At 47.2% G+C, this 71,258-nt stretch overlaps 1 protein-coding gene across 2 annotated transcripts; it reads left to right on the top strand.

Annotated features, from left to right (window-relative positions):
- The first annotated feature begins 1,431 nt into the window (after positions 1–1,431).
- SAMD8 (sterile alpha motif domain containing 8) lies at positions 1,432–46,565 on the top strand. 2 transcript variants are annotated; one of them, XM_060236697.1, is made up of 6 exons: positions 1,432–1,450; positions 28,334–28,929; positions 37,315–37,410; positions 40,978–41,095; positions 43,913–44,063; positions 45,615–46,565. In XM_060236697.1, the coding sequence occupies exons 1-6, from the start codon at positions 1,442–1,444 to the stop codon at positions 45,917–45,919; spliced, it is 1,275 nt and encodes a 424-aa protein (XP_060092680.1). In that variant the 5' UTR covers positions 1,432–1,441; the 3' UTR covers positions 45,920–46,565. The 2 variants fall into 2 exon arrangements, with proteins under 2 accessions (XP_060092680.1, XP_060092678.1); XM_060236695.1 differs by lacking the exon at positions 1,432–1,450 and adding an exon at positions 8,834–9,005.
- The last annotated feature ends 24,693 nt before the right edge of the window (positions 46,566–71,258 follow it).

A 71,258-nucleotide genomic window follows, 5' to 3' on the forward strand; every position in this document is an offset into this window, starting at 1 on the left:
CTCTCCATTTGGAATAATGAAGGATAGGGGTGCTTTCTTTGGGGGCTCACAGAATTTGACCAACTTGGTCCAATCTTTTTGAAACATGGGGGGGGGGGTATTTTGAGGAGAGGCACTAGATGCTATGCTGAAAATTTGGTGCTGCTACCTCAAAAAACAGCCCCCCCCCAGAGCCCCATATACCCGTTGGATCAATTCTCAATTATCTCCTATGGAATCAGTCTCCTATCTCCTATGGAATCAGTCTCCATAGGGAATAAGGGACTGTCCAGCAAACATTTGCCCCCCCCCACACTTTCTGATCTCCCTGAAGCGGGGGGAGGGCCTCCAAACCAGGGGATCCCCTGCCCCCACCTGGGGATTGACAACCCTAATGCAAACACATGAAAGCTTATACACAGAATTAAACTTTGTTGATCTTAAAAGTGCCACTGGACTCAAACTTCATTTATTGGGGTACTAATGAGTGCTGGAGAAGAATCTTGAGAGTCCTTTGAACTGCAAGAAGATCAAATTAGTCAGTCCTAAGGGAAATCAACCCAGACTGTTCCCTGGAAGGTCAGATGCTGAAGCTGAAATCCTTTGACCGAATGAGAAGGGAGCACTCCCTGGAGAAGACCCTGATGCTGGGGAAGACAGAAGGCCAAAGAAGAAGAGGACGGCTGAGATGGCTGGACAGTGTTACTGATGTAACAAACACGAATTTGAGCAGATGGTGGAAAACAGGAGGGCCTGGCATGACTTGGTCCAGGGGGTCGCAAAGAGTCGGGCTCAACTGTGTGACTGAACAACAACATCAATGAGTATCGGTGTGGCCCAGTTCTTTATAACATGTTTGTTCCACATTGGCTGAATCAGCCAGTTCTCCAGTAAAAAGCCATGAGACCCGTGATCTGCCCGAGGTCAGAGGGATCATCTTGGTGCTTGCCTCAGGGCTCTTGGATGACCAAGGTGTAAAAGGATTACTAAAAAATGATAGGGAGATGGCAGAGAAGCTGAATGCATTTTTTGCCTCTTTCTTCACCGAGGAAGATGGGAGATGCTTGTCTACTCCCGGAACTGCTGATTGTGGGATGGGAACTGAAAGACCTGAGTCAGATTATGGTGATGAGAGAGGAGGTTCTATGACTGATGGGCAAATTAAGAACTGACAAATCACCCGGCTCAGATGGCAGAAGTTCTGATGGCAGGAGTTCTGAAAGAACTCAAATGTGAACTTGTGGCTCTCCTTACGAAAATATGCAATCTGTCATTAAAATCTGCCTCCATTCCTGAGGACTGGAAGGAAGAAAATGTCATCCCAACTTAGGAAAGGTTCCAGAGGAGATCCATGAAATTACATCCCGGTCAGTCTAATTTACTCAGTAAGTTGGTGGAATCCATTATTAAAGATAGAATTAATAGGCACATTGATGAACAAAAGCTATGAGGAAGTATCAGTATGGATTCTGTAAGGAAGATCTTGTCTCACTAACCTGTTAAGAGTTCTTTGAAGAGGTGAACAAACATGTGGACAACGGGGACCCAATAGATGTTGTTTACCTTGACTTCCAGAAAGCTTTTGATAGAGTTCCTCATGAAAGGCTCCTAAATAAACTCATTAGTCATGGGATAAGGGGAAAGGCCTCTTCTGATTTAAAAACTGGTTAATTAACAGGAAGCAGTGGGCATAAATGGGCAGTTTTCACAGCAGAGGGTGGTAAGCAGTGGGGTACTGCCAGGGCCAGCGCCAGAGTTCCTGTTGCCCTAGGTCCTGCCCCGGGCAGACCCAGGAGGGTGAGAATTTCAGGGCGGTACATGTTCTCCTCAGAGGTGGGCCCAGGAAGGCAAGAGTGAAGGGAGGGGGCACCGGGTGGTGCTCCTGTAGGCCAGGGGGCATCCTAGACAGCTGCCTACCTGGTTTACTCCTACGTGCCAGCCCTAAGTACTGCGGGGCTTATTGGGACCTGTGCTTTTTAAGTTGTTAATTAATGATTTGGAGTTGAGAGTAAAGAATGAAGTGGCAAAATCTGAGGATTCAAAGTTCAGGGTGAGAACCAGAGAGGACCATGAGATGCTCCAGAGGAATCTATCAAAGGTGGGCAAGGGGGCATCAACATGGCAAATGAGGTTCAACGCGGGCAAGTGCAAAGTAGTGCACCTTGGACCCCAACCCCCTAACTATAAATTCATGTTGATGGGGTCTGAACTGGCAGACACTGACAGGAGAGCGATCTTGGGGTCGTGGTAGACAGCTTGCTGAAAATGTCAAGACAGTGTGCGACTGCCATAAAAAAGGCAAATGCTATGCTGGGAATTATTAGGAAGGGAATTGAAAACAAATCAGCCAGTATCATAATGCCCCTGTCTAAACCGATGGTGCGGCCTCATTTGGAATACTGTGTACAGTTCTGGTTACCACACCTCAAAAAATACATTATAGCATTGGAAAAAGTGCAGAAAAGGACAACTAAAATGATTAAAGGGATGGAACACTTTTCCTATGAAGAAAGGTTAAATAGTTTAGGGCTCTTTAGCTCGGAGAAACAATGACTGAGGGGTGACATGGAAGAAGTTTACAAAATTATGCATGCGACGGGGAAGGCAGAGAAAGTACTTTTCTTCCTTGCTCACAATACAAAAACTCATGGGCTGTCAATTAAATAAATGAGCCATAAGTTTAGAACAGATAAAACGAAGTCCTCCTTCACCCAAAGAGTAATTATCACGCAGAATTCACTGCCACAGGAAGTGGTGGTGGCTACATGTGTAGACAGCATCAAGAGGGGCTTCTCATCTGTTCTTATAGATGGAACACTCTGTCTGGAGGAAGGGACGCTCTGTCTTCTTGGTACTTTGGGGGCAACAGTGGAAGGGCTTCTGGAGTTCTGGCCCCACTGGTGGACCTCCTGATGGCCTCTAGGTTTTGGCGACTGTGTGACACAGAGTGTGGGCCTGGATGGGCCATTGGCCTGATCCAACATGGCTTCTCTTATGTCCTTATGTGGTGATACTCTTGGTGCTTTGGGGGCAAGAGAGGAAGGCTTCTGGAGTTTTAGTCCTGCTGGTGGACCTCCTGATGGCCTCTAGGTTTTGGCCACTGTGTGACCCAGAGTGTGGGACTGGATGGGCCATTGGCCTCATCCAACATGGCTTCTCTTATGTCCTTATGTCTGGGGTGGTGATACTCTTGGTGCTTTGGGGGCAAGAGAGGAAGGGCTTCTGGAGTTTTAGTCCTGCTGGTGGACCTCCTGATGGCCTCTAGGTTTTGGCCACTGTGTGACACAGTGTGTGGGACTGGTTGAGCCATTGACCTGATTCAACATGATTTCTCTTATGTTCTTATGTCTGAGGCAGTGTTGCTTTGTATTCTTGATGCTTGGGGAGTGGGAAAACAGTGGGAGAACGTCTGGAGTTCTGGCCCCACTGGTGAACCTCCTGATAGCTCTTGAATTTTGGCCCATGTGACCCAGAGTGTGGAACTGGATGGGCCATTGGCCTGATCCAACATGACTTCTCTTATGTTCTTATGACTGGGGCAGTGAAGCTCTGTATTCTCAGTGCTTGGCGGGAGGGGGGGCAGTGGGAGAGTATCTGGAGTTCTGGCCCCACTGGTGGACCTCCTGATGGCCCCTGAGTTTTGGCTCCTGTGTGACCCAGAGTGTTGGACTGGATGGGCCATTGGCCTGATTCAACATGGCTTCTCTTATGTTCTTGTGTCTGGGGCAGTGATGTGATGCTCTGCATTCTTGGTGCTTGGGGGGGGGGCAACAGTGGGAGGACTTCTAGTGTCCTGGCCCCACAAGTGGACCTCCTGATGGCACCTGGGGGTTTTCTGCCACTGTGTGACGGAGTGTTGGACTGGATGGGCCATTGGCCTGATTCAGCATGGCTTCTCTTATGTTCTTGTGTCTGGGGCAGTGAGGTGATGCTCTGTCTTCTTGGTGTTTGGGAGGGGCAACAGTGGGAGGACTTCTAGTGTCCTGGCCCCACAAGTGGACCTCCTGATGGCACCTGGGTTTTTTTTGCCACTGTGTGACGGAGTGCTGGACTGGATGGGCCATTGGCCCAATCCAACATGGCTTCTCTTATGTTCTTGTGTCTGGGGCAGTGAGGTGATGCTCTGTCTTCTTGGTGTTTGGGAGGGCAACAGTGGGAGGACTTCTAGTGTCCTGGCCCCACAAGTGGACCTCCTGATGGCACCTGGGGTTCTTTTTGCCACTGTGTGACGGAGTGCTGGACTGGATGGGCCATTGGCCTGATTCAACATGGCTTCTCTTATGTTCTTGTGTCTGGGGCAGTGACGTGATGCTCTGCATTCTGGGTGCTTGGGGGGGGGGCAACAGTGGGAGGACTTCTAGTGTCCTGGCCCCACAAGTGGACCTCCTGATGGCACCTGGGTTTTTTTTTTTGCCACTGTGTGACGGAGTGCTGGACTGATGGGCCATTGGCCCAATCCAACATGGCTTCTCTTATGTTCTTGTGTCTGGGGCAGTGAGGTGATGCTCTGTCTTCTTGGTGTTTGGGAGGGGCAACAGTGGGAGGACTTCTAGTGTCCTGGCCCCACAAGTGGACCTCCTGATGGCACCTGGGGTTTTTTTTGCCACTGTGTGACGGAGTGCTGGACTGGATGGGCCATTGGCCTGATTCAACATGGTTTCTCTTATGTTCTTGTGTCTGGGGCAGTGACGTGATGCTCTGCATTCTGGGTGCTTGGGGGGGGGCAACAGTGGGAGGACTTCTAGTGTCCTGGCCCCACAAGTGGACCTCCTGATGGCACCTGGGTTTTTTTTTTGCCACTGTGTGACGGGAGTGCTGGACTGGATGGGCCATTGGCCCAATCCAACATGGCTTCTCTTATGTTCTTGTGTCTGGGGCAGTGAGGTGATGCTCTGTCTTCTTGGTGTTTGGGAGGGGCAACAGTGGGAGGACTTCTAGTGTCCTGGCCCCACAAGTGGACCTCCTGATGGCACCTGGGGTTCTTTTTGCCACTGTGTGACGGAGTGCTGGACTGGATGGGCCATTGGCCTGATTCAACATGGCTTCTCTTATGTTCTTGTGTCTGGGGCAGTGACGTGATGCTCTGCATTCTGGGTGCTTGGGGGGGGGGGCAACAGTGGGAGGACTTCTAGTGTCCTGGCCCACAAGTGGACCTCCTGATGGCACCTGGGTTTTTTTTTTGCCACTGTGTGACGGAGTGCTGGACTGGATGGGCCATTGGCCCAATCCAACATGGCTTCTCTTATGTTCTTGTGTCTGGGGCAGTGAGGTGAGGCTCTGTCTTCTTGGTGTTTGGGAGGGGCAACAGTGGGAGAACTTCTAGTGTCCTGGCCCCACAAGTGGACCTCCTGATGGCACCTGGGGTTTTTTTTGCCACTGTGTGACGGAGTGCTGGACTGGATGGGCCATTGGCCTGATTCAACATGGTTTCTCTTATGTTCTTGTGTCTGGGGCAGTGACGTGATGCTCTGCATTCTGGGTGCTTGGGGGGGGGGCAACAGTGGGAGGACTTCTAGTGTCCTGGCCCCACAAGTGGACCTCCTGATGGCACCTGGGGTTTTTTTTGCCACTGTGTGACGGAGTGCTGGACTGGATGGGCCATTGGCCTGATCCAACAGGGCTTCTCTTATGTTCTTAGGTCTGGGCCAGTGATGTGATGCTCTGTATTCTGGGTGCTTGGGGGGCACAGTGGGAGGACTTCTAGTGTCCTGGCCCCACAAGTGGACCTCCTGATGGCACCTGGGGTTTTCCCCCCACTGTGTGACAATGTTGGACTGGAGGGGCCATTGGCCTGATTCAACATGGTTTCTCTTATGTTCTTGTGTCTGGGGCAGTGACGTGATGCTCTGTATTCTGGGTGCTTGGGGGGCACAGTGGGAGGACTTCTAGTGTCCTGGCCCCACAAGTGGACCTCCTGATGGCACCTGGGGTTTTCCCCCCACTGTGTGACACAGAGTGTTGGACTGGAGGGGCCACTGGCCTGATTCAACATGGTTTCTCTTATGTTCTTGTGTCTGGGGCACTGACGTGATGCTCTGTATTCTGGGTGCTTGGGGGGCACAGTGGGAGGACTTCTAGTGTCCTGGCCCCACAAGTTGACCTCCTGATGGCACCTGGGTTTTTTTTTGCCACTGTGTGACGGAGTGCTGGACTGGAGGGGCCATTGGCCCAATCCAACATGGCTTCTCTTATGTTCTTGTGTCTGGGGCAGTGAGGTGATGCTCTGTCTTCTTGGTGTTTGGGAGGGGCAACAGTGGGAGGACTTCTAGTGTCCTGGCCCCACAAGTGGACCTCCTGATGGCACCTGGGGTTCTTTTTGCCACTGTGTGACGGAGTGCTGGACTGGATGGGCCATTGGCCTGATTCAACATGGCTTCTCTTATGTTCTTGTGTCTGGGGCAGTGACGTGATGCTCTGCATTCTGGGTGCTTGGGGGGGGGCAACAGTGGGAGGACTTCTAGTGTCCTGGCCCCACAAGTGGACCTCCTGATGGCACCTGGGTTTTTTTTTTGCCACTGTGTGACGGAGTGCTGGACTGGATGGGCCATTGGCCCAATCCAACATGGCTTCTCTTATGTTCTTGTGTCTGGGGCAGTGAGGTGAGGCTCTGTCTTCTTGGTGTTTGGGAGGGGCAACAGTGGGAGGACTTCTAGTGTCCTGGCCCCACAAGTGGACCTCCTGATGGCACCTGGGGTTTTTTTTGCCACTGTGTGACGGAGTGCTGGACTGGATGGGCCATTGGCCTGATTTCAACATGGCTTCTCTTATGTTCTTGTGTCTGGGGCAGTGATGTGATGCTCTGCATTCTGGGTGCTTGGGGGGGGGGCAACAGTGGGAGGACTTCTAGTGTCCTGGCCCACAAGTGGACCTCCTGATGGCACCTGGGTTTTTTTTGCCACTGTGTGACGGAGTGCTGGACTGGATGGGCCATTGGCCTGATCCAACAGGGCTTCTCTTATGTTCTTAGGTCTGGGCCAGTGATGTGATGCTCTGTATTCTGGGTGCTTGGGGGGCACAGTGGGAGGACTTCTAGTGTCCTGGCCCCACAAGTGGACCTCCTGATGGCACCTGGGGTTTTCCCCCCACTGTGTGACACAGAGTGTTGACTGGAGGGGCCATTGGCCTGATTCAACATGGTTTCTCTTATGTTCTTGTGTCTGGGCAGTGACGTGATGCTCTGTATTCTGGGTGCTTGGGGGGCACAGTGGGAGGACTTCTAGTGTCCTGGCCCCACAAGTGGACCTCCTGATGGCACCTGGGGTTTTCCCCCCACTGTGTGACACAGAGTGTTGGACTGGAGGGGCCACTGGCCTGATTCAACATGGTTTCTCTTATGTTCTTGTGTCTGGGGCACTGACGTGATGCTCTGTATTCTGGGTGCTTGGGGGGCACAGTGGGAGGACTTCTAGTGTCCTGGCCACACAAGTGGACCTCCTGATGGCACCTGGGTTTTTTTTTGCCACTGTGTGACGGAGTGCTGGACTGGAGGGGCCATTGGCCCAATCCAACATGGCTTCTCTTATGTTCTTGTGTCTGGGGCAGTGAGGTGATGCTCTGTCTTCTTGGTGTTTGGGAGGGGCAACAGTGGGAGGACTTCTAGTGTCCTGGCCCCACAAGTGGACCTCCTGATGGCACCTGGGTTTTTTTTTGCCACTGTGTGACGGAGTGCTGGACTGGAGGGGCCATTGGCCCAATCCAACATGGCTTCTCTTATGTTCTTGTGTCTGGGGCAGTGAGGTGATGCTCTGTCTTCTTGGTGTTTGGGAGGGGCAACAGTGGGAGGACTTCTAGTGTCCTGGCCCCACAAGTGGACCTCCTGATGGCACCTGGGGTTTTTTTTGCCACTGTGTGACGGAGTGCTGGACTGGATGGGCCATTGGCCTGATTCAACATGGCTTCTCTTATGTTCTTGTGTCTGGGGCAGTGACGTGATGCTCTGCATTCTGGGTGCTTGGGGGGGGGCAACAGTGGGAGGACTTCTAGTGTCCTGGCCCCACAAGTGGACCTCCTGATGGCACCTGGGTTTTTTTTTGCCACTGTGTGACGGAGTGCTGGACTGGATGGGCCATTGGCCTGATCCAACAGGGCTTCTCTTATGTTCTTAGGTCTGGGCCAGTGATGTGATGCTCTGTATTCTGGGTGCTTGGGGGGCACAGTGGGAGGACTTCTAGTGTCCTGGCCCCACAAGTGGACCTCCTGATGGCACCTGGGTTTTTTTTTGCCACTGTGTGACGGAGTGCTGGACTGGATGGGCCATTGGCCTGATTCAACAGGGCTTCTCTATGTTCTTGTGTCTGGGGCAGTGACGTGATGCTCTGCATTCTGGGTGCTTGGGGGGGGGCAACAGTGGAGGACTTCTAGTGTCCTGGCCCCACAAGTGGACCTCCTGATGGCACCTGGGGGGTTTTCTGCCACTGTGTGACGGACTGGAGGGGGCCACTGGCCTGATCCAACAGGGCTTCTCTCATGTTCTTGTGTCTGGGGCAGTGAGGTGATGCTCTGCATTCTGGGTGCTGGGGGGGGGCACAGTGGGAGGGCTTCTGGCGTCCTGGCCCCACTGCTGGACCTCCTGGTGGTCCCTGTGCGACTCAAACGGGGACTGGATGGGCCACTGCCCTGGCTCATTTTTCTCCTCATGCTGGGGCAGGGATGCTCTGCATTCTCAGTGCTGGGGGGGGGGGGGCGGGCCCTCCTGAGGGGAGTCGCTGTTCCCACAGGCCCCGACCCGCCCGGCCCGCTGAGGGAAGCGGCGCTGCCGAGTCAGGGCGGTGGGCGTGGCTTGCGGCAGGCCGTTGGGCTCCTCCCTCCCCGCCGCTCCCCTCGCGCGGAAGACCCGCCCAGTTTCGGTGCCGCCCTTTCCGGTGACGCAGGAGGGCGGGGCGGTGCCTGGCTGGCTTCTTTCGCCCGGTCGGGCTGTCGCCGGCGTTGTTCGTGGGATGGGGAAGGCGCGGTGGCGGCGGCAGAAGCGGGGCTCCCCGGGCGGACTGGCTCCATTCGGCCGGACACGTAGCCGAGGCGGCCTGCAGGTGAGCGGGGGGGGGGGGCGGCCTGCCTAGGGTTGCCAATCCCCAGGCGGGGGCAGGAGACCCCCCGGTTTGGAGGCCCTCCCCCAGTTCAGGGTCAACAGAAGGCGAGGGGGAGGGAAATGGCTGCTTTGCACTCCATTATTCCCTATGGAGGCCGATTCCTATAGGGATTAATGGAGAATTGATCTGCAGTTATCTAGGGCTGGGAGGGGGCATTTTTTTTTTACGTAGAGGGACCAAATGTTCAGCATAGCATCCAGTGCCTCTCCCCAAAATACCCTCCAAGTTTCAAAAGGATTGGACCAAGGAGTCCAATTCTGTGCCCCTATCCTTCGTTATTTCCAGTGGAGGGAAGGCATTTAAAAGGCGTGCGGTCCCTTTAAATGTGATGGCCAGAACTCCCTTTGGAGTTCAGTTATGCTTGTCACAACCTGGCTCCACCCCCAAAATCTCCCTGGCCCCACCCCCAAAGTCCCCAGATATTTCTTGAATTGGACTTGGCAACCCTAAGCCGGCCCCTCCTGTGCTTTTCTTTAACCCTTTCCTGGCTGCTTGCAAGCAGCGGGGTCCTCCTCCCCTTGCCATCCTCACAACAGCCCTGCGAGGTAGGCCAGGCCAAGAAGAAAGGGTGAGTGGGCCAAGGTCACCCCCGGTGGGGGCTGAAGGAAGGACTCGGGTGGTTCCCGCCGGGCTTAAGCCCAGCCGGCCCCGGCGCTGGTGCCTCCCTGCTTGGGCTTCTTTCTCTCCCTCTCTTTCCCCATGGATAGGGAAACGCTGGACCAGTTTGGACCTTGCTCCGATTCGAGCAAGGGTGGTTTCTGTTGAGCTGTGGCTGGACCTCGAGATGACTGGCTGGGCTAATTGCCTTATCAACTCCAGTGGAATCTGATCCTGACTGCGAATTGGTCCCTCTGAAAAGGCCAATTATGTAAAAAATAATTATTGTCTGCAGCTTCTGTGAATCTGAATGTGAAATAAGCCTTTTGATGGCGTGCCTGGGGCGGGAGGAAGGTGTGGAAAGCTGGTCCTGCCTTTGAGCGAATATAATAAATGGAGCCTTCGTGTTACCTGGAAGAGCCTGTCTCTGACTCAGTATCGAGTTTGGGGCATAAATGGTGTGCAGGACCTGTTGCCTTCCTGCCCTGTATGTTTGCAGCGCAGCCTGGAAGCCTTTTGCTTTTAGGTCAAGGAAAGTGCCAACGTGATCTGCATTTTTGTGATTTGTATTCAGATGGCTTGACTACAGAAAGCACTTTTGGCTGGCATGGACTGTGTGTCATACTATGGTTGCATCAGGTTCAGTGGAACAGGCTTCCTCCTCAGGAGGTGGTGGGCTCTCCTTCCTTGGAGGTTTTTAAACAGAGGCTAGATGGCCACCTGACAGCGATGAGGATCCTGTGAATTTAGGGGGAGGGGTTTGTGAGTTTCCTGCATTGTGCAGGGGGTTGGACTAGATGACCCTGGAGATCCCTTCCAATGCTGTGATTCTTGCTTTTAAGCAGCCCTGTGCTCCATGCATAGATGCAATCTACCTCAGATTTGGTCAACCTAGACAAGAGATTAAAAGTTCCCATGTATAATTGTGGAGGGAACAGGAATTCCCACTGCAAAATCTCCACCTCTAAGATTTTGTAAGATCTTGTAATATGGAGTGGGTCAATTTCCCCATCTCTCCCTGGTTTTGCTGGCTTTCTCCCCTTTGTTTTAACTGACTCAACTGCTCTAAACACCAGCACTTTTTGAGCCCTTCTTTAGTTAATTTACAAAGTCTATTATTTGTGTGCATGCGTGCCTGTACCTGTGAAGTGCCCCAAATATATGCAGAATCCTCTACTTTGTTGCCGGTGTCTTGATTCTGACTCTGTGATCATAACAGTGGTCAACAGTAATACTAAAAGAGTGACTGGGAAAGAGGAGGATGGAAGGAGAAACATTCAACTGTTTTGTTATTTGGATTTATATATTTGCATTAAGGTTTCACTTCCGGATGTTTTGGGAGGGGCAGGGGCCTGAATAATTCTGGTGAACCTTAACAGAATCTTTAAAAAGCCATTCCCCAGTATCCACCCCAAAAGTTAATAGGCGCAGTGATTTATTAGGGATGGCCTTCTGAAAAAGTCACTCATCCTTGCAGATAGATGCCTCTATAGAGAGCCAGTTTGGTGTAGTGGTTAAGTGTGCAGACTCTTATCTGGGAGAACCGGGTTTGATTCCCCACTCCTCCACTTGCAGCTGCTGGAATGGCCTTAGCTCTTGTAGGAGTTGTCCTTGAAAGAGCAGCTTCTAGGAGAGCTCTCTCAGCCCCACCCAGCTCATAGGGTGTCTGTTGTGGGGGAAGGAGATTGTAAGCAGCTCTGTGACACTGATTCAGAGAGAAGGGTGGGGTATAAATCTGCGGTCTCCTCTTCCTCCTCTATGAGAGACAGTACCAAATGGATTGAACACGTCAGGTGAGTGGGGAGTATGCTTGGTTGGTGACTAGGTTTCCTTTCTTTATTGCTAGTATGGCCATTTTACACTCTCACTTCAGAACAGCAGCCACTTTGGACTCCTTAAAAGGCACCTGCAAAATACCTTCTGGGCAGGTAGCCAAGCCACTGTGGTGTAGTGGCTAGACACAGTGGACGCAAATCCAGGAGAGTCTTGTTCAGATCTTTCTCTGCCATGAAGCTGGGCTGAATGGCCTTGGCCCAGTTAGTCTTACTCAGTGAAACGAGACGTCTTTGAGAAGATAAAATGCAGGAGGGAAGAACAATGCATGCTGGCCAGAGCTCTTCCATGGAAAGGTAGTGGAAAAATCCATTAAAATAATAATGATCTGTTACAGCAAAAGCCACACCACTCTGGCGTGCTGTCTTTTATGGACTAGTGCCCACTGCATAATATTCTTGTGTTTATCATCTCTGTGCTGGCCTAAGAAGTTTGTCTGTGAAAAAGCTCACTTTTGTACAGGACAGAGAATTTTTGCAGAGAAGAAGATACTGGATTTATATCCCGCCCTCCACTCCGAATCGCAGAGCGGCTCACAATCTCCTTTATCTTCCTCCCCCACAACAGACACCCTGTGAGGGGGGTGGGGCTGAGAGGGCTCTCACAGCAGCTGCCTTTTCAAGGACAACCTCTGCCAGAGCTATGGCTGACCCAAGGCCATTCCAGCAGCTGCAAGTGAAGGAGTGGGAAATCAAACCCAATTCTCCCAGATAAGAGTCCGCACACTTAACCACTGGTTACAGAGGTAACTGGTCGTGCAGGCATGAGGAAAGCCTGAATGGCTTCTCACCTGCAGATGTTAGAGGAGATCTGGCTACTCACCTGTTACGTTTACCTGGTTGCCTGGGGGATGGGAATGGTGCAAGTATACTGATCAACTATTTTGTGTGTTTGGGGAGGGGGGTATGGCTGATATAATGACCACACAAAGGCATCTTCTATAGAATCAGACCATTGGTCTTATCAAAGTAAGCGTTATTGCCTGGCAGCAGCACTCAAAGGTCTGAAGCAGAGTTCTTTCACGTTACCTTCCGTTGGATTGATTTTAAACAGGAGACAGGACCAGGACTGGTGCCTGGGACCTTCTAGTTCTGAGCCTTGGTGCCCTACACAGGCTTGAAATCTGTGGGGCATGAATGCCACCGTGAAAATTTTCGTAAGCTGTTTATGCTTTTTCATTAACAGGATGCTGTAGTGACAGATTTATTTTTTTTAATGAGAGGTTTAGTTTTCTGGTTTGCCCCTGGGCATTGGGAGACCTGCCTGCTGCTCTGGTAAGAGAGCTTGCTGGTTCTTGGTGCCCCCCCACAAAAAAAAATGGAAGGTGGAGGGTGGCAGAAAGTGTTTCAGACTTCCCCCCTCTTGCTGTTGGATCATTGATTTGCTGAACTAAACACGACCGAATGAAATGGCTGTGCTGCTGCCAGCCGCATGGTGAGATTAGCTGTGCAAACCAGATTAATATCACTGAGTGGTGTGAGGGGTGGGCGATCATTGATGCTCCCCGGGGTTCATTCTAAGCATACGGCTCGTGTTGCGAGCATGCCGTTTACCCTCCAAGGAGACAGAACCCAAAGCAAAGCTCTGAGGATTGTGGAGTGTCAATAGAACAGACCTTGAATTCAGCAAGAGCTCCTGAACCTTTCTGAGGGTTCCCCTCTTCCCACCTACCTTGTCCATTGAATAGTAGATGCAGCTGCATAACAATCCCTGGATTAGGAGAGCGGGCAGCCAGCCAGCCAGCCACCAGGAGCCTTGCCATACCCCCAACAGCCCTCATTAACGTCTGGAAAGGTTGAAGGAGCTGGGGATGTTTAGCTTGGAGAGGAGGCGGCTGAGAGGTGATAGGATCACCATCTTCAAGTCCTTGAAGGGCTGTCCTATAGGGGATGGTGTGGAATTGTTTTATGTGGCCCCAGAAGATAGGACTAGAACCAGTGGGTTGAAATTAAATCAAAAGAGTTTCCGGCTCAACATTAGGAAGAACTTCCTGACTGTTAGAGCGATTCCTCAGTGGAACAGGCGTCCTTGGGAGGTGGTGGGCTCTCCTTCCTTGGAGGTTTGGAGAGCTAATTTGGTGTAGTGGTTAAGTGTGTAGACTCTTATCTGGGAGATCTGGGTTTGATTCCCCATTCCTCCACTTGCACCTGCTGGAATGGCTTTGGGTGAGCCATAGCTCTGGCAGAGGTTGTCCTTGAAAGGGCAGCTGCTGTGAGAGCCCTCTCAGCCCCACCCACTTCACAGGGTGTCTGTTGTGGGGGAGGGAGATAAAGGAGATTGTGAGCTGCTCTGAGACTTGGAGTGGAGGGTGGGATATAAATCCAATATCATCATCATCATCAACTCTTGGAAGCCAAGCAGGACCAGCCCCAGTTAGTACATGGATGGGAGACTACCAAGGAATACCAGGAAGTCAATGGCAACCCATGTCTGAATGTCTCTTGCCTTGAAAACCTGACAGGGTCACCACCTAGAACAGGGGGTGTCAAACAGGTGGCCCGAGGGCTGAATCAGGCCCCCAGAGGACTCCTATCAGACCCACAAGCAACTCACTGTTGTCTGCTTCTTTCTCCCTTTCTTGCTTCCTTCTGCATCACTGCTTGCTTTGCCAGACTTGCTCAATCGCACAGGAGCTACAGACCAAAGCTTCTCCCTTGGAGAGGAAGTGGCGGAAGAAAAGCTAGCTTTGTCAGGCTCTCTCAGTTGCACAGCAGAGCTACTGAGCCAAGCCTCTCTTCCTTCTGTTGGCTGAGGCTCAACAAACCAGTGAAGTGGATTAGGCTGAGTGTGTGTTTGTCTGTGTCCTTTATAAACTTTATATCTCTGCTACCTGGCATTACATTTTATGACACACATGGCCTGGCCTGACAAGGTCGCATTTATGTCAGATCTGGTCTTCATAACAAATGAATTTGACACCCCTGGTGAAAATCTTGAAGATTTTTTTCAAGAGTACAGTGGACTGTGAATATTTAAGATTGGACTTTTGTCTCTGCTTTTAGCGGTTTTTGACAGTCAGTTATTTTATGTATGAAAGCAGTTTTGCACATTTGGAATGTATGAAATTTATATCTTAGGAATGGAAATTAACTATTTATGAATTGATCTTTATATGGATGACACGTATGCAACATCATTCTGTGGTTTTATGAAGTCTGAGAAGGCTGGGGTGCAGTAGGCTTCCTAAGAATTGTGTTGTTGGTTTCCCAGGAGTACAGATGCTATGCCTGCTGGGGTCAGTTTGCCATTACCTGAAAAATGACCCGGTATTTCTTGGAATATGCTGTCGCTGCGCTGTGCCAAACTTGGGAATAACTGATGACTTTTCCCTCAGTAGCCTTTTGAGTTTGGGTTACTGAGAAGCACTGGGTAGCTTGCTGCATCCAAGGGACTTCATTCATATCATCAGGTTTCATGCCAGAGTGCTCAAGTGAGAATGGAACTTGTGGCAGCTTGCTGGTTGCAGAAATGAAGGGGGGGGGGGGTTGGTTTCCTGTTGAGAGACCACGAAAGATTGCTGAGTCAACCTTGTGCAGAGCAATTTTCCTGCTGGTGGTGAGCTGACTCAGCTGGGGCACTATTGTCATGCTCTTTAGAAGGACTGGGTGGGCGCTGATCGTTTTGCACCAAATAACCCACTTGTGTGCTCATTCCTTTCTCTTCAGCTGTTTTTGCCATCCTGTACAGATTGCAGTGCTGCTGCTGGCGTTTGGTGCAAAGAATGCCCGAACACTTAAAGCAAATTTGGGTCATTGTTGCAGCCTTGTGATTATGTGCATTGAACGATGTGCCTCTGCACTATTCCGTGGTTTAATAGCAGCTCAGTTTCTCTCTGAACTAACGAAACAAGTTTGCCTTCATATTCCTCTACCCGATGAGTTCCTGACAAATTCTACATGATGCTAAAGCTTCCACATGCTTAATCTGCAGGTGGGGTAATTCACACAACCATTAATTTTAGAGTTGTTCACTAAGTGCTGGTCTGAGGTACAGTAAGCAAAGCTACTATAGCTAGTGGGGTTTAGAATGCAAAGTGGTACAAAGTTAAAATCCAATAGCAGAATAGTAAAATCAGCAAATTCAGAAAACCTTTGATCAGGATTGCATTAGCTTGGGAAACCAATAAAACAGCAACATGTCAGAATGTGAGAATGTCTGTTGATTATTCTATTCTCAATAAACCTGGGTCAAAATGAGCAAGAGCAGCATAATAATTAACAATTATTATTAGCAGTATTATTATTATTAGCAATAGAATAATTTACAGGCAATTTCACATTCTGACATGTTATCGTTTTATTGGTTTCCCATGCTCATGCAACCCAGATCAAAGATTTTCCGAATTTGTTAATTTTACTATTCTGCTATTGGATTTTAACTTTATACCTCTTTGCATTCTAAACCCCACTAGCTATATGGAGCTCTGCTTATTGTACCTCATTCCTCGTCTGAAGAAGTGTGCATGCATACAAAAACTTACATTCTGAATAAACATTTGCTGGTCTTAAAGGTGCTACTGGACTCCTGCTTTGTTCTGCTGCTTCAGATCAAGACCTAAGTGCTGGTCTGCACATCATTTTTAAAAAGTGCCCTGTTGATCCACCAAATCCAACAGCCTCTTGACCACAGTGGAAGCCCTCAGGCAGGGCGTGAATGCTGTTGTGCCCTCAGCAGCTGATGTTCAAGGGCATATTGCCTCAGAAGGGGGAGGTCCGTTCAGCCAGCATAGGTCATGGTGCAGATCTAGAAACTTGGCTGATTCCCCTTTAAAGCCATCTACGCCCAGGGCAGTCACAGCACAGTTAAGAACGAAGACTTAATGATATTAATGACTGTGCATAACTTGAGTGAATTCTTGGATTTTCTTGCAACTTTTTTTTATACTCTAATACTTAGAAGAAGACTTTTGATTTATACCCTTTCCTTCTTTCTGAATCAGAGTCTCAGAATGGCTTACAATCTCCTTTATCTTCTTCCCCCACAACAAACACCTTGTGAGGTAGGTGGGGCTGAGAGAGCTCTCAGAGCAGCTGCCCTTTCAAGGACAACTTCTGCGAGAGCTCTGGCTGACCCAAGGCCATTCCAGCAGTTGCAAGTGGAGAAGTGGGGAATCAAACCCGGTTCTCCCAAATAAGAGTCTGCACACTTAACCACTACGCCAAACTTAGGACCACTGGGCCCTGTGTTAACAGAAAGGCATGGTGATATTTCAGTTGTATGGAGCTGGATAATTAGATACTCCAAGCCAGGTGTGAGGAACTGGTTTGTCTTTTCTGCAGGAACAGGGAGTGGAGTTTATCTTTACCAGCTTCCCCTGCCATTTGCCTGGTGTAAACGGAAAGTGAAGAGATGTGAACAGTGCAATCCTAAACAGAGCGATCCCTGTCGAAGTCCATTGACTCAAGTGCGTTTAGAAGGGCATAGCTGTGTTTAGGATAGCAGTGTGAGAACTTTGCATACACCCTTTCTCTTCCTCAAGCGTCATGATTCAGCCTCTTGCTGCAAGTAGGTCAGTATCTTTTTTCCTTCTCTCGAAAGAGGTATCAGCTTTAATATCTAGGTAACTAAATATAAAAGAACAGTCACCGTGACCTGCCAGAGTGCAGCAACCCTGTTCAGTTAACCGGGCAGGACTGGAGATGTAAAATGCCTGGTAAGAGTGGAGCCGTGGCGGGGGGGGGGGGGGGGGGAATGTGTATTTGCTGGGATAGAAACATGCGGTCTGGGCAAACTCAGTGCAGTCACAATAGAGCCATCAAAACATTTCAGCACCAACCTGAACTTTTTACGTATTATAGCATATCATTTCCAGAATTATTAACATTTAAACAATGAATATACCATTGAAAATATGGATTTATTTCCAGTATCCATTGGGATTATTGTTCACTCCTGTAGATTGTGTTCCTTTAAAAAAACCTTTCATCCTTCATATTTGCAGTGTGTAAAACCTTGTCTTAAACAAGCATTTCACTCTTTCCAAACAAGAAACTCGGGGCTTTTTTTGTAGCAGGAACTCCTTTGCATATTAGGCCACACTCCCAGATGTAGCCAATCCTCCTGGATCTTACAGTAGGCCCTGTACTAAGAACCTTGTAAGCTCTTGGAGGATTGGCTAAATCGGGTGTATGGCCTAATATGCAGAGGAGTCCCTGCTACAAAAAACAACAGCACCCTGCAAGAAAGTATTTCATAGCAGTTTCAGAGCTCCTCCAATTTTTCTGTCAGAAAACTAGGGGAAAGAAGGGGTTTTTCTGGGGGGAGGCAGAAGCAGGAGAAAATGCCCCCCTCCAGATTTTCCAGAATTGTTGTTGGGCGTTGAGATGTACTTTTGCCTAGTGTCTAGAAAAATTGTAACAAATTTTGTGTTCTTCTACAGTGGACTTGTTTGTTTTTGCTGTGACCTTCTGCCAGTGGTGTAATAGAAATCCTATTGGCTTCTGGTAAAATCCTCCCTCTCTGTAAATAGCACCTCCCCATTGTCTAAACGCACTGTCAAGACAGTGTGCGATTGCAATAAAAAGGGCCAACGCCATGCTGGGAATTATTAGGAAAGGAATTGAAAACAAATCAGTATCATAATGCCCCTGTATAAACCAATGGTGCAGTCTCATTTGGAATACTGTGTGCAATTCTGGTCACCGCACCTCAAAAAGGATATTATAGCATTGGAAAAAGTCCAGGAAAGGGCAACTAGAATGATTAAAGGTTTGGAACACTTTCCCTGTGAAGAAAGGTTGAAATGCTTGGGGCTCTTTAGCTTGGAGAAACGTTGACTGTGGGGTGACATGATAGAGGTTGACAAGATTATGCATGGGATGGAGAAAGTAGAGAAAGAAGTACTTTTCTCCCTTTCTCACAATACAAGAACTCGTTGGCATTCAATGAAATTGCTGAGCAGTCAGGTTAAAACATAAAAGGAAGTACTTCTTCACCCAAAGGGTGATTAACATGTGGAATTCACTGCCACAAGAGGTGGCGGCGGCTACAAGCATAGCCAGCTTTAAGAGGGGATTGGATAAAAATATGGAGCAGAGGTCCATCAGTGGCTATTAGCCACAGTATTTATGTGTGTATATATATATATATATATATATATATATATATATATATATATATATATATATATATATATATATATATATGTGTGTGTGTGTGTGTGTGTATATTGGCCACTGTGTGACACAGAGTGATGGACTGGATGGCCCATTGGCCTGATCCAACATGATTTCTCTTATGTTCTTATGCAACCCCTTCTGCTTGAGAACTGTCTCCAAAGACCTGGTTTAGTGCTGCAAAGGTGGGTTGCGGCAGCTTAGTTAATGAAATTTTGATCTGGCAAACGACTCTATATGGAGGCTGCTGAACTCCAGAACTCTTCATGTGTGTGTGTGTGTGTGTGTGTGTGTGTATTGGCCACTGTGTGACACAGAGTGATGGACTGGATGGCCCATTGGCCTGATCCAACATGATTTCTCTTATGTTCTTATGCAACCCCTTCTGCTTGAGAACTGTCTCCAAAGACCTGGTTTAGTGCTGCAAAGGTGGGTTGCGGCAGCGTAGTTAATGAAATTTTGATCTGGCAAACGACTCTATATGGAGGCTGCTGAACTCCAGAACTCTTCATTTTTGCCCCCAGTGGTTTCATGCAGACATTATGTATGAGTGACCACATAGCAAAGCTCCACAAAACATATCCTGTTTGGCCAGGTGAAACTCACCTGTTAGAATCATAGAATCATGGAGTTGGAAGGGACCTCCAGGGTCGTCTAGTCCAACCCCCTGCACAATGCAGGAAAATCACAAACACCTCCCCCTAAATTCACAGGATCCTCCTTGCTGTCAGATGGCCATCTAGCCTCTGCTTAAAAACCTCCAAGGGAGGAGAGCCCACCACCTCCTGAGGAAGCCTGTTCCTCTGAGGAACCGCTCTAACGGTCAGGAATGCTTGCTCACAGCTTTAATGCTAGTAGCCCACAAAGTAGAATTTTTGCTCACAAGACTCCGCAGCGTAGAGAGAGCATTTTGCCAACTTTGCCTTCCTTTCAGTACCAGCTTAAAACCTTCTAATTCTGCCATGCATTTGAATTAATAATGCTTTTAACTTTGTTTTGGTTTGTTCTGGTAAAGTGCTTGTACTGTTGTATCTTTGGGCTGTAAAATAACATATTTGTATGTTTTTTATGTTTGAAAATCATACCCCCCCCCCAAAAAAAAAAAAAATTCCTTGAAGACTTTTGAATGTGGAAAGATGAGATACCAATTTTCAAATGAAATATGACTGAACATTCATATCGTAGTTTGGGACTGCAGCGCATTTGAAAAAGAACCAGAAGTTCAGTATGTCGGTTAAACTTCAAAACTAATTTTTCAAATTCAGCAGATTCCACAGAACAACCAACAACACAGCACAGTCAACAACCATCTTCCTTATCTTCAAACCCCTTCCAACCCTCCCAGCAATTAACACAGAACAATGGTCACATTCAACAGCCAGTTTCCTTATCACTACCCTTCCAGGAAGCCCCACCAAACAATGGGCACATCCACAAACCAATTGCCCTTTCATCACACCCCCTCCAGCCTAGAAATAGCAGCTCGCCAGCAGCCCTGGCCCCACTCAGTGCACAGCAGCCAAGAAGGTCAGAGCGCCTGCTCCGGCTGCAACGCCACTGAGGATGTTCTCCGCAGCTGAGAACGAAACGTCTGGAAGGAAAACTTTCTCCAGTAGAACACGGCACTTGAGCCCGAAAGACTCTACAAACCCTAATGATGTTACCAGCCGTGAAAACCTGAAACCTTTGATAATTTTTCAATTATCTGTGGATATTGATGGTGACTGTTCCAGTGAATTGGTGCGGTCCTTGTTTTTTGAAAGCCAGTAGAAAGCAGCTTCAGGTGTGTATATGTTCTTCTGTTAGTCCGTAGCCAGTGCTGATACCTGGATTCACATGCATTCATTTGCATTGCTTAGTATTCATCATAACACCATTCTGTGTACCTTATGTGCCAGTGAACTTCTTGACCATTAGAGCAGTTCCTCACTGAAGCAGGCTTCCTCAGGAGGTGGTTGGCTCTCCTTCCTTGGAGGTTTTTAAACAGAGGCTAGATGGCCCAATGCTGTTTCTGTGAATTTAAAGGTAAAGGTTAGACCCTTTGCAAGCACCAGTCATTTCCAACTCTGGGGTGATGTCGCATCATAACGTTTTCATGGCAGACTTTTTATGGGGTGGTATTGCCTTCCCTAGTCATCTCTACTTCCCCCCCCAGCAAGCTGGGTACTCATTTTACTGACCTCGGAAGGCTGAGTCGACCTCTCAGTTCGAGAGCAGAGCTCAGACTGCAGTACTGCAGTTTTACCACTCTGCGCCATGGGACTCTTTCTGTGAACTTAGGGGGAGGTATTTGTGAATTTCTTGCATTGTGCAGGGGGTTGGACTAGACGACCCTAGATGATGACCCCGGAGGTCCCTTCCAACTCTATGATTCTGTGTTTCTAAGTTGCTTCCAACTTTCAGCAACACTATGAATTAGTGACCTCCACTATTGTTAGCAGCCTTACTCAGGTCTTGCAAACAGAAAGGCCGTACCCTCTTTGATTGAGTCGATCTATCTCATGTCGGGTCTTCATCTTTTCCTCATGTTATAGTCTTTTTGAGGGAGTTCTGTGTTTTTATGGTGTGCCCAAAGTACAATAGCATCAGTTTGGCGGCTTTAGCTTCTAGAGAGAATTCTCATACACCATTGGAATGCATAAATGAGTCTGCAGTCTAATGTTGTCATGGAGTCATAGAATCATTCAGTTGGAAGAGACCTCCGGGGTCGTCAGCGGTCACAGGCGATTGATGCCTGCGGCGATGCCAAGCCCAGACAGGGGGTGATATTGGCTCATGTTCATAAAGAAAAGTTACTCTACATTTAGTGAGTATCCATCAGGATCTATCCTTTGTAATAATGACGTTAATTAGGGGGTTAAACAGATGAATGGAGGTGAGGTTTGTCAGTGGTTGCTGGTCGTGGTGAGTAAAGGCAACCTGCAAGTTCTCACAATATGAGAACTCGTGGACATTCAACGAAATTGCTGAGCAGTCGGGTTAGAACGGATAAAAGGAAGTCCTTCTTCACCCAAAGGGTGATTAACACGTGGAATTCACTGCCACAGGAGGTGGTGGCAGCCACAAGCATAGCCAGCTTCAAGAGGGGATTGGATAAGCATATGGAGCAGAGGTCCACCAGCTATTAGCCGCAGCTTATCGTTGGAAGTCTCTGTCTGGGGCAGTGATGCTCTGTGTTCTTGGTGCTTGGTGGGGGGTCACAGTGGGTGGGCTTCTGGTGTCCTGGCCCCACTGGTGGACCTTCTGATGGCACTTGGGTTTTTTGGCCACTGTGTGACACAGAGTGTTGGACTGGATGGGCCAATGGCCTGATCCAACAGGGCTTCTCTTATGTTCCAAGGCAACAAACCCAGGGCTTGGAGACAACATCAGGAGAATGCCTTAGTATCCACGTCCTGGTCATTGGTCTGGTAAGATAGCTGTGAGACCATATGTTGGTCAGATCTAGCTGTTGTTATGATTGAATGGACAGCAGTGCTAAGTTCAGGTTCTGTGTTTTATGTCCACAGAAGTATTTCCTGCTAATCCCACCGTAGCCTGAGTGATAACCCCGTAAGTTGCCTGGTTCCCAGACCCCTCCCCCCCCCCCCCGGTACTCATATTCTTTATTGGGCACTTTGCTGTATTTTGCTCACTGTCCTGATTTTTGCCTACCCCGTATGCTTCCCCGTGCAAAGTTGTAGCCTCAGGCTGAATTCCTCAGCCAAAGATTATCCAAGCATTTTGCCGCTTGAGATCACTGGAATGGAGATGTTCTCCTTGGGTACCATGGTTATTTTATTTATTTATTTATTTTATTTTATTCGATTTATATCCCGCCCTACCCCACCGAGGTGGGCTCAGGGCGGCTTACAACACAAAAAGCTAACAAGGATCAGTTTAAAATACGTTAATAATTATACAATAAGATACATAAAAAACCTAAAATACATAAAACTCACATCAATATACACTAGGCTACCTTTCCTTAAATCAGTCCTTCAAATTTTCCAGTATTCAATAATCTGATGTTCGAGATTTAATATTCAGGCATTCCGATCACAATTACTTATATGCCAACCGGAAGAGGGCTGTTTTACAGGCCCTGCGGAACTGTTCAAGGTTCCGCAGGGCCCTCACCTCCTCCGGGAGCTGGTTCCACCAACAGGGAGCTGCAATCGAAAAGGCCCTGTCCCTGGTCACTTTCAGACGGGCCTCCTTTGGCCCAGGGATTGTAAGGAGGTTATCTCTTCTTAAATGTTTTAAAAGAAATACCTTGATAAACATTCCAGCATTTCCTAGGAATCTCGCCCCTGTATCCTCATCTAATTACAGGAAGTTATATTCCTTCTGTTCTAACCACTAATTATAGCAGTTAAGGCACAGACCCACTGTAACCGTTGAATGTGACAGCTGTGTGATGGTAATCTGCTGTCTGTCCATGTGGGTCCTTCGTGTTCTGCACAGAGGCAGTGTTGGTTTTCCTAACTAGTTCTGCTTTCTTGTTCTAATCCATCCTGCCAAATGTGCATGAATCAGCTGCAGTGAATTCTTTGAGATACTGCCCTGTGCTGCCAGGTTATCTGGCTGTGGAACTTGATTGTCATGTTGATGAATGTCCTTGCTAAATAGTACAGCAGGAACAACAGGAATACCAGGAAGTGTACAAAAGCCAACCATCCCCACTGTTTTGGTTTGCGAGCACCATTGAGAAGCACCCAGGTACCTTCTTTTGACAACAAGGCTGCGTGAAAATAAGTTAACTTTACCCCGCCCCCCAAAAAAATCTGGTTCATGTTCACTGTTTGGCTATCTTGTGCTGTCTACAAATCACATTTGGAAACTTTGCCCAGGTCTTGGCCAGTAACTGTCTGCTGTGCTTTCATATAATCAAAGCAGTCTTAATTGGTAGACGCTGTGCCAGATTCTGACCAGGCACGGAAGTTCCAGAGTTGTAATCCTAAGTAGGTTCTTTGATTGCAAAATTAAGCTAAAATAATGACTTATTTGGAAAAGGTTTCAGTGTATGTAGTTGGAAGTGCTATTGCCATTGCCATCAGGAATGCCAGTGCTGTGTACCACCCACACTGGGCCCTGGCAGCTACTGTACCTCAAAATTTGCTGACACATTTAGTAGGCCCTTCAGCTGCCACTACTGGAACCCTTCCTCAAGCTACAACTAAGCTTGCTTGGTTTCAAGAAAATCTTTTGACAACTATTTTTCATACTTTGACTGAAGCACTGGGAAATTGCTGTGAAAGGTAGCAGAGAATTGCACTTCAATTAATGAATTAATTTCAAGTTATGTAAAGTTCATACAAGCTTTTCTGCAGTTATCCCAAAAAGGATATTTATGAGGGGCTTGGAGCTTTTTACTGACTGTGTTTCCCATGTCTTTAAAAGCAACTTGTGCAGATACTTAGCCAGTGATCTTCTTTCATCCTTTTTAATATCTACAGGAGGAGTTTAATTTTGGTGTCAGACAGCTGTTAAAAGCAGGACCAGTAAAATGGTGCCAAGTTCATAGTACCATCATTTCCAGTGCTGTTGAGATATACAGCAGTAATCTCCAATAATCTTTTCTGCCCTGCACCTCTCACTCTCACGCACTCACACAGAAATCTCATAGAAAGGCCAGCTGGCTACAACTGGGGGTGCCAGTTTTTCATTGACAGAGCTGCTATGTCTGCAACAACAGTATGTTAAACAGAAAAGTTTCATCCAGTAAAAATGGAAGGAAAGAAAGAAAGGGAAAGAATGAAATGGAAGGAAAGGAAAAGAAAGGCATGGAAAGAAAGAACATAAAAACATAAGAGAAGCTATGTTGGATTAGACAGTGGACCATCCAGTCCAAAATTCTCTCATACAATGCTCAAAAAGCACCAAAATGTCCACCAATGGGGCCAGGGCACTAGAAGCCCTCCCACTGTTGCTTCCCCCCACCCCCAGCACCAAGAATACAGACAGAGCACCCCTTGCAGATGGAAAAAGAAAGAAGGGGGGGGGAAGGGGGGAAAAAGCCTTACCATCAGATTACCCCAGCCAGCAACAATTCTGCCCAGGAGTTGTTAGGTTAAAAAAAAAAAAAGTTACTGGAATGCCCACTCCCCACCCCTCCCAGCTGAAAAAAACACACACACCCCTTCTTTGCCGCCCAGGCCTCCCGGGAGATCTCCCCAAAAGGACATACTGCAAGGCACAGGAAAGCTCATACCTTGAAGAACACTTCATGGATCTAAAGTGCCAGTGGACGCCAGCTTTTCTCTCAAACACTGGGAGAGGGGGAGAAGGAAGGAGAGGCAGCCCAGCTCCTCTCTGCACAACACAGAGATGAGGGAAGGAAGGAAGCCAAACAGAGCTCAAGCTTTGCAGCCTGTGTCAGTCTTCAAGGCTAGATTTTCTCTGCACAACACAGAGACAGGGGAAGGAAGCCAAATGGAGCTCAGGCTTTGCAGCCTGTGTCAGTCTTCAAGGCTAGATTTTCTCTGCTCAACAGAGAGGTGGTGGAAGGAAGGAAGCAGAGCAGAGGTCATGCTTTGCTGGTGGGGGGGGGGGGGGCTAGCTTTGGCTTTTCTTGTGAACTGGTAGTGAGGGTTCCGTGGCCCGGTATTGGGTCCCGACCCTGCAAATGGGAAACAGTGATATAGGAGATTGTAAGCAGCTCTCTGATTCAGAGAGAATGGCGGGGTATAAATTTGCATTCTTCTTGCTACGCATTCCAGAGAAGTTGCAGGCAAACTGCTTGACAGGTAATGACTGCAATAGTGGCTGAGTATTTGGCTATTGTACTGCATAAAGGCTGCTCTATATCTAGGAAAAGGAAATCGGTGTTTGATCAATTCTGTTTTTAGTATTTTTTTCTCAGTTATATTGTTTTAATTGCTTTTTTCATTTTAGTTCCTGTTTGTATTTTTATTTATTATTTTATTATGCCATTAAAGGTCTTGAACTTAGGTGATGAAGGAGGAGAAATTGTGTAGTAAGGAGATTGGCCCCTTTGCTCACAGCCGTGGAAAGAGCCACTGCCTGGACGGCCTAGAGAAATTATCTCTTCTGGCCCTCTAGCATGTGAACTCCCAAGCACAAGACTGGGACGAGTGACCTTTGATGCCTGCTTGGTCAGCAGTCCTGCTTGCGTCATCCTCCTAAGTGCCGCTTTTCCTGTAATAAAGGGTTGGTCTGTTCTGCAGCTCTTCTAGAGCAATTCTGACTAAACTCTCTGGGCTTAGCAGTTTTATTTATTTCATTTGGTTTGCAAGCAGGGCTCAGGGCGGCTTAGAACAATTTGCTAAAATACAATATATAATAGTAAAGTGCATTAAAACAATCTGAGGCTAGGTCAGACCACTGGTGATGGTTGATGTGACAGGTGCTAAGGGATTTCTTCAAGGAGTCCTTGTACCTCTTCCTTTGAGAACGCACGCATAGCTGGTCTTGAGGACAAAAGGAGATTGAGGAAGAATCGCACTGCTACAGGACGAACCCTAAATCAGACTTTTCCCTGCAGCCGCTGTGGCCGGACCTGCCTGTCCCACATTGGTCTTGTCAGCCACCAGCGAGCCTGCAGCAAACGTGGACTATTGCACCCTTCTTAAATCTTCGTTCGCGAAGCCAAGCCGAGAGAGAGAGAGCATTAAAACAGTCCATCACAGCAATACTAAGCAGTACTGTCTCCGCTCCAGGATGACGTGTAGTTGCTTCCAGTGTTCCCTCTAAGCTGAGCTAGTGTGAGCTAGCTCACAGGTTTTTAGCCTCCAACTCGCACGTTTTTGTCTTAGCTCAGGAAAAATGGCCCCAGAGCAAGCTAAATGATGCAGTAGCTCACAACTTTAATGCCAGTAGCTCATGAAGTAGAATTTTTGCTCACAAGACTCTACAGCTTAGAAGGGAGTATTGGTTGCTTCCTAAATATTTCAGAGAGTTTTGAGAGTAATCTTTTGGCGAGTCTGCTTTGCGTTCTCCAGTCCCTTTTGTCTGTGTGTCAGTTAAACTTAAGATTTTGGAAAACGTATGTGATACACTTCCAGGAAAGCGATCAAATTTTGTTTGCCGTTGCGGTAGAGGATAAAACATAGCTGGCTGCTGCAGTAATATGTATACATCTGAAGCAGGTCGTCTTAGAGTTTGAAACTAGTTTGGAGTGGGGCTAAGTGCTTTCAAGTCACTGCCGATTTATGGCAACCCTGTAGAATTTTCTAGAGAAATGCAAAGCGGAGATGGTTTCCCATTGGCTGCCTCTGCAAATCGACCCTGGACTTCCTTGGTGGGCTGGGCTCTTATCCAAATACTAACCAGGGCTGACCCTGTTTTATTTCTGAGATCAGATAGTTCCTTAGAGATGAGTTATTTACTTCCTCTCCAACTAATAAGGCTCAAGGTTGCATGTCCTGGAGAGCACACTAGGAACATGAGAGCACACCAGAAACAATTAGAGAGATACAGTTTCTAGAAAGCCGTTGTTGGCGGCGGGTAGGGAATGTGACCTTCCTTTTATGGAAGAAACTCAGGAATTTGTGGGGAGATGGAAAGATGTCATACTTATTTTCTTATCAAGTCTAAATACATTTTACTGCTCTAACAACATAAAGTGCATGATTTTATAACTTGACATATGCAGTAGCGATATTTGGCATGTTTATGACATTTAAACACATGTCTGCTTCTGTGAGCAAAACGTAACGTTACAGTAAAACTCTAGCACTGAAAACGGAACTCGTCGATAGCATAATCTCTTCAGCATATTAATTTTGGACAAAGCTAGTCATACCTAAAAATGTTGAAAATAGTACTGCATTGTACTTACTGAAATACAAGACTTTTCTAGTCTTGAGGTGACTTTAGCGTGGATCACTGTCGCCAAGTCGCAGCGTTCGAGGAAGGGAACCAGCTGCCTTATTTGGAACAAATATTGAGCTTGTTGGGCTTGTGTTCAGATTCAAAATCAGGCAGCGTCATGATCAGGGCTTCCTCAGGCTGGTTGTGCAGTCATCAGTTGGCACCCATGGGAGAAGGCTGCAGGTTGTGGTTTGATGTGGTTGGGTTGGGGCATTTGCGCTATTATTCCTTAACATACTGCAGGTGATGAGAGACAGATCGTGCATACAAAAAGCTTGGGATGTAGAGTGTACAATAGGATTTTCTTTTGTGCTGAAAGAACAAAAGCAGGGATGGCCAAACTTGCTTAATGTAAGAGCCACATTGAATAAACGTCAAATGTGTGAGAGCTGCAAGACACGAACATCTGATGTTTGAGAGCTGGAAGGAAGGAAAATAGATGGGGGGGGGGTGGACGGAGAGGTGGAAAGAAAGCAACTTTTAACTTGAAATGCATTCTCCAAGCCACTGGCAGACTTGGCTTGGCAAAGTGATTTAAAGAGATGAATGTTTTCTCCAAGGCAGCCAACAAGGTGGAGGGAGGAACTTCAGGAGCCGCACAGTATGTGTGAAAGAGCCACATGTGGCTTCCGAGCCACAGTTTGGCCACCCCTGAACAAAAGAAATTTACGCTTGAAAATCTGTATCTGCAAAGGGATGGTGGAATCTGTGCTTCAGAATGTTAAAATGGGTATTTAGGAGCAGCCAGTACAGTCTTGGACCGTGTGCATTAGAGTTTTAACCGGTACTTCATAGGAAAACTGCCTTTTGGTCTTCCCTGTGAGTAAACTTTAAAGCTCATATTTGACTGATGATTTGATGGTGGATGTTGATGCCCTCAACTCAGCCTTGCAAACCTTTGTTTCTCAGCAGGCAAAGGCAATGGAAGTAAACGGCCAACTTTGCATCCGGCGCTGGTCGACGAGGCACGTGGCCAAATGGCTGAAGGATGAAGGTTTTCGCGAATACGTGGACATCTTGTGTGATAAACACCGGCTGGATGGGATTACGCTGCTGACCCTGACCGAATATGACTTGCGGTCTCCTCCCCTGGAGATCAAAATTCTCGGTGATATCAAGAGACTCATGTTGTCGATACGCAAGCTGCAGAAGCACCACATGGAAGTTCTGGAAGAGCTGGGATACAGCAGCGATGCCTCCCATGGCACTCTCTCGCCTGCCATTTCCCCTCTCCAGGGAACAGACTGGTTTTGTAACGGTGAAGCGCAGCGGGACTGCGACAACTGCGAGCCCGTGGTCGACTTCAGCGCTGAGCAGTACCAGTACACCAATGGGAAAAACAAACACCCTCCATGGAGGCTAAACCCAGAGTACTGGAAGACCGCTCTGAGCTGCATCTACGTCTTCATTGTGTTTGGCTTCACATCGTTTGTCATGGTCATCGTTCATGAGCGTGTGCCAGACATGCAGACGTATCCACCGCTGCCGGACATATTCCTAGACAGGTGAGAGATGCACAAAAGGAAGAGATATATATTAAATGAAGATAGTTTCAGAGGGCAGCCGTGTTGGTCTGCCCTGGAATAACTAGATTTGTTTCTATTTTATTTATTTTATTTTATTCGATTTTTAGCCCGCCCTTCCCGTAGAACAGACTCAGGGCAGGTTACATCATAAAAGAAGACAAAACTAATTAAAATATATAAGATCTAAAAGTACGGCCTAAGCAGTGGAAACTAAAATGACAAATTTTGCCTCACAGTCATGGCCTGTTGTCCAGGTCCAGCAGGTCCTGCAGCACTGGGACAGAATGAAAAGAGGGAGGCCAATAATAATAAGATATTGGATTTATATCCCACCCTATACTCTGAATCTCAGAGTGGTCACCATCTCCTCTACCTTCTCCCCCCACAACAGACACCCTGTGAGATGGGTGGAACTGAGAGAGCTCTTGCAGCAGCTGCCCTTTCAAGGACAACCTCTGCCAGAGCTATGGCTGACCCAAGGCCATTCCAGCAGGTGCAAGTGGAGGAGGGGGGAATCACACCCGGTTCTCCCAGATAAGAGTCCGCACACTTCACCACTACACCAAACTGGCTCTCAAACGACGTCTGCTGCCTCAGCTGAAAGCCTGGCAAAAGAGCTCTATTTTACAGGCCCTGAGGAATTGAAGTAGATCCTGCAGGGCCTGGATTTCCAGGGGAAGCTCAGTCCACCAGACAAGGGCCAGGACCAAAAAGGCTCTGGCTCTGTTGAGGCCTATCGGATGTCTCTGGGGCTGGGTGTCACCAAAAGGTGTTGGTTCGCTGATTGTAAAGATCTCCCGTGTTGGTCTCCCTTGAGTGCAGAAGCAGCTTAAAGACCATCCAGGTTTCCAGAGTGTAAGTTTTCCTCTTCTCTAATCAAGCTGATTGCTGGATGCCTTGGCATCCCATGTCCTTTCTTTGCAGCATCCCTCCCACCTTCTGACTGGGCTAATAAGGACTTGGGGGATCTCCATTCCTACTCAGACAAACACAATGCAATATTTTTTTAAACTTAAAATAAAACATGCTTAAAACTTTAGGACTCGTTGGTCTTAAAGGTGCTTTCTTTGTATTTCTCCCATGGGTTCCAGGGAACTGGGCAAAGGAAGCTCTGGCTCTTTCTTTCCTTCCCCAGGGGCCCAGGAGGGGGAGGAGCCTCAGCCAGTAGGCTTGACACAGTAGCTCTGCTGCGCAATTGAGAGGGCCTGGCAAAGACAGCTCTCCCTCCCCCCTTCCTCCCCAAGGGAGGAGCCTCAGCCAATGGAGAAAACAGAGGCTTTGCTCTGTAGCTCCTGTGCAAATGAGTAAGGCTGGCAAAGCAAGCTGTGATACAGAAGGAAGCAAGAGAGAGGGAGGAGGGAGCAGATGACAGCCAGTTGCTCGGGGGTCTGATAGGAGCCCTCCGGGGGCCTGATTTGACCCCCCCCAGACCCCTGATTTAACATGTTTAAGGAATCCTCTATTTTTTAACAGATCAGATTTTCCTGTTAAGCTAGGGCTCCTCAGGTGTGCAGAACCTTACTGCAGGGGTCCCTAACATTTTTGTGCCTGTGGGCAGCCTTTGGAATTTTGACACACGGTGGTGGGCACAAAATGGCCGCTGCAGGACACAGGGCCAAGTGCAGGGGAGAAGAGGGGCAATTAAAAATATGATTGAAGATAAGTGAGAGAGAATAAAATGGACGCTAATGGTGGCTGCTGCCACTGAAATAAAATTATTTTGATCTTCACAGCCAATCAGAAGCCCAGCTGGGTCAGAGTCCCATCTGGCCCCACCCACTTTCTAGAAATGCAGCATGTTGGGGACCCTTGCTCTAAACCATAGCACTGGTCGACCTCATTGTACAGGTTTTTAAACAAAACTGCACAGGGAACAGGCTTTGTCTTTAAGGCTGGGGTGTCAAACACGTGGCCTGGGGGCCAAACCAGGGCGCTGGAGGGCTCCCTTCAGGCCCCTGAGCAACTGGCTGTCATCTGCTTCCTTCTCCCTCTCTTGCTTCCTTCTGCATCACAGCTTGATTTGCAAGGCTTGCTCAATCGCACAGGAACTACAGAGCAAAACTTCTTTTTTTCCATTGGCTGAGGCTCCTCCCTTGGAGAGGAAGGGGGGAATGCAGAGCTTGTTTTTCCGGGCTCTCTCAGTTGCACAGCAGAGCTACTAAGCCAAATCTCTTCCTTCTATTGGCTGAGGCTCCTCCCCCTCTTGGAGAAGGAAGGAAAGAGCCTGAGCTTTCTTTGGCCAGTTCCCTGGATCCCATGGGAGAAATACAAAGAAAGCACCTTTAGGACAAGTGCTAAGTTTTAAGCATATTTTAAGGTTTTGATTTTTTAAAATTTAATTGTTTTTGTCTGTGCCCTTTATAAAAGTTTATATCTCTGCTCCCTGATCTGAAATAGGACCACACATGGCCTGGCCCAATCTGCCGTGGCCCGGTCGAACAAGGCCTCATTTAAATCAGATCCGGCCCTCATAACAAATGAGTTTGACACCCCTGCTTTAAGGCATAAAGCAATGTAAAAAGAGAGAGCAGCAGAAACGGAGGAGATGGATTACAACAATACTGAATGACAGATATTGTTCCAGGGTGGAATTTCTATAGACAGAGCATTGGGAGGGAGTCGGAGTCTAGAACGCGAAAAGGCTGTAGCCAGCAAGGCAAGGTCAGAGGAGAATAATAGTTCATTGTCCTGGAGACAGACCCCTGGAGGGACCTTTGTAAGTAATGAAAAGGCACACGACTTCAGCTGAGTTCTCTGGCATTGTGAGTCTGTGTTGATTCTCCTGTGCTTGCAATCTCCCGAGAAGCACGGGTGCCTGACACTTTGGGAAGCAACATCAGGGCTTTGCCAGCCAGCTACATCTTTCACACGCTTGTTTATCCCTTGCTGTGAATGGTCGGGGGGTAACGTAATGCCTGAATTAGATGAAAGGAGCTGATGCTAGATCATCCATGGCTCAGTCTGCAGCTCTGTATTACAATTTTCTTTTTTCCGTAATTCTTTCTCTAGTGCTCTGAGGGCGTTGTGAATGGTCACCTAGCTGTTCTAGACCCAGTTTTTAAAGCATCTCCATACGAGATGGAGAGCTGTGAGCACCCTGAAATGGTTAAGGCTGGCCTGACCAGGCGTAGGCTTGTGGTCTTGGAAGGGGCTTTAACGGATCATCTTGTTCCAGTCCTTTTTCCAATGCAAATCTGAAGGTAGAGCATCCCTTCTTGATGGCTGTACAGCTTCTCGTAAGGGAAAGCCCAACACCCCCATTGCTATTTGGTTCCATTGTTTAATCGCTCTCAGCTGAAATCTCCCCTCCTGGAACGAGCCCTTTCCTGCATGATAGCCTTTCAGATCTTTGAAGAGTCTAGCCATGTTGGCCCCTCACTCTTCTCCAGTCTAAACATGCTGAGTTCCTTCAGTCTCTCTTCAAAAGACTTATTGTCCAGTCCCTAACCTTCTTTCATACCATCCTCTGAACTTACTCCAGTTTGTCTTCTATAACTGTACTGCTGAAAACTGGGTGCAGTACTTCCAAAGAGGTCTAACTAGCGTAGCATGGAACTGTTGCTTCTTGTGATTTGGATACAATCCTTCTGTTAATGAAGTCACTTTTTGGGGGGGGGGGAGTGGGTAGCTGTCTCCCAAGAGGCCCGTGGCGCAGAGTGGTAAGTTGCAGTATTGCAGTCCAAGCTCTGCTCATGACCTGAGTTTGATCCCGGTGGAAGCTGGGTTTAGGTAGCCAGCTCAAGGTTGACTCAGCCTTCTATCCTTCCAAGGTCAGTAAAATGAGTACCCAGCTTGCTGGGGGGAAAGTGTAGATAACTGGGGAAGGCAATGACAAAACACCCCTTAAAAAGTCTGCCAAGAAAACGTCACGATGCAACATCACCCCAGAGTCGGAAACAACTGGTGCTTGCACAGGGGAGCCAGTTTGGTGTAGGAGAGCCAGTTTGGTGTAGTGGTTAAGTGTGCAGACTCTATCTGGGAGAACCGGGTTTGAATCCCCACTCCTCCACTTGCACCTGCTAGAATGGCCTTGGGTCAGCCATAGCTCTGTCAGAGGTTGTCCTTGAAAGGGCAGCTGCTGTGAGAGCCCTTCCAGCCCCACCCACCTCACAGGGTGTCTGTTGTGTGGGAGGAAGGTAAAGGAGATTGTGAGCCGCTCTGAGACTCTTCGGAGTGGAGGGCGGGATATAAATCCAATATCTTCTTCTTTTTTACCTTAGCTGCGTCCCACTGCGAATTTATGATCAGCAATCAAGACAATAGACCTCTAGTCAATTTCTCGTTTTTTTCATTAGACGTAGTAATTAAACTTTGGTTCAGGCTTCATATCAGAACAGGCCGGGAACCTGAGGAACATATCAAAGGGAGACATCTGGGGTTTTGTCATGAGAAAAGATGACAAGCCTAACTTGGGGTCTGAATATCAATATCAAGGAGTCGCCATTCAGTCACCCAGAAGGTTTGTAGCACTAACACACATCTCACTCCTTTCCACGCTGGATCTACTCTACAGAGAGAAGCATCCTGTCATAAAACTGCTTCCTTGCTGAACTGCCCTGTTATCACAGGTTCATGTTAGCATTACATCGCTGTTCTGATTTTTGATTGGACAGAATTGTCCTCTGCCCTCTCAAATCTTAGTCCTTAAAACAGCTGGTTTTATGGTTGTTTGTGTAGCTGCTCTCAGCTAACAGGAGATATGATGAGCTGACCTCGGAAGGTACCAGGCATTGCCTGGTGATATCTTGGCTGACCTCGGAAGGTCCCAGGCATTGCCTGGTGATACCTTCATCAGACAAAGAGACTTGAAACGCTGGTTTATTTCCACCAAGAAGAGTAACCTAGGATAACTGTAATTTAGGATATAATGTGAAGTTAGAACTTAATATTTAGATTCTTTGAAATATTCTTTGAAATATCCCTGCACTCTTAAATAAAGATATCTGGTTGTTCTGTACTTCAGAAGTTGCAGTCTCGATCCAGTGCCTTAGACTTAAAGCGTCCACCTACTGGTAAATTGTTCGTAGAAACTCCATCCACAAGTGCCCCACCTTGCAAGATTAGCTTTCTGATTTAATCCCTGAAAGATCATGAGTCTGCCTGCAGGTTTCTAATTGTAGGGTTGCTCTAATGCAGGGGTGGCCAACAGTAGCTCTCCAGATGTTTTTTGCCTACAACTCTATCAGCCCCAGCCAGCATGGCCAATGGCTGGGGCTGATGGGAGTTGTAGGCAAAAACATCTGGAGAGCTACTGTTGACCACTCCTGCTCTAATGGACTGGTGGCAAGGCTAACACCCCTGGTTTGTGAGGACTCACACCCCAGGTTGGTTGTGTAAATTTGAATTCTGCCCACTCATACCAAGAGTTCCTTAGCCTGGGAATTCTTGACAACCTGCAGTCATAGAGTTGGAAGGGACCTCCAGGATCATCTAGTCCAGGGGCAGGGAATGTTGGCTCTCCAGATGTTTTTTGCTTACAGCCAGCATGGCCAATGGCTGGGGCTGATGGGAGTTGTAGGCAAAAAACATCTGGAGACCCACTGTTCCCTACCCCTGATCTAGTCGGACCCAATCCTGAGATCCTTTTCATGTGGACTGCTGCTAGGCCAGGTATCACCCTCCTGTGCCTTTGATTCTTTTTGGAGAACTTTGTATTGTTTCTGGAAATTTGTTTGGTGTTCAGAGTTACAAGGAAAGGCTTAAGCGTTAGGGGCTCTTAAATATAGGAAAAATATGGCTAAGATATGGCAGATGGTTTAAAATGTTCTGTTTAATTGTGTTGCTTGCTCTTAAATATTGGTGTCAAACAGTTAGGATTGAACCAGAATATGGACTCGTCTTGTTTTATTTAATAATGGAGTGTACCTTTAATGATTTCTGTGATATATACCTTGAAGAGAATTGCAGCTGCCTGATAATTCTTTGCACCTGCAGGGATGAAATAATATGCATGGTCAGAATGTAGAGGATCAGTTTAGCAGAGATGAGAGAACATGTTATCCTGATTGGGATGGAGTATGCTTTTTTATTAGGGAGATTTGCATTCTGCCTGCAAAAATAACTGCTGATTTGAATGATTGTCCACCTTTTAGTCACAGCCAATGTTCCCTCTAAGCTGAATTTGTGTGAGCTAGCTCACAGTTTTTTACCCTCTGGCTCAAACATTTTTGTCTTCGCTCAGGAAAAATGTCCTCAGAGCAAACTAATGTATGCAGTAGCTCACAACTTTAATGCCAGTAACTCACAAAGTAGGATTTTTGCTCACAAGGCTTCACAGATTAAAGGGAGTATTGGTCACAGTCTGACTCTAAGTAGTTGTAGAGAAGAAGCTTGGTAAGAGATGAACTTGGTTTTAGTCAGCCGTTATTTATTATGGTCATTGGACCAATCCTGTAACACATTTAACTGTAAATAACTTGGTTTTATATAGTCCAGGGGTGGCTAACGGTAGCTCTCCAGATGTCTTTTGCCTACAACTCCAATCAGCCCCAGCCATTGGCCATGCTGGCTGGGGCTGATGGGAGTTGTAGGCAAAAACATCTGGAGAGCTACCGTTGGCCATCCCTGATATAATCGCAGCTTATCCCTGCAGCATATATCTATTATACAATGGAATGTATTATTAGTAGTACTTGATTCTTTACAGTACAGCTCAAAAACTACCATTTAGAAAAGTGATTATTGACAAAGATATTTTGAAATGGAGTGATGACTGGCCATCCATTGAATTGTAATTGAGAGTAAGTTTTAAAGAGGAAGATGGAAATATCTACAATGTAGACTTAGAGATTTTGTATAAAGCTTTGAGCTGGAAACAAACTTAGACAAGGTGAAAACAGTATTGTATTTCTAAACTCACTGGAACTGTATTTATATGTTGATATTTTGGATCATTTTCTAATATTTCTTGTATTGAACTAGCTATAAATACAAGTTGATGGGGTGTGAACTGGCGGAGACTGACCAAGAGAGAGATCTTGGGGTCGTGGCAGATAACTCACTGAAAATGTCGAGACAGTGTGTGATTTCAATAAAAAAGGCCAACGCTATGCTGGGAATTATTAGGAAGGGAATTGAAAACAAATCAGCCAGTATCATAATGCCCCTGTATAAATTGATGGTGCGGTCTCATTTGGAGTACTGTGTACAATTCTGGTCACCGCACCTCAAAAAAAGATATTATAGCATTGGAAAAAGTGCAGAAGAGGGCAACTAGAATGATTAAAGGTTTATAACACTTTCCCTATGAAGAAAGGTTAAAACACTTGGGTCTCTTTAGCTTGGAGAAACATGATAGAGGTTTACAAGATTATGCATGGGATAGAGAAGGTAGAGAAAGAGTGCTTGTGAATAGTTCCTCATCCTCTTGGAGGGGAATGACAAGTGGAGTGCCTCAGGGATCTGTCCTGGGACCTGTTTTGTTCAACATCTTTATCAGTGATTTGGGTGAAGGAATAGAGGGAATGCTTATTAAATTTGCAGATGATACTAAATTGGGAGGGGTTGCAAATACAGTAGAAGACAGAAACAGGATACAGGATGACCTTGACAGGCTGGAAAACTGGGCTAAAACTAATAAAATGAATTTTAACAGGGATAAATGTAAAGTTCTGCATTTAGGTAGGAAAAATCCAATGCGTGGTTATAGGGTTAGGGTTAGACTTGTCTTAGCAGTAGTATGTGTGAAAAGGATCCAGGGGTCTTAGTGGATAATATGCTGAACATGAGTCAACAGTGTGATGCAGTGGCTAAAAAGGCAAATGCAATTTTGGGCTGTATCAATGGAAGTATAGTGTCCAGATCACGTGATGGGTTGAAATTAAATCAAAAGAGCTTCCAGCTCAACATTAAGAAAGAACTTTCTGACCGTTAGAGCAATTCCTCAGTGGAACAGGCTTCCTCGGGAGGTGGTGGGCTCTCCTTCCTTGGAGGTTTTTAAACAGAGGCTAGATGGCCACCTGACAGCAATGAAGATCCTGTGAATTTAGGGGGAGGTGTTTGTGTGTTTCCTGCATTGCGCCGGGGGTTGGACTAGATGGAGGTCCCTTCCAACTCCATGATTCTATGATTCCATTGTCTGATGAAGGGTGCATGCGTGCAAAATCTCACGCCTTGAATTAAACTTTGTTGATCTTAAAGGTGGCACTGGACTCTAACTTTGTTCTGCTACTTCAGACCAATGTGGCTACCCACCTTGATCTAATAATTAAAAGGTTCATGTCTATGATCTCATCAAATGGCTGCGATACTTTTGGGGGGGCTTCTAATTACTTGGTTAAGAAAAATGCCACTTTCTCATTCGAAGTGTCTAAGTCCACTTGTGCATCGTTCTAGTCCTCATTGTTTCCCTTCTTTTGTTTCTAGTGTTCCCAGGATTCCCTGGGCTTTTGCCATGACGGAAGTGTGTGGAGTGATTCTCTGCTACATCTGGCTGCTTGTTCTCCTCCTTCACAGACACAGGTGTGGCTGCTTTCTTTTAATTGCAACTCCCTTAATTTGGAGATGGAGGGCAGTAAAGACTGTGTGTTGGTGCTTGTGCTGTCCAGCATTATAGCAGGGACATCTGAAGGCAATTCGATTGAGAAGGAGAGCTAAAATCCTTTCCATTCAGACAAGCTGCATGGAGAGAGCAGGGAAACAGATTGCCTTCCCACGATGAGGTGTCTGTGCAGTGGGGGTGGGGGGGAGAGTGTCTTCTGGTAGGAACAGAGAAAACTGGTCAGCCTCTATGGCACACTGCTGCACACCGTTGGCATCCTGTTAACTACACTACAGTCATCGGTGGGCTTGTAACTGGCACCAGGAGACTGTGTGAAAAATCTCCGCTGCGCTTCTGCCAGGAGGAGCGATCTCTCTTGCTGAAGCTGACATGGAATTGATCTTGTGAGTGATTCAACATGGCCATGTTTTCCCCACCTGGGTACAGACTGCTAAAACTTGAGTCCTGTATAGCCCTGGTTCTAACTGTATAATTACATGTGGTGGGGAATTGGATATGTTGACATCTGCATGTTGGAGACCAGGGGTTTACATACAGGGAGCCCAAATCTAGGAAGGGGCCATGACTCAGTGGTAGAGCATCTGCTTGGCATGCAGAAGGTCCCAGGTTCAATCCCCAGTTTCTCCGTTTAAAACATCTGAAAGCAGGTGGTGTGAAAGACCTCTCCCTGAGACCCTGGAGAGCCGCTGCCAGTCTAAGTAGACAGTACTGACTCTGGTGGAACAAGGGTCTGATTTGGTATAAGGTGGGTTAACATGCTCATCATGCTGGTCAAATCCAGTTGAGAGGTAGTGATGTTGTTTTTTTGCAGCACACACACATGGTGATCTTGGGTGAACATGATACGGAATGCATGTGCACGAGGACAGACTGGGAGGCAGCTGGCTCAATCCCCACCCCCATTGCTTCTCCTCCATAGGGTGCTAGATTTCCGCCAGTGCCCTGATTCATTGAGTATTTATTGTATTTATAGGCCACCGTTCTCACTGAGATGCAAGGCAAATTACATTGTGTAAGTCAAGTGCAGCCAACTGGACAGGACATCCAGTGGACAGTACAATTGGGTTTGAATTACAGAAATCTGAGAACAAGCAGAGTGGAAATAAAGCATGAGCTTTTAAACACGATTCAGTCCGGGCTGGATCTCAGCGGTGTCTCTTTTGAGCTCTCGGAGCACTGACAGGTTCTGAAAGCTGAGCCTGCGTGTTGCGGGGTTGTTGCTGCCACAGGTCAGATCCTTCTGTCCTGCTGAGACCTTGATGAGCTTAGCACAATAACTGTTAACCTCTGCAGACTAATTTTCTATCATCTCTCAGGGACTACTTTGCATGCTTTATTGGATAGTTTGAAGCAGAACACATTAATTCTAAAGGTGAGACTGCAGAAGATCATTTAGGAGGTTGTGGGTTTAAGCCCCAAGGAACAGGCTAAACTTCTCCTTCCAAAGTGTGGCAGGGGTACAAACAGTGCTCTTTTGAGGCTGGGACTTAGAAGTCTCACTGCGCGATAAGTGGCCTTGGTGAACTGGAAGCATCGAATTCTGATGTCTGATAAGAACTTGCTATTGTAACAGCGAGTGGTGTTTTTCCATTGCGAGAAGGTCCAGCACAAGAGAGGATTGTTCAGGGCACGGCTGGGGCTTTCTACTGAAAAGGGTATGAGGGAGATTAAACCCCCCCCCTCCATATTGTTTGTGCCTGTATCTTTAATTGCATGGCTGATTTTTCTGAGTCTTTTACAGCACACCCAAACAGAGTCCCAAAGATAGATCCTGGGGGGCAGCCGTGTTGGTCTGAAGCAGCAGAACAAGGTAGGAGTCCAGGAGCTCCTTTAAGGCCAACAAAGTTTTATTCAGAATGCCAGCTTCCCTATGCAGGCAGACTTCTTTATGTGTTCTTAATTCTTAATGGATTCTTTTTTTTTTCTCATGACGAACTAGAATGATGTTTATAATGAATGTTACATTTTAAAAAGTAAATTAGGTGGACAAGAACATCTTTAAGGAAAAAAACATATCCTTACTTTAACCCTAAGTAAAGTTGGTCCCCTGTGCAAGCACCAGTCATTTCTGACTCGGGTGATGTCACATCACAATGTTTTCATGGCAGACTTTATACGGGGTGGTTTCCCCTTGCCTTCCCCAGTCCTCTACACTTCCCCCCCTGCAAGCTGGGGACTCCTTTGACCGACCTCGGAAGGATGGAAGGCTGAGTCAACCTGGAGCCGGCTACCTGAACCCAACTTCCGCTGGGATTGAACTCAGGTCGTGAGCAGAGCTTAGGACTGCAGTACTGCAGCTTTACCACTCTACACCATGGAGCTCTTAGTTTAACCCTACTTGCTAGCAATAGGGCAATTAACAGACAGCTTTTAGTGCCTTTTATCGGCTTCCCACGCAAATGCTATCCAGACCAAATGTTCTTTCCATTTGTTAATTTCACTATTTTAACTTTGCACCACTTTGCATTCTTAGCCACTGCCCACCATCTATATGTAGCTTTGCTCGCTGTACCTCATTCCTTGCCTGAAGGAGTATGCATGCATATGAAAGCTGACATTCTACATAGAACTTTGATGGTCTTAATGGTGCTACTGGACTCCTACTTCTCGTCCCAAAGAAACTCTCGTAACAAAAACACTTTCGTGCTGTCCAGATTTTTAAAACAAACCCTGAGCTTTAAACAGTTTCCTGGCACAGCATGAATCAGGCTCCCCAACTTTTGTGAGCCCGGGGACACCTTTGGAATTCTGGCAGAGCCACAGACTGGCTGCCACAAAACAAGTGCTGCAGGAAGAAGATGATTATTGGATTTATACCCTGTCCTTATCTCTGGATCAGAGACTCAGAGCTGCTTACAATCTCCTATATCTTCTCCCCCCACAACAGACACCCTGTGAGGTGGGTGGGGCTGAGAGGGCTCTCACAGCAGCTGCCCTTTCAAGGACAACCTCTGCCAGAGCTATGGCTGACCCAAGGCCATTCCAGCAGCTGCAAGTGGAGGAGTGGGGAATCAAACCCGGTTCTCCCAGATAAGAGAGCTCTGGCTGACCCAAGGCCATTCCAGCAGGTGCAAGTGGAGGAGTGGAGAATCAAATCCGGATCTCCCAGATAAGAGAGCTATGGCTGACCCAAGGCCATTCCAGCAGGTGCAAGTGGAGGAGTGGGGAATCAAACCCGGTTCTCCCAGATAAGAGTCCGCACACTTAACCACTACACCAGACTGACAGAGCTAGCTGCAGAATGGCCGCTGCAGCTTCCTTTCAGGCACACAGTGAAGATCCTTGTGCTGTGGTGGCAGCTGCTGCCAAAATAACATTTTGAAATATCTGTGCAGCCAATCAGATCTCCAGTAGTCCATCAGAAGCCTTGTTGGCCAAAAGTCCCGCTTTCTAAAACCACACGGGCACCAGGAAAAGTGTTGGCAGTTGCCACGGTGCCCCTTGGCACCACATCGGGTACCCCTGATATGCATGTCGTGCGCTGAGATGCTTGGAGCACAGAAGTAAATTTCCCTGCTTATTTCTAGGTCTATCCTGCTGCGGCGAATGTGCAGCCTTATGGGGACCGTTTTTCTGTTGCGCTGCATTACAATGTTTGTCACCTCCCTGTCGGTACCAGGCCAACACCTGCAGTGTTCTGGAAAGGTACGGTGATGTCTCCCCAACCCCTGATTGCTTGTATTAACTGGAATTAGTTTGTGATGAGCACTGCTTGCACTGTTGTAGGCAGCCTGTTGAGTTTTCTCTGTGGATTCTTCTTCTTCTCCTTCTCTTTCTTCTCCTCCTCCTCCTCCTTTCTCCTTCCTTCCTTCGTCTTTCTCCTTTCTTCTTTCTCCTTCTTTCTTCTGTCTCATTATTTTAAATCTGGGGACTGATATGAAGACTTCGAATAAACCCACCTTTCCACCTAGCAGATGTGGGCGGCAGAAGCTGCTTTGGGAGCTACATGCAACATAAGCACAGAGACTCTGCCTGGTGTTAATGGGAATTTCCAGATGAGTACCTGTCTGCTGTAGCTAACTGGCTAAGAATGAGCCAATTGGGACTGACCTGTGACAAGACAGAAAGGCTGACTTCTCGGAGGGCGCTCAAGATGGGAAGCCCTGTTAGTTTGTCCGTAGCAGTGGAAAAGACTTGAAGAGTCCAGTAACTCCTTAAAGTCTTAACGGCATTTGTGGTAGGCTATGAGTTTTTGTGCGTCACTGCTCGCTTCTTCAGATGCCTGAAGATTGTGGGGCATACCTACCCAAACTTTTGTTAGTCATTAAGGTGCTCCTGTACTCTCATTCTTGGAGGGCGTTGCACATCCCACGGGATGGGGTTCAGTTGACCCTCAAGGACTCAATTAAATGTATTGGGCTTAACCTTGGCTCAGTGCTATGAGTGCAGAAGGAAGTGAATTTGGCTTCAAAAAATCCTTTCTTGCACCTTTGCAGAGGCTGGTTTCGGCCCTTGACCCAGCCAGCCTGGCCATACGGAGCTGTGCTACAGATGGCTAGATTATTGTAATGCATTCTACATCGGTCGGCGTGCAAAGAAAGCAGCTCCAGCCAGTAAAGAATGCTGCCGCCCAGTTATTATCAGGCTGGACTGTGCATATTAAACCTGATCTGTGGTAACAGCAGGGCTTTTTTTGAGCAGGAGCGCAGTTCCGGCTGGCTTGGCGTCAGGAGTATGTGGCCTAATATGCAAATGAGTTCCTGCTGGACTTTTTCTACCAAAAAAGCCCTGTGTGAAACAAGGCCGATGTCAGGGGGTATGGCCTAATATGCAAATGAGTTCCTGCTGGGCTTTTTCTGCCAAAAAGCCCCCTGTGTGAAACAAGGCTGATGTCGGGGTGTGTGACCTAATATGCAAATAAGTTCCTGCTGGGCTTTTTCTACAAAATAAAAAAGCCCTGAGTAACGCCTTTGGTTATGGTAGTTTCTGGATTCAGTTCAGAAACTTCATGGTCTACGCCCTGCATCATCTGTAGAACCCCCTCTCTCAGTATGCCCCCTTGGCACAGATTTGTTTCGCTGCTCAAAGCCTTCCAAAGATGCCACCCTGCAAATAGATACGGTACCCCATGGGGTGGCTCTTGCTTGGTGGAATGACCTTTTGTTTTTTAGTAGAAAGAGCCCAACAGGAACTCATTTGCATATTAGGCCACACCCCTGATGTTACTTTCACACAGGGCTTTTTTTTTAAGAAAAGGCCTGTCAGGAACTCATTTGCATATTACGCCCCCCCCCCCCCCCCGGCACCAAGCCAGCTGGAACTGTGTTCCTGCTGAAGAAAAGTCCTGGGCCTTCCCATACAAGGTCAGGGAGGGTCCCAAACTTTTAGTATTCTGCAAAATGAGTAAAACAGAACAGGTCAGGAGAGCATTTTTATCAAGGCGATGGGATGGTGGAAAAAAGGGAGCTCAAGGATAATGTCTGTCAGTCTCCCCTTCTCCATTTTACCCCTTATAACAGCATTGTGAGGTGGATGAGGCTGAGGTCTTTTTTGCCCCACTGAATCTGCCCCATTGAGCTTCATGGCAGAGTGGAGATGAGACCCAAGTTTCCGCAGTCGTAGTCTGCATTCTTAACTTCTACATCACATTGCAGCAGCCTCATTGGAGCTGCATATTAGTGGTCATCAGATCTCAGAAGCTAAGCAGGACTGCCCGTGTTTAGTCTTTGGATGGGAGACCACCGAGGAAGTCATAAGAACATAAGAGAAGCCATGTTGGATCAGACCAATGGCCCATCCTGTCCCACACTCTGTGTCACACAGTGGCCAAAAAAACAAGGCACCATCAGGAGGTCCACCAGTGGGGCCAGGACACTAGAAGCCCTCCCACTGTGCCCCCCGCCCAAGCACCAAGAAGACAGAGCATCCCTGCCCAGACATGAGAACATAAGAGAAGCCATGTTGGATCAGACCAATGGCCCATCCAGTCCAACACTCTGTGTCACACAATGGCCAAAAAAACAAGGCGCCATCAGGAGGTCCACCAGTGGGGCCAGGACACTAGAAGCCCTCCCACTGTGCCCCCCCAAGCACCAAGAATACAGAGCATCACTGCCCCAGACAGAGTTCCAACAATACGCTGTGGCTAATAGCCACTGATGGACCTCTGCTCCAGATGTCCAAGAGTCACTATGCAGAGGCAGGCAAGGACAAAACACGTTCTTGTCTCTTGCTTTGAAAGGCCTACAGGGTTATCCTAAATCAGCTGCAGTTTGATAGCGCCTTCCACCACCAGGATAGATCTTATGCCAGGTGCGCAGAGTGAAAATATTTTTGTGGGCCAGCTATTAGGAGGAACGCTGAACTTTTGGTGCCTGCACCACAGGAAGCTGGGGTGATCTTGGTCGTATGGCATTGAATCTTGCTGTGCATTTAAGAGTTCCGTTTTGGGCTTGATTATACCAGTATTGGGTCTTGACTGTTTTGAGTTCTTTAACATTTTATGCAACATATCGCTTCTAGCTATACGACAACGTGGGGGCGAAACTTCAGCGAGCCTTTGCCATCTGGAGCGGGTTTGGCATGACGCTAACTGGAGTCCATACCTGCGGGGATTACATGTTCAGTGGTCATACTGTTGTCCTGACGATGCTGAACTTCTTTGTTACAGAATGTAAGTACAGGAGTCAAAAGCCATGATGATGAATCTGGGTGTATCTCTAATGCACCCCCCCCCCTTTAGGAGCGTTGGCTGAGGGTGATCTTGGGCTGGCTGGTCTCACTGAGCCTCGGAGATGTTGCAACGGGCAAGGGAGAGCCACGTATGCCAGCCTGACCTCCTGGAATGAGCGGCAGGATTAAAACACTGGAGGGTTTTTTTATATCCTGCTGGATGTCTTCTGCTTAGGGGCCGAAGGTTTCAGTGGAAAATATGAACTTTGTAGAAATCACTGGCGGGTCACTGAGGTACTTCTGGGCAGTGGGGTTGGACAGGATGTTATTTAGTATTTATGTGTGCCTTATGGAGATTGTCAGGAGGGTTGGAGTGGGGTGACATCAATATGCAGATGATGATGATGAAGAAGACCGTAGATTTATACCCCACCCTTCTCTCTGAATCAGAGTCTCAGAGCGGCTCACAATCTCCTTTCCTTTCCTCCCCCACAACAGACACCCTGTGAGGAGGGTGGGGCTGGAGAGGGCTCTCCCAGCAGCTGCCCTTTCAAGGACAACTCCTACAAGAGCTCTGGCTGACCCAAGGCCATGCTAGCAGCTGCAAGTGGAGGAGTGGGGGATCAAACCCGGTTCTCCCAGATAAGAGTCCGCACACTTAACCACTACACCAAACTGGCTCTCAGCTAAGCTAACACTCATCCGCACCCAAGTCATGAAGACCAGGGTGAAAGAGGAGCATATAGCAGCTTTCTTCTAACTGGCGTGGGGTTGAAAAGTGCTGTCAGGCAGCAGCCAGCTTATGCCAACCCAGTAAGATTATGAAAGCAAGACACATTCACAAGCAAGACACAAAGCAAGATTAAGAAAGCAAGACACATTCACAAGCAAGATTATGAAAGCAAGAAAGCAAGACACATTCACAAGCAAGACATAAAGCAAGAAAACAAGACACATTCACAAGCATAGCAACCCTGAGCATCCTTTGTGGTTTCCCATCCAAATAATGACCAGGGGACTACCTTTTCTTTTTACCTTTACTAAGAAGTCTATAACTCAGGCAGTAGCAAAAGTCATAAATAAGCAGAAGTTTTTAATAAAGTAGAAATGGTATATGGTGTTATCAGGGCTTTTTTTTGTAGAAAATCCCAGCAGGAACTCATTTGCACATAAGGTCACACCCTCTGACATCACAGCTTTGTTTTGCAAGGGGCTTTTTTTGAGAAAAAAGCCCAGCAGAAACTCATTTGCCTACTAGGCCACACCCCCTAACACCAAGCCAGCTGGAACTGCGTTCCTGTGTGCTCCTGCTCAAGAAAAGCCCTGAGTGTTGGTAGAATTTGAATACGAGAATGTTTTTCTGTAGTCAGAAACTGTGGTCTGTGACTACAAGATTTTGTTTGCTGTTATTGCTGGTCAGTTGACTGTAATAAAATGCATTGCTGCTGCTTATGCTCGCCCTGCCAAACGTTTATGGCAGTCCTGAGCGTTCTCTTTCCCGTGCAGCTATGAGACTTTCAAGAGTGATCATGTGTGCTGTCCTTTTTCTCAGATACACCAAGAAGCTGGAACTTCTTGCACACGCTGTCCTGGGTGCTGAACCTCTTTGGCATCTTCTTCATCCTGGCCGCTCATGAACATTACTCCATCGACGTCTTCATCGCCTTCTACATCACCACAAGACTCTTTTTGTACTACCACACCTTGGCGAACACGCGGGCCTATCAGCAGAGCCGCAGGGCCAGGATCTGGTTTCCAATGTTTTCGTTTTTCGAATGCAATGTCAACGGTACCGTTCCCAACGAGTATTGCTGGCCCTTTGCAAGGCCAACCCTTCTGAAGAGATTAATTGGATAAAGAGATGTGGGTTTCTCTGGCCCTCGTGTGAAGTTCTTGGGGACTAGCAGTGTGCTACAAGAACGGCTGGGGAAAGAAGGGGGCTCCTCTGACCCCTGCCACTGTCCTGTTGCAGCCTAAGATGTTCCCCCCCCAGGCTAAGAGAGGCTTTTCCGTCTTTAATAAGCCTTGAGAGTGGCTACCCAGAGTAAGGTTCTGTATTAAATACATTAACAGTTAGATTGCTACTAGCTCCACTTGTTTGTTCATAAGCCTTCCGCTAAAGGTGCAGGAATGGCTTTGGACCCAGATTAACCTCAACTACTACCTAGTTAGTGTTTGTTCTTGTTTCTTTAAGAGGACTAGCTAACGCAAGTGTCATAGTTCAGCAGTGTTCGCCGAAGGAGAGTGAAGGCGTTGTTTGGGAGGAAGCACGGCCTCTTCAGGAAAGGTGGTCTTTCCCATTGGCTCGATGTCTGTGCCTCAAGAGAGGGGCGTGAAAGAAGGGAGGGCAGCCCCCCAGCGCTTAGTACCACCACGGGGACAGCGAGGTGGGGCTTCATGGATCTGGAGAAAATGATCTTACAGTGTGCTGATGCCCAGCGGTTTTCCTTGTTTACATTTCAATAAATCTGTTAGAAATAAATATTTTATCTTTTGACAATGAGGTTGGCTTGATCTTGGTGCCACATAAATTCTTCCTTTGGGAGGCAGTATTAAACACACACCGTCTGTGCGTGCCTTGGAAACCATGATGTCGAGCAACAACAGTTATTATTATTATTATTAGTTTATTTATATTCTGCCCATTCCCCCATTGGGGACTCAGGGAGGAGTACGTCAGTATAGATAATAATAAAGTCACAGTAGAATTGCAATAAAATCAGTTACAGTAATTTGCTAATAGCACAGCAGGATGGTATAGTAAGATGGTACAGCAGAGTAGTACCCCGGGGGGGAGGCCAACCGATCTGACAAGTAGATGCCTGCCGCCTCATCCAAAAGCCTGGTGGGACAGCTCCGTTTTACAGGTCCTACGAAAGGCTAACAAGCCAGGTAGGTCCCGGATCTCCATAGGGAGCTGATTCCACCAGGTTGGGGGGTGGGGTGGGGTTGGTTTTGATAGAACAGCAGGGTTTTTTGATTTGCTGCGTTTTAGGGCAGAGGTGTTAGACGTTAGCGACTTCTGGTAGCAGAGCCAGTGCATTTAAGCCATGCTTGTCTCCCCTTCCCCGCCTTGGTCTGGATCCTGCGGGTCTGTTCTGCTAGCAGAGGTGTCTTTCTCCGAGGAGCCTTCATCCAAAGGGAAGTGCCTCTGCTACGGGTACAAACTCGTGGAATCCCAGCCATTACAAAGGAGTCTCATTCATGCTGCCTAGAAGTGGCAGATGCCAAAATATAATCGGCTACCTCAAGGGCCACGCTAGAATGGATGAGCCCGCCCACAAGGATTTTTGATGTGCCCCAAGCGTTGATGTCTCTGAAGCTGGGAGTGACGCTAGCCCCGCCCCCTTCCTGCTGCCCTGCATTCTGGTGCTTTCGGCATTTCTTTCCACCGGGTCCTTCTCTGATGTCAGGGGGGATTGGATGGGAAAAACTGGAGGAAGCCGTGGGGTGGGGTGTTGAGCTGCTTCTCTGATTTGGGCACCACTAGTTCAAAAGCCCTTCCTGTGGTCTGGAGGGATATGGGTTGGCCCGTCCGTTTAGCCCTAAGATGTGCCCGGTGTGTTCAGGAAATGCTTTACTCTTACAAATAAGCTGCTTGTTTACAGCACCGGAAGTTGACGTTATCTAGGCTGCTTAGCATTTATGGTGCATCTCCCTTTCTTTTTGAGAGTTTGTGTGCTTGTGGAAAGAGCAAGAATAGAGTCTGAAGTCCTGCAACCGCAGCACTTGGCAGTCAAACTAACTCCTGGTTTTCTTCGGAAATTAGCTTTTATCGAAATTAATCAGGTTTGCACTTAATTTTCCAAGCCATCCATTAATGGAAAATTGTACTTGGGAGTTCTAAAAGCTTGAAAAGGAGGGGGGGGTTGGGGGGGGGAGGGGAAGATGCAAAATACTTGGGCTGAAGAGGCACATTGGTTCAAGAGTGGGTTCAAATTGCATTATTCTAAAATAGCATCTGCTTTCCAAAGTTGGCGTGCAGGTTGTAACACAAGCTGTTCATGTTTTGGATTAACTTCTGTTACCCGTATTAATGTGTTCTTGTTCAACATTTCTCTGCCCACACAACTGGGCACTGTTTTTAAGATTTGTTGAAGCGGCCACTCTTCATGAAGAGTGAAGCCCCCAAGGGGTTGTCCGTGTTTGTGTATCGCTTGATGTCACAACCCGGGCATTGATGTTCTGGTTAAAGACTCATTTTTCAAAAGCCCATCCAGTGCAGTTTGTCTTTTTAGCACAAAACAGCCGTTCGTCTTCTTTATACATTTCCAGCAATTATGTGATGTTTTCAGGCAGACACTGGGTTGCCCCGGGCAGCCCCATACCTGTCCCTTCTTGCGAAGTGAGACTCACAAGATAGACCTTGCTTTTATTGCTGAGTGGTCCTGCGGATACTTTGGAGTGAAAGAAGCAGGTGCTCATTTTTCTTTTGGGGTTGGAGAGGCAGAGCATCTCCTCCTTCCAGGTCCTGTGGGAAACATTTCCACAAATGGGTTATCGTTCACATTCCAAATTGCTCAGCTTGAATACTGCTCAAGAAATTCAGAGGCCATTCTAGAAATGCGTCGTAGTATTAAAATGTTCCCATTTTAGATGTTAGCAATGCTGTGAACCTCACATATTAGAAGTATCTGCAGTGCAGGACAAGGCTGCCTAGAGGGGAACTGTTCTGTCGTACGGCTTCTAGCAATACTGAATTAACACAGCAGTGCAGTATTTATTGACAACTTTGCTGTTTCATTTAATGTGCCACTTTAAGAGGGAACGATAGCCAGGGCTTTTTTTTTTTGCAGGAACTCCTTTGCATATTAGGCCACACCCCCTGATTTAGCCAGTCCTCCTGGAGCTTACAGCAGGCCCTGTACTAAGAGCCCTGTAAGCTCTTGGAGGATTGGCTGCATCAAGGGGGTGTGGCCTAGTATGCAAAGGAGTTCCTGCTACAAAAATAAAGCCCTGGCAATAGCTGTCTCAGAGTATATCCTTCTCCCACCATCACAGGTTGTGATGTGCCGGCAGAGTCAGCCTTCTGTAACTGAGTGTGCATTGTGATCCTTTCCTTTTCGGGCATTGGCTTTTGGGGTGCACTGAAAAGTGTCAAGGTTCCTAGTTTGTATTGATCAGCACCTGACAAAATAGCCTGCCAGTAAACTCAAATATACCGCAGTAGCATGATTATCCAGAATGGTTGTATCTCAAATGGCACCTGCTGTAAAGGCAATAAATACGAATGTGTGAGGTTGATCAGGATAATGTGTTCTTTCAAAGAGGTTGGATCCAGATTTCTGCTGGTTCCCCCTTCCTGCTGCAGCTCCCCCAGCCCACCCCCCTGTTCCTCAGGGTCCCCTGTCCCCCAGAAACAGTGCTTGGGGCTGTAGTGGGAGGGGGTGTTCCATTCCACTGATGCAAAGTTTACTCTGGATCCAGCTGGTGTGTACTCATCGTGCAGTGCAATCTTAGGCTTCTTGACTACAGCCAACCCCCTTTTCTGGGCTATGGCGTGGAGTGGAGTGGAAGGGACTATGCTGCACATAGAAGATTGGCAATTCAAGGGGGACAGTTTTTAAAATCGCCATCTCCCTTATGTGTCCTTTCCTGAGTTCAGGATATTGTCTTGTATGAAAGAACTCTGTAGTCTGAAATGATACAGCCCATGCACGTTACCACTTCATTGTGAGTGAGGCCTCAGTTCAGAGGAACTGGTTTTCAGCTGAGTGCAGAATTGCCTTTATAGCTGCACTTCACATCCCGTGATGTTGGAGGGAATGATTTTTATTTTGTATTAGAAAGGGAAGAAACCACCAGAAAGTTCTATAGGAACATCACAAAAATCCCACGTTTTGACCTAGTAATGCAGCGCTTGATGACTTATTTCATAAGTACAACTTCTGTCCTCCCCCAAAAATGTCAGCTGTTCTTGATAATAGAGCTGTTTTAAACTTTAGGTTCTAATCAAAATAGCCATCCTATGGAATATTATTTTAAATATTTACCACAATATTCTCAGTCACATCATCCTTATTGTGCAGCTTATCCATTCTGAGAAACAATGAGTGATGTATCAGTTCTTCCAAAAATGTTCTTTATGGTGGCTAAATGAAATCTCACATTCAATTTTCTAATTTGCGGGGGGGGGGGGGGGGAATTAGATTTTTACTTGATAAGTGTGAACTTATTACACTTACGTTTGCGTCTTCCAGGTAGTACTGTTCTGTTGGAATATGCTAGTGTTTATAAAAGTGGTAATAAAGCAGGTATGAGACTGAATCCCACAAATCTATTCTGTCCCTTGCCCTGATTGTAGAAGTTGTTCTGCTAGCAGAAGACGCTCTAAAACCAGTGGAATGGACCCGGGATGGCTAACTCATGGCTTGGTGGAGTTGCGGATGTTACAGATGCCAAGAAATAAAGGGCTGCCTCCTGTGTTCACAAAGCCTTATGATGTCCCCTTTTTCCACTTGGGTCCGGGTCCACACCAAATCTGCCCATCTTTGGAATCAAAGCGCTTAGCAACTGGAGGCACCTTCGTATAGCTGATGCAGAACCAGGCTGAAATTTCCCTTGCTGCTCTTGTGTTGGAAGATTTTTGTTTGCACGCTGGTTATTGAGGACCACTGGAAACCTCTTAAGTCCTAATTTATGAAAAGGCGTTTCAGGTTTTGGATTGTTGCTCTGCTAAGTCACTGCACAATGGAATCGGGCTTAAATTATTTTAATTATAAAGCCTCTCCTTAAAGGTCCCAGGTTTGAAAAAAGAATCTTCAGCAGCAAAACTAATGAATCAGCTCTGTACGGCTGTCCTTGAGCTACTTAAATGGACTATCCTGTGTAAATTGCATTATCCTGGCAGAGGTTGTCCTTAAAAGGGCAGCTGCTGTGAGAGCCCTCTCAGCCCCACCCACCTCACAGGGTGTTTGTTGTGTGGGGGGGGGGAGATATAGGAGATTGGAAGCCGCTCTGAGACTCTGATTCAGAGAGAAGAGCAGGGTATAAATCTGCAATTCTTCTTCGTCTAAATTCACTGGGCCTTCTAGCGGCAGGCGGTCAGAATGCTGAAACGCTCAGGTGATTCTGTCCTTCAAAGGGAACGTACTCTGTAGCCGCAGAGTTGTTCTCCATGTATTGAACCATCTGGAAGTGCTGGGCTGGGTGGATAATTATGGCTTTAGTGGGAATCTCTGGGTTTTTTTTGTCGCAGGAACTCTTTTGCATATTAGGCCACACCCTGTAAGAAGAGCCCTGTAAGCTCTTGGAGGGTTGGCTACTTCGTGGGGGTGTGGTCTAATATGCAAAGGAGTTCCTGCTACAAAAGAAGCCCTGTGTGGGATGTGCAAAATGTTAAAAAATACTGTCCACTTCCAGAATGGAACTGGGAGCTTCCTGCTTCTGCTCTAGATTCAGAGATGGGGTTTTGAGCAAATTGGCTGCAGGTTGCCAAACAAACAAAAAACATCCTGCGTTTGGATTTAGAATAGATTCCAGGACCGAAGAAAGTCTAAGAAAGTTGTGGGGTTCTCTGGGTAGCTGGAGGTAAATTGTAACATTACCAGCATGGTAGAGAGCCCAGCTTTTGTCCAGTGGAGCCTGGAGAAGTTGCATCCTTTTAAAAAGGGCTTTGTTTTGTTGTCCTGGTTCCCCATCATCTGTGAACGGAGTGACATCTACACTTTGCATTTTATTTGTATTTTTTTTTGTTTGGCATAGTCATGGAAAGAGGAGAAAAGCTGGTCACTTGGTGCGTGGCACAAACCTTTTACTTTGGCTCTTTTCTCTCTCCCCTGCTCTCGAAGAACATAGTATTATTTGAAGGCTTGAATGTTCCTGTTGCAGAAAAAGTTTGAAGCACAGAAGCTGTGTAAATAGAGAGATTTCTCAAGATCTAAACCAGATTTAATTTATATTGTTTTGTATTTGTTGTATTAAACTGCTGAAGTATTAAATAAAAAAAACTAAGATGAGTTGAAAAGTTTGAATGACTGTAATGTAGTGCTTTATCATGCTGTTTTCACTAAGATTTTTCATTTAACTTGACTTTTAACACTGGTAAGTGTTGGGATTCTGAGCTTTACAGGGGCTGAAAGAAGTCTTTGTGAGGGTGATGGGAAAGGCTGCTGTGGGGCCACTAGGCTTGCTGGCCCCCAGGTCCTAGCAGGGAATCCTCCAGTTTTGCAGGCTCCTCCCTGCTGGAAGCTCCGCCCCAACAGCCACCATTTGCTTTTATTTTTTATTTTTTTATTTTTAAATTTTAAAGTTTTATTACTAAGAATCAAATACAAACATAACAAAACACTGACACACTAATAACATGAAACATATAACATAAAAAAGCAACACAATACACAACACAATAAACATACTACTCCCTACCACTTCATCCCCTACCAACTACACCCCACACTGGAGAGGGATAGGGGGGTTAAACATAAAAACATTACACAGTTCAATGCTTCATTCATACATTATCCTGATATACTCCTTATATATCATAGCTTCTGTTTTTATATGCCTTATATCATATATCATATATCATATATCTTAACCTATCATATATCATAACCTCTGTTTTTAACCCAGTCATATACAGGGTCCCATTCCTCCCGACATTTCTGCACATTACCACCTCTTAATCGGGTGGTCATCAAATCTGCTTCCGCCGTTTCAAAAAGTTTAGATATGAATTCTTCTCTGTTAGGAGTTCTGTCCTCCTTCCAGTACTTAGCATATAGAATTCTGGCAATTGTAACTATGTACAACACTAATTTCAGTTTGAATGACTGTAATGTAGTGCTTTATCATGCTGTTTTCACTAAGATTTTTCATTTAACTTGACTTTTAACACTGGTAAGTGTTGGGATTCTGAGCTTTACAGGGGCTGAAAGAAGTCTTTGTGAGGGTGATGGGAAAGGCTGCTGTGGGGCCACTAGGCTTGCTGGCCCCCAGGTCCTAGCAGGGAATCCTCCAGTTTTGCAGGCTCCTCCCTGCTGGAAGCTCCGCCCCAACAGCCACCATTTGCTTTTAAATCTATGCAGGCTTAATAGAAGCCTGTAAACTGTGTTTTGGACTGTGTGTGTGCCTTTAAATCTCAGCAAGAGGAGAGCTGAATGGGTGGGGTGAGCAAATAGCCAGATGGGTCTTCTTGGTGAGTGTGTGAAGCATGTGAGAAAGGAAGAGAAACAGAGTCCCTCCATTTGTCTGGAGGAAAACTCCACCCCCTGGGCTGCTCTCTTTTCATTTCCTGTATTCGTATGAAGCAGTTGGTTGAAATACAGCAGATGGTTACATTCCGCAACTCCTGTGAGTAAATTGCCCCAGTGAGACTAACTGTATTTATTTTTAATGTTTTGTGAGTGTGTGTTTGTGTTCACTTTTGTTTAGTGCAAGTGCAGCTGCTGGGGGATGAGGAAATGAAGACACTGCTGTATTTTTTTTTTATTTTAGGGAATGGGAAAGTCTCCAGGCTCCACCCCTGAAGTCTCCAGATATTTTCTGCATTGGGCCTGGCAAGCCTAGTGGCCACCCACATCAAAGATTGCTCACTGTGTCTCTGCATGTGATGCTGCCTGTTTGTTTTGGACCGGGCATTCCTTCCCTAGCAGGACCCTCTCTACATAAAATGTGATTGAATGTTCCACTTGCCTTCCATCAGGAGGCAAACCAAGGATATGAAGAAACATGGCGCAGGGTTGTTCAGATGGGGGCCATTTTTCTTGTCTTAAAACCAAACCATTTCAAACGCAGAGTGGATGTGGCAGGCAGAGTCTCCCTTTTTAATTCAGAAATCTTTTCTCCTCTGCTCAGCCATCAGAACTGTGGGAAATGCTGGTCTGAAAACAGCCAAGAGGAAGATGATCTGGGTATGACGCTGCCTTTTAATTACCAGATCATCCAGTTAGTTCCTCTAAGTCAGGGGTGTCCACTGTGCAGCCCGGGGGCTGGATCAGGCCACCAGAGGGTTCCTATCAGGCCTGCAGCAAGTCTGCTTTCTTCTCCCTCTCTCTCCTTTCTTTCTGTGTCACAGTTTGCTTTGAAAGGCTTGCTTAATCACACAGGAGCTACAGAGTAAAGCCTCTATTTTCTTCAATAGATCTGGCTCCTGCCTTTGGGAGGAAGGGGAGGAGGGAGAGCTTGCTTTGCCAGGCTCTCTCAGTTGCACAGCAGAGCTACTGAGCCAAGCCTCTTTTCCCTCTATTGACTGAGGCTCCACCCCCTCCTCATCCCCTGGGGAAGGAGGGAAAGAGCCAGAGCTTCCTTTGCCCGGTTCCCTCAATCACATGGGAGAGATACAAAATCTTTAGTTGTGTTTGTCTGCGTCCTTTATAAAGTTTATATCTCCGCTATGTGGCGTTACATTTTATGACATTCATGCCCCAGCCTGACAAGGTCTCATCGTGTCCATCCCTCGTAACAAATGAATTCAACACCCTCGCTCTAAGTACTTGTGATCCTGCAGTTGCATTTTATGTTTTCTGACACTGAAAACAGGCTTATTTCTCCAGTTCAACCCTGACTAGTTTTAGAAGTGCCTTTTCCCTTGCACGTATTGATGGGGATTGAACGGCAACGGAATCTCCATTTTCAGAATTGCTTAAAATTGGCAATTTTCATTTGTTCACTGGCTACTATATTTGATCCGGATGCCAAGCTGCATAGCTTTGTCACAAGCTGTGTCATTCTTGTCAACTGCTGATTTAGAAATGTTCGGGAAGAAATCCCCTAGTGAGAGCATCCCGCCTAAAATGAATGAATGTGTTGCCTTCTGGAACCGAAGCAATATTGCTGATTAGATTTAGATTTGCATGGCGGAGGCTGCAGGCTGGCTTGTGGGAAGTGCCAGTGAGATACAAATGTTCCTTGCTTTAAGCTTGGATCAAGGCTGAAAGCTGATGGTGTTTGTGTTGCGGATTAAAATGGTCTTCCTAGGCCTTGCAGAATTTTTCTTTTGCGTAGGAGTGCTCAAAATCCATATGGCAACACTGAAAAGCATCTTCTTGGACAAATAAGGCACTTGTTAAGCATTGAAGCCATTCATGCCTGTGGTGTTAGGAAGAGCTTCTGGAGTATTACCTTGAACTGGGTTAAGTGGTCCATTTGATTTAATTTGATTTATTAGATTTCTATCCCACCCTCCCCGCCAAAGCAGGCTCAGGGTGGCTCACAACAATAAAAACAGCAGTGTTCGATCAATTAAAACATTAAACAGTTCATCAAATCAATGAAATAAACAATTAAAACCATTAAAACCAAACAGTTTTGGTGCTTTGTCATTTAGTTTCCAGTGGCATTCAGTACTCTTAAGAATCCTTTATACTACTATATCGGCAATTCAATTAAAGGCCGGCCGAAATACTGTTGTCTTGAAGGCCTTCTGGAACTGGGCGAGGTCCCGGCAGTTGGTTCCACTGATCGGGGCTGCGATTGAGAAGGATCTTTCTCGTGTTGTTTTCAGTCTTGCCTGCCTCCGCCCGGGGATCGACAGTACGTTCTGCATTCCAGATCTGAGTTCGAAACACATTACTGAAAATGTGTATATCTGGAAGATATTTTTGAATGTTAAAAACGTTCTGGATTTACTGCTGCTGCTTACTCTCCTGTTGCTGATTTGTCTTCCCCCCTGGAGTTTCCACACTGAAACTGATTTGCCTTTCCTAGAATGAAATGCGGCTCCAATTCCATTCTTCTGAGTATATTCACCAGCACAGGCAGAGCCCCAAACAGGAGGTGTTTCAGCACACCGTGCTGCCGTTTGGGTTGGCAGCTGCTCCACAGATCTTCATGGCTTCAATTGTTGCCTGTTTACATTTGTGGGGGGTGTACCATTCACTGGTTTTTTGATGACTAATTGTCCTGCCCTAGATGCATGAAGAGGTGGCCTCCATAGTTAGATCTCGCAGGACATACTGTTTGCAGGTTAAGAAGAAGATGAAGATATTGGATTTATATCCCGCCCTCCACTCGGAAGAGTCTCAGAGCGGATCACAATCTCCTTTACCTTCCTCCCCCACAACAGGCACCCTGTGAGGTGGGTGGGGCTGGAGAGGGCTTCTCACAGCAGCTGCCCTTTCAAGGACAACCTCTGCCAAGCTATGGCTGACCCAAGGCCATTCCAGCAGGTGCAAGTGGAGGAGTGGGGAATCAAACCTGGTTCTCCCAGATAAGAGTCCGCACACTTAACCACTACACCAAACTGGCTCTCACTACACCAAACTGGTTAACACAGCTGCTGTTCTGCAATGTCCTACACATGTGAAGGGACACGATTCTGAAAGCTTGCTTGCAGTAGATTCCGTGATCAAAATCATTCCTCCCCCTTCAGATGACACTTACCTTCAGCCGCTGTTCATTGTCGCAAAGGTTTCAGTGGGCAGCAGCAAAAACCCTGCGTTTCTTCTCATTGCTTTCTCTGTTCTTCAAAGTTTTAGGACGGACGGTACGCTGAAGAGGATGTTCTCAAAACACAATAGTGCAAGCGGTCAAAAGCAATGAAGAGATTAAACCGACGTCCACTAACGTATCCAGCAGGCTGGTGAAATGGGTAACCACACAAGGGTCCCCCGCCTTTTTGAGCCTGTGGGCACATTTGGAATTCACACACAAGGTGGTGTGCTGCAGCCACAAGAGGGCCGCTGTGTGAGGCAGAGTCAAGCATAAAATGGCTGCTGTGAGAGGCAGAGCCAGGCACAAAGGAAGCGCGAGTGCAGGGAACAAGAGTCATTTTTAAAAACCTGGGCAAGAGCAGCGAGAAAGAGAATAAAACCAGCAATGTGCTGGTAGCAGCCACTGAAATCACACTGATTTTAATTTGCACAGCCAATCAGAAGCCCTGCTGGGCAAGGTTCGTACCTTCGTCCACCCACTTCTAAAAACTCCTGAGCACCAGGAAAGGGGTTGGTGGCACATTGGGGCCAAGAATCCCAGCTACAAATACAAGTTGATGGGGTGTGAACTGGCAGAGACTGACCAAGAGAGAGAGCTTGGGGTCATGGTAGATAACCCACTGAAAATGTCAAGACAGTGTGCGATTGCAATAAAAAAGGCCAACACTTGTTTTTTAACTTGTTCATAAATGATTTAGAGTTCGGAGTGAGCAGTGAAGTGGCCAAGTTTGCGGATGACACTAAATTGTTCAGGGTGGTGAGAACCAGAGAGGATTGTGAGGAACTCCAAAGGGATCTGTTGAGGCTGGGTGAGTGGGCGTCAACGTGGCAGATGCGGTTCAATGTGGCCAAGTGCAAAGTAATGCACATTGGGGCTAAGAATCCCAGCTACAAATACAAGTTGATGGGGTGTGAACTGGCAGAGACTGATCAAGAGAGAGATCTTGGGGTCATGATAGATAACTCACTGAAAGTGTCAAGACAGTGTGCGTTTGCAATAAAAAAGGCCAATGCCATGCTGGGAATTATTAGGAAGGGAATTGAAAACAAATCAGCCAGTATCATAATGCCCCTGTATAAATCGATGGTGCGGTCTCATTTGGAGTACTGTGTGCAGTTCTGGTCGCCGCACCTCAAAAAGGATATTATAGCTTTAGAGAAGGTGCAGAGAAGGGCAACTAGAATGATTAAAGGGCTGGAGCACTTTCCCTATGAAGAAAGGTTGAAACACTTGGGACTCTTTAGCTTGGAGAAACGTCGACTGCGGGGTGACATGATAGAGGTTTACAAGATAATGCATGGAATGGAGAAAGTAGAGAAAGAAGTACTTTTCTCCCTTTCTCACAATACAAGAACTCGTGGGCATTCGATGAAATTGCTGAGCAGACAGGTTAAGACGGATAAAAGGAAGTACTTCTTCACCCAAAGGGTGATTAACATGTGGAATTCACTGCCACAGGAGGTGGTGGCGGCCACAAGTATAGCCACCTTCAAGAGGGGTTTAGATAAAAATATGGAGCACAGGTCCATCAGTGGCTATTAGCCACAGTGTATGGAGCACAGGTCCATCAGTGGCTATTAGCCACAGTGTATGGAGCACAGGTCCATCAGTGGCTATTAGCCACAGTGTATGTGTGTATATAACATTTTTTGCCACTGTGTGACACAGAGTGTTGGACTTGATGGGCCGTTGGCCTGATCCAACATGGCTTCTCTTATGTTCTTATGTTCTAACACCATGCTGGGAATTATTAGGAAGGGAACTGAAAACAAATCAGCCAGTATCATAATGCCCCTGTATAAATCGATGGTGCGGTCTCATTTGGAATACCGTGTACAAATCTGGTCACCACACCTCAACAAGGATATTATAGCATTGGAAAAAGTCCAGGAAAGGGCAACTAGAATGATTAAAGGTTTGGAACACTTTCCCTATGAAGAGAGGTTAAAATGCTTGGGGCTCTTTAGCTTGGAGAAACGTTGACTGCCGGGTGACATGATAGAGGTTTACAAGATAATGCATGGGATGGAGAAAGTAGAGAAAGAAGTCCTTTTCTCCCTTTCTCACAATACAAGAACTCGTGGGCATTCGATGAATTGCTGAGCAGTCGAGTTAAAACGGATAAAAGGAAGTACTTCTTCACCCAAAGGGTGATTAACATGTGGAATTCACTGCCACAGGAGGTGGTGGCAGCTACAAGCATAGCCAGCTTCAAGAGGGGATTGGATAAAAATATGGAGCAGAGGTCCATCAGTGGCTATTAGCCACAGTGTGTGTGTGTATATATGTGTGTGTGCTTGTATATATATAATACACACGCACACACATATTGGCCACTGTGTGACACAGAGTGTTGGACTGGATGGGCCATTGGCCTGATCCAATATGGCTTCTCTTATGTTCTTTTGAGTGCCCTGGAATAACATACAAACGGAGCTCAAGGATCACTGGTGTCCCAGTGAAGCAGCTGCTGGTATGTCTGGCTTGCCTGTCCCTGCTTGCGTGCCTCTCCAGTCAAACACTGCTGCAGCCGCTTCCGTTGTGCATTTATTTCTGGCCTCTTGGGTCAATAAATCCTGTATATACAGTGTCTCGAACCGTGCAAAATAATCCGAAGCTGGGTCCCCTTCACTGCCCGGTTGCTGTAGACAAGGGAGGGTGGCGAGAGAGGAGGGAAGCTGGATGTGCTTTAGCCTTATGTCACATTAGTCAGTAGTTGAATTTTTGTAAGTCGGCCTGGCCCTGGAGGAAAAGAAGCGTCCCCTTATGTAAGGCTCTGACGTCGGCGTCTGCAAAGGCCAGAACTCAGCAGAGGCATTTTTAGTACATCCTCGGAGCGCTAGAGGTCATTGTAGAGAGGAACTGAAACTCCTCCGGGGAATGCAGCTCGAAAGCCTGGTCAAAAAGAAGTGCTCAGTGTGAGAGGAGATGGGGAGGGAGGAGGCGTGTGCTCGAACTGCACTTGCTCCTTTTGGAGGCAAAGAGGTGGCGGATGAGAGATCTCAGTGATGCTTCAACTGATAGGGCCTGAGCAGTTTAGTGCGACAGGCAACAGCTGCCCAACAACAGCTGCTACCCAAGGTCGCTGCCAGAGTTTCCCGTCACCATCCTCTTGCCGTGCCCAAATGGAAACCCGGAGGTTTGCAGACAAATCCAGGAAGCTGATTTTTTAAAAAATGAATTGATATCTGTACTTGCCTAGAAGAACAAGAATTGCAGATTTTTTCCACACCCTTCTCTGAATCAGAGACTCAAAGCAGCTCACAATCTCCTTTACCTTCCCCATCCACAGCAGACACCCTGCAAGGTGGGTGGGGCTGAGAGGGCTCTCACAGCAGCTGCCCTTTCAAGGACAACCTCTGCCAGAGCTCTGGCTGACCCAAGGCCATGCCTGCAGGTGCAAGTGGAGGAGTGGGGAATCAAACCTGGTTCTCCCAGATAAGAGTCCGCACACTTCACCACTACACCAAACTGGCTCTAGCAATGTCATATAACTATTTTTTTAAGGGAAAGGTAAGGACGGGCAGGAGGGTTGGTTTATTCCTGGATTCTGCAATGTTATAAATAAGTAAACTCCCCTGTCGTTCCCATTTGGTAAATTCATTCAAGTTTCTTCATGACCACTTTGCTGTCTGCAAAAGACGTTCTCTTGGGTGGACAAACAGTTAAAAGAAGTACTTCTTTGCCTGGTGATGGCAGACATTACTATGTGGGTGGCCACATGTGGCTCTCAAAGCCCCCAACACCCCATTGGCTAACTTGGAGAAGGTATTTGTTTCTTTAAATCACTTCGCCAAGCCGAGCCAGTTGGTTTGGACTGGTTTTGGACCTCATCTGTTGTTCCATTATCTGTTTAACCAACTAGTGGTTCTGTTCACTCTGCCTCAGCTCTTAGCTCCTCCTATTCAGCCATAGAGCAGGGTGTGCCCGGAGGAGGGGGGAGGTTGTCTGGGGGCCTGGGGGGGGGGACATCCCCAGTCAAGCTGGAAGCAGCAGGAGGGAAACCGCTGTGTGCGGGGTGTGTGTGTGTTGTGGGGCTGGAAGTCTCCTATGAAGGGACTCATGGGTGGGGGGGGGGGAATGAAAAGTCAAATAGATTCCTGACTTGTCTTGCTGACAACTTCCTTTTCCAGAAAGTGAAGAAGGAAACAAGGGGATCTGCTATCTTGGATTTGATTCTCACCAACAAGGAAGAATTGATTGAAGAAGTGGAAATAGTGGGCACCCTGGGCAGTAGTGACCATGTGATTTTAGAATTCACAGTCTTAGGGAAGGGGAAAGCTATACGTAGTCAGACTTATAGGTTGGACTTCAGAAAGGCAAGCTTTGATAAAGTTAGAACTATGCTGGGTAAAATCCCATGGTCAGAAATACTTAGGAGGAAGGGGGTTCAGGAGGGGTGGGAGTTTCTTAAAAGCAAAATAATAAAAGCACAATCACAGACGATTCCTATGAGAAGAAAAAATGGAAAACGCCTAAAGACGCCGAAGTGGCTCCATAAACCGTTCTCTAAAGACCTGAGAAATAAAAAAAAAAAACTCCTTTAGGAATTGGAAGGAGGGCCTTATAACTAAGGATGAATATAAACAAATCACCAATGCTTGTAGAGAAAAAGCTAGGAAAGCTAAAGCTCAGTATGAGCTTAGGCTGGCCAAAGATGCTAAAAACAACAAAAAAGGGTTCTTATGTTCAGAGTAAGAAAAATAGCAAGGACATGGTAGGCCCACTGCGAGGGCAAGAAAGTGAAATTGTAACAGGTAATGAAGAGAGGGCGAAACTGCTCAATTCCTCAGTCTTCTCTTCTGAGGGAAACGGTGCTCAACATGGCAAAAACAGAACATATAAGGAGGGTGTGAAGTTCCAACCTAGGATCAGCGTAAGGGTAGGACATAAACACCTAGTTTCTTTAAATGAAACTAAGTCCTCAGGGCCAGATGAATTGCATCCAAGGGTTCTAAAAGAGCTTGCGGATGTAATTTCTGAGCCTCTGGCTATTTTTGAAAATTCTTGGAAAACAGGAGAGGTGCCGAAAGATTGGAAGCAGGTGAATGTTGTCCCCATCTTCAAGAAGGGGAAAAAAGAGGATCCGGGTAACTATGTCTTGACGTCTATTCCTGGAAAAGTTTTAGAACAAATCAAACAGTCGGTCCTGGAACATTTAGAAAGAATGGATGTGATTACTAAGAGCCAGCATGGTTTTCTCAAGAACAAGTCATGTCAGACTAACCTGATCTCTTTTTTTGAGAAAGTAACTACCTTGCTGGATCAGGGGAATGCTGTAGACATTTATCTAGATTTCAGTAAGGCTTTTGATAAGGTTCTACATACTATCCTTGTTGACAAGTTGGTAAAATGTCATTTGGATCCTGTTACCGTTAGGTGGCTCTGTAACTGGTTGACAGATCACACCCAAAGAGTGCTTGTGAATGGTTCCTCATCCTCTTGGAGAGGAGTGACAAGTGGAGTGCCTCAGGGATCTGTCCTGGGACCTGTTTTGTTCAACATCTTTATCAATGATTGGATGAAGGAATAGAGGGAATGCTTATTAAATTTGCCGATGATAGTAAATTGAGAGGGGTTGCAAATACAGTAGAAGACAGAAGCAGGATACAGGATGACCTTGACGGGCTGGAAAACTGGGCTAAAACCAATACAATGAATTTTAACAGGGATAAATGTAAATCTCTGCATTTAGATAGGAAAAATCCCATGCATGGTTATAGAATGGGGGAGACTTGTCTTAGCAGTAGTATGTGCGAAAAGGATCCAGGGGTCATATATGAACATATGAAGCTGCCTTCTACTGAATCAGACCTTTGGTCCATCAAAGTCAGTATTGTCTTCTCAGACTGGCAGCGGCTCTCCAGGGTGTTAGTGGATCATACACTGAACATGAGTCAACAGTGTGATGCGGTGGCTAAAAAGGCAAATGCAATTTTGGGCTGTATCAACAGAAGTATAGTGTCCAGATCACGTGATGTGATGGTATCGCTTTGCTCTGGTAAGACCTCATCTGGAGTCTCATGTTCAGTTTTGGGCACCACATTTTAAGAAGGATATAGACAAGCTGGAACGGGTCCAGAGGAGGGCGACAAAGATGGTGAGGGGTCTGGAGACCAAGTCCTATGAGGAATGGTTGAAGGAGTTGGGGATGTTTAGCCTGCAGAGGAGGCAGCTGAGAGGTGATATGATGACCATCTTCAAGTACTTGAAGGGCTGTCATAGAGAGGATGGTGTGGAATTGTTTTCTGTGGCCCCGGAAGGTAGGACCAGAACCAATGGGTTGAAATTAAATCGAAAGAGTTTCCGGCTCAACATTAGGAAGAACTTCCTGACTGTCAGAGCGATTCTTCAGTGGAACAGGCTTCCTCGGGAGGTGGTGGGCTCTCCTTCCTTGGAGGTTTTTAAACACAGGCTAGATGGCCATCTGACAGCAATGAAGATCCTGTGAACTTAGGGGGAGGGGTTTGTGAGTTTCCTGCATTGTGCAGGGGGTTGGACTAGATGACCCTAGAGGCCCCTTCCAACTCTATGATTCTATGACTCCTTCCCCGTAATAGTGCCCCACCCCTTTCTGTGACAACTTCCCATAACCAAAGTTGTGTGGCTTTTATTTTATGATATTTAGATATAAGGGCTGCAGGCTGCTGTTCTATTATAAGGCCACTCAGTAGCAGGGCCGGATTGGGGGGGGGGGCGGGGGCAGAGGGGGGTGCTTACCCCAGGCGCCGACAAGGGGGGGGACCCCCAAATTGGGTATGGAGCCCATTGTATTCTATGGGACCATAAAATAGAGTGGCCCATAAGGGGGCGCCATTTTTTGATTTTGCCCCCCCCCTCAAAAATCATGTCGATCTGGTCCTGTGTAGAGAAACGCAGATTAATATCTGAGCTTCTTGAGGATTCTTTGCCTGGAGTATTCTTTTCTGCAGCGATTCCATGAATGACTCACCTTCTTTTGGCCAGCAACCGCACGGAAATTCACAACATGTGGGAATTAGAGAGTGCTGGAAGAAAACTGTCAGCCCCTCCTTCTGGGCGTGCTGGCCTCACTGAGAGAAGCACATCCTTCCGGCAGTACATTCTTCTGGCCTGCAGCAGGGAGAAAGGCATGGGTGGAAAAAGAATATTTAAAAAAAAATGAAATAAAATAAAACCACAGCTCTGAATGGCTGGAAGCTGGCAGAGCAGGGACTAAATCAACATAGCAAATACATCCACCAACAGCATTAGCTGTAAAAAAAACTAAAGGTAATGTTTGCACACGATGACAGCAATGTGCTTGCACATTAATTACCACAAAGTTTGTGTGTGTGTGTTCTTTTAAAACAAGCCTGAGTTTCTTCCCATAAGCCAAAGTTTTCCTTTTAGGGGTCAGGTTTAATGTCCTCTTAAGAGCCCTGTGGTGCAGAGTGTTAAAGCTGCAGTACTACAGTCCTAAGCTCTGCTCACGACCTGAGTTTGATCCCCAGCGGAAGCTGAGTTTTCAGGTAGCCGGCTCGAGGTTGACTCAGCCTTCCATTCTTCTGAGGTCGGTAAAATGAGTCCCCAGCTTGCTGGGGGGGGGGGGGGGAGTGTGGATGACTGGGGAAGGCAATGGCAAACCACTCCATAAAAAGTCTGCTGTAAAAACGTTGTGAAAGCAACCTCATCCCAGAGTCGGAAACGACTGGTGTTTGCACAGGGGACCTTTCCTTCCTTAATGTCCTCTTACTACTCTCTTCACCATTTGGTTCCTCTGGATCAGGGGTGGCCGGACTGTGGCTCTTTCACACATATTGTGTGGCTCTCAAAGCCCCCACTGCCCCATTGGCCAGCTTCAAGAAGACCGTTCTCTCTTTAAATCACTTCACCAAGCCAGCCAGTGGCTTGGAGAACGCACTTTCAGTTAAAGCTGCTTTCTTTCCACCTCTCCCTCCCCTCTTCTTCCTTCCTTCCATCCATCTTGCAGCTCTTATGTTAAGCACCTTTAGTGTAGTGGTTAAGTGTGCAAACTCTTACCGGGGAGAACTGGGTTTGAGTCCCCACTCCTCCACTTGCACCTGCTGGAATGGCCTTGGGTCAGCCACAGCTCTCTCAGGAGTTGTCCTTGAAAGGGCAGCTGCTGTGAGAGCCCTCTTGGCCCCACCCACCTCACAGGGTGTCTGTTGTGGGGGGAGAAGATATAGGAGATTGTAAGCCAGTCTGAGACTCTGATTCAGAGAGAAGGGTGGGGTATAAATCTGCAGTCGTCGTCTTTTCTGTGCAAGAGCCTCTGCTGAAGCATATAGTGAAATGCATAGGGCTCTAGAACAGGGATGGCCAACGGTAGCTCTTCAAATGTTTTTTGCCTACAACTCCCATCAGCCCCAGCTTGCATGGCCAATGGCTGGGGCTGATGGGAGTTGTAGGCAAAAAACATCTGGAGAGCTACCATTGGCCACCCCTGCTCTAGAAGATCTAATAAACTGCCCTACCTTGTTTTTTTTTCCTCTTTGCAACCCTCCTACATTTTCTTTTTTTCCCCCCCACACATTTTCTGATTGGCTCCAGCACTCCATGGCAGCCCTTTTGTCAATAAAAACTGTGATCACAAAGCACTAATAAAGTACAATAGCATTTACTGGTAAGTAACAGACAAAGCAGTCCTCTTGAATAATCTCACAAAAATAACGTTTCAATAGTAAAGTCCACACAAAGTTTCAACAGCATATGAGAAATCCGCCAAATAGACTCTTGAATAATCTCACAAATAGATTATTCCCTTGAAATAACAGAGTTTCAGGTAACAGTTTTGTGATTGCTACCTGTGGAAGCCATTTGGAGATGGCAGGGCAGCTACTTCCCCATTCTGAAAACAAGTTTGGGGGCATTAGTCTTATGAACTTATAAAAGCTATAATGAAAAAAAAAATACCTTAAAGAGAACCAGTTTGGTGTAGTGGTTAAGTGCATGGACTCTTATCTGGGAGAACTGGGTTTGATTTCCCACTCCTCCACATGCAGCTGCTGGAATGGCCTTGGGTCAGCCATAGCTCTCTTATCTGGGAGAACCGGGTTTGATTCCCCACTCCTCCCCTTGCAGCTGCTGGAATGGCCTTGGGTCAGCCAGAGCTCTCTTATCTGGGAGAACCGGGTTTGATTCCCCACTCCTTCAATTGCACCTGCTGGAATGGCCTTGGGTCAGCCAGAGCTCTCTTATCTGGGAGAACCGGGTTTGATTCCCCACTCCTCCACTTGCACCTGCTGGAATGGCCTTGGGTCAGCCAGAGCTCTCTTATCTGGGAGAACCGGGTTTGATTCCCCACTCCTCCAATTGCACCTGCTGGAATGGCCTTGGGTCAGCCATAGCTCTCTTATCTGGGAGAACCGGGTTTGATTCCCCACTCCTCCACTTGCACCTGCTGGAATGGCCTTGGGCTAGCCATAGCTCTGGCAGAGGTTGTCCTTGAAAGGGCAGCTGCTGTGAGAGCCTTCTCAGCCCCACCCCCCTCACAGGGTGTCTGTTGTGGGGGAGGAAGATAAAGGAGATTGTAAGCCACTCTGATTCAGAGAAAAGGGCGGGGTATAAATCTGGAGTCTTCTAAAGCAGATACACCGAGCAACCGTGTAAACCCACAGTACTCTCTGGCCCTAAACCGATTCATTGTTGTATTTTCCCCTGGGGAAAAAAAATCTGGAGTCAGCAAAGACCAGTTTGTAAGGAAGTGTTGGACACAGATGTGAAGAACTGGATTCAAATAGTAGTTTACCACAGGAATGCAGCTGGGAGTCCAGCTCGTGAAGAAGACAGAAGAGAAATGCAGTTGTGATGCATCCCCTTGACAACAGTTCCATATCTGACTCACAAATTTACAGTTATTGCCTCCCTTGCCATGTTAGTCATAATGAGGCAGGTGGGAGCTTCTCACTCCTGAAAAACAAAGTAGGAGTCAAGTTGCACCTTTAAGACCAACAAAGTTTTATTCAGAACGTAAGCTTTCGTGTGCTCCAAGCACACTTCATCAGACGAGGAATCAGGTACAGTGAGCAGAGCTACGCTAGTTATACATCCACAGTATTCCAATGTATTTCTCTTAGAATAGTGAGAATAATTTTTGGAACTGATCTACTTTAAATAGGGATATTGGCTGTTTATCTCATTACATATACTTACCCCATTTTCATTATATGTTATTGTATTCTTTTTTTCTAACGGCAAACTAGAATGATGTTTACATGTTAAATAGTAAATTAGGTGGACAAGAACATCACTATTCAATAGGCTTCCCAACCCTCCCACCCTGGCGGGGGACCCCAGGATTTCCACCCTCTTCCCCTGCTCCCCCAAAAAAACGGAAGCGAGGGCAAGGGGGGAAACGGCGCCAGGGAGCATGGCTGGCCGCCCCATCCTGGAGCAGGCAAGGCCGCCGCCGCCCCCTCCCCGCCCACCGCAGCTGCTTCTCCAAGATGGGCCCAGGCTGAGCCCATCTCGGAGGAGCAGCCAAGAGGCGGCGGCAGCGCAGGCAAAACCAGGGGAGGGCAGAGGCAGGCCAGGAGCATGGCGAGCCGCGAATCTGGGCCCTTCTAGGACCCGGACTCGCAGCTCGCCATGCCCCTGGCCCGCCTCCAACCCCCCTCCGATTCCACCCCAGAGGCGGAGCGAAGCCGGTGAGGCTGCCGTGCCGCCCCCCCCCTGCCCCACTGCAGCTGCTCCTCCGAGATGGGCTCAGCTTGAGCCCATCTCAGAGGAGCAGCCACGGCGAGCGGAGAAGAGGCGGCAGCTGTGCAGCGGTGTCGCCCACTTCGAGACGGGGCGGCTCGCCACGCTCCCCGGCGCCGTTTCCCCCCTCCCCGCTAGCTCCACCCCAGTGTCTCCTGGCTCCACCCCCAAAGTCCCCAGATATTTCTGGGATTGGACTTGGCAACCCTACTATTCAATGTATTTCTCTCTTAGCTGTACTGACATACTCAAATAGGGATACTGGCTGTTTATCTCATTACATATATTATATACAATAAAATTTTTGACTGACTGACATTTCATATACTAAACCCATCTTCCATATTTTAATGTATTTTTCTCCTAATGGCAAACTATATGTTACACGTTAAAAGGTAAATTAGTTGGATGGGAAAAACTTCTGAGAAAGTAATGCCTTCTTTTTGACCCAGGCTTATATAATAGAGTGATTGACAGACATTCTCACATTTGACATATTACTGTTTTATTGCTTTTGCATGCTCATGCTCAATTTTTTAATTTTACTATTCTGTCATTGGATCTTCGGAGTATGATGGAAGACAGGAGGGCCTGGCGTGACTTTGTCCATGGGGTCGCAAAGAGTCGGACTTGTCTGTGCGACTGAACAACATTGGATCTTAAATTTGTACCATTTTGCATTCTAAACCACCGCCTACCAGCTATATATAGCCCTGCTCACTGTACCTGCTTCCTCGTCTGATGAAGTGTGCTTGGAGCACACAAAAGCTTATGTTCTGAATACAACTTTGTTGGTCTAAAAGGTACACTTGACTCCTACTTTGTTCTACAGCTTCAGACCAATGTGGCTGCCTACTTGGATCTGCACACCTGAAAACGATAGCCTAAGGCACAAGGCAGCATGGTAGATGGCTGCACTAACAAGACTGGCTGCCCGGTCGACAGGGCAATAACTATATACAACTCTGGGTTCCCACGCTAGCAGGCCATTCAAACTGGCCGGGGCCCTCTGATTGGTGCAGGGCAGTGGGTATCAGGATCCTGCTGCCATTGTTCCTAGTTCCCCAAAGTCCGTTCTTCCAGCTCATAGGAATACCCAGATACTAGATATAATTCTACATACATAACATTCCCCCAAAGAACACTACAGCCTGGTGGAACACTTCTGGGAGAGATCAGGGCCTTGTGTTCCACCGACCCAGTGGTTGAGGGCAGTGATAGGTTCCTTTCTGATGGATTTCATATATGATCGGCCTCCTCCTTTCTTCCCTCCCCTCCCCCTTTCCTTCTCAGACGGTTATTATAATATAGTGGGTTCAATGCATAGAGGAGACGCAGTTGCAGTGGTCATAGCTCTTTATTCAGCTCCAGCATGGTAACTAGTAACTAAAGAAGACTGGAGAATTGGGCCAGCGGGGCCAACTATGTACAGTTCAAGGTTCCTGCGCTAGAATGCCATTAGATCATTTGAACCCGCGGGGGCTTCTGATTGGACCAGGGCAGCAGGGATTTGAATCCTACTGCTCATTGTTCCTGAGTCCCCAAGCTCCAAGGAGCCAGGCAGGAACACGAGTAATCCAAGTCCTCATACCCAACAGTTATATACTGCCCCTCCATCGGCACACCATCTTTTAGCTGTATAGTGGATGTATTTTAAAAATCTTATTGTGTTTGTTGTAATTATTATAATTTTAGAGTATTTATTGTATTACTTAATGTAATTGCTGTATATTTTACAAATTGATATTACCCTCTTTGAGCTGATTCTGGGAGAATGGGTTATAAATCCAATGAAAGAAATAAATAGACTGGGATTTTTGCCCAAGGGCATGTACTACCCTTGTTGGAGAAATGGGAGCTCACAAAACTGTTCATTTATTAAGAGAGCCAGTTTGGTGCAGTGGTTAAGTGTGCGGACTCTTATCTGGGAGAACCAGGCTTGACTCTCAGTTCCTCCAATTACAGCTGCTGGAACGGCTGTGGGTCAGCCATAGCTCTCACAGAGCTGTCCATGAAAGGGCAGCTTCCATGAGAGCTCTCTCAGCCCCACCCACCTCACAAGGTGTCTGTTGTGGGGGGAGAAGATATAGGAGATTGTAAGCCATCTTGAGTCTCTGATTCAGAGAGAAGGGTGGGGTATAAATCTGCAATACATATTATTATGAAGAAACATTGGATTTATAATAATAATAATAATAATTTTTTATTTCTATCAGGCCCTCCCCGCTGAGGCAGGCTCAGGGCGGCTCACAACATAAAATACATTATACATCAGTTATACTTATAAAATCATGGTTAAAACAATTACAGATTATTAAAATTAACATTAACAATATGGTGCTATAAACATTAGGTCTTCAGTAGAATTCAGTAACTAAAAGCATTTTCAGCGGCACTTCCTAGCTTGTCATTAGTTGAAGGCTATCTTGAAAAGGTGGGTCTTACAGGCCCTACGGAATTGATCTAAGCATCGTAGGGCCCGCACCTCCTCTGGGAGTTGATTCCACAGCAGTGGAGCTGCGACAGAGAAGGCCCAATCCCGGGTGGCCTTCAATCTGGCCTCCCTTGGCCCAGGGACATTCAGCTGGTTTTTTCCAGCTGACCTCAGCGCTCTCTGGGGCTCATATGGGGAGAGACGGTCCCTCAGGTAGGCAGGTCCTCGGTCATATAGGGCTTTAAAGGTGATAATCAGCACTTTGTAGCGAACTCAGTATACCACTGGCAGCCAGTGCAGTCCACGTAGCCCCGGCTGTATGTGCTCCCACCTTGGGAGCCCCAGCAACAGCCTAGCCGCCGCGTTCTGCACCAGCTGCAGCTGCCGAGTTCGGCACAAGGGCAGCCCCATGTAGAGGGCGTTGCAGTAGTTCAGTCTCGAGGTGACCGTAGCATGGATCACCATTGCTAGGTCCCGGCGCTCCAGGAAGGGGGCCAACTGCTTCGCCCGTCGAAGATGAAAGAATGTGGACTTGGCAGCAGCCGCTATCTGTGCCTCCATCGATAATGAAGGCTCCAGAAGAACCCCCAAGCTCCTGACCTTATGGGCTGCTTTCAGCAGCACACCGTCAAGGACCGGCAAGGGGATTTCCCTTCCTAGGGCACCGCGGCCCAAGCAAAGGACCTCGGTCTTCGTTGGACCCTGCCCTTCACTCAGAGTCTCAGAGCAGCTTACAATCTCCTTTCCTTTCCCCTCTTCAGAATAGACACCCTGTGAGGTAGGTGGGGCTGAGAGAGCTCTGAGATAACTGCGACTGACCCAAGGTCATCCAGCTGGCTACAGGTGGAAACGTGGAGACTCAAACCCGGTTCTCCCAGATTAGAGTATACCACCCTTAAACACAACACCAAACTTGAAAATGTATATGCTGCTTCTTCCAAGACTGACTTAAAGTGGCTCATGCATCAAACAGTACAATAAAGTGATTAAAAGGATGGCATAAAAACAATGCAAAACCAAGAAGAAGATGATGATATTGGATTTATATCCCGCCCTCCACTCCGAAGAGTCTCAGAACGGCTCACAATCTCCTTTCCCTTCCTCCCCCACAACAGACACTCTGTGAGGTGGGTGGGGCTGGAGAGGGCTCTCACAGCAGCTGCCCTTTCAAGGACAGAGTCTCAGAGCGGCCTACAATCTCCTCTCCCTTCCTCCCCCACAACAGACACTCTGTGAGGTGGGTGGGGCTGAGAGGGCTCTCTATGAAAACAAAGCAGTAGACAAGTGCATCTTTAAGACCAACTAAGTTTTATTCAGAATGTAAGCTTTCGTATGCTCTTAAGCAGACTTCATCAGACAAAATGGGAATGGAAGCAGCCATTCTTAAGAGCCCATGATTCTACACTGCCCACTTATATTAAGAATGGCTGCTTCCATTCCCATTTTGTCATGCAAAAGCTTACATTCTGAATAAAATTTAGTTGGTCTTAAAGGTGCACTTGTCTACTGCTTTGTTCTATTGCTTCAGACCAACACGGCTGCCTGCTGGGCTCTATCTCAATGCAAAACCAGACTGAGCAGCTTAAGATGACAGTCAAAAAGCGCTCCTCAGGCTAGAAGGACAGACCTTTCCAGGCAAAATGCCACAGGAGCAGTGTTCCCTCTAAGCTGCGTTAGAGTGAACCAGCTCAGTTTTTTAGCCTCCAG

The sequence above is a fragment of the Heteronotia binoei genome, chromosome 4 (assembly GCF_032191835.1).
Source record: "Heteronotia binoei isolate CCM8104 ecotype False Entrance Well chromosome 4, APGP_CSIRO_Hbin_v1, whole genome shotgun sequence".
In the NCBI taxonomy this organism is placed as follows: Eukaryota; Metazoa; Chordata; class Lepidosauria; order Squamata; family Gekkonidae; genus Heteronotia; species Heteronotia binoei.

Bases quoted from the DNA above. Each gene is read 5' to 3' on its own strand.
- SAMD8 (XM_060236695.1), top strand. From the start codon at position 8,916: ATGGGGAAGGCGCGGTGGCGGCGGCAGAAGCGGGGCTCCCCGGGCGGA. The intron at 41,096-43,912 runs GTACGGTGATGT...TATCGCTTCTAG, and splicing joins ACCTGCAGTGTTCTGGAAAG to CTATACGACAACGTGGGGGC. The intron at 44,064-45,614 runs GTAAGTACAGGA...CCTTTTTCTCAG, and splicing joins GAACTTCTTTGTTACAGAAT to ATACACCAAGAAGCTGGAAC.